This window comes from Oncorhynchus nerka, linkage group LG3 (genome assembly GCF_034236695.1).
Source record: "Oncorhynchus nerka isolate Pitt River linkage group LG3, Oner_Uvic_2.0, whole genome shotgun sequence".
In the NCBI taxonomy this organism is placed as follows: Eukaryota; Metazoa; Chordata; class Actinopteri; order Salmoniformes; family Salmonidae; genus Oncorhynchus; species Oncorhynchus nerka.
Window position 1 is genome coordinate 68,517,514 of NC_088398.1, and position 72,089 is coordinate 68,589,602.

A 72,089-nucleotide genomic window follows, 5' to 3' on the forward strand; every position below is an offset into this window, starting at 1 on the left:
GCTCTGTCAGAGTGACCATCAGGTTCTTGGTCACCTCCCTGACCAAGGCCCTTCTCGCTCAATTGCTCAGTTTGACCGGGCAGCCAGCTCTAGCAAGAGTCTTGGTGGTTCCAAACTTCTTCCATTTTAGAATGATGGAGGCCACTGTGTTCTTGGGGACCTTCAATGCTGCAGACATTTTTTAGTACCCTTCCCCAGATCTGTGCCTCGACACAATCCTGTCTCGGAGCTTTACGGACAATTCCTTTGACCTCATGGCTTGGTATTTGCTCTGACATGCACTGTCAACTGTGGGATCTTATATAGACAGGTGTGTGCCTTTCCAAATCATGTTCAATCAATTTAATTTACCACAGGTGGACTCCAATCTCAAGGAGGATCAATGGAAACAGGATACACCTGAGCTCAATTTCAAGGCTCACAGCAAAGGGTCTGAATACCTACGCAAATAAGGTATTTAATAATTTAGCAAAACAAATCCTCAAAACCTATTTTCGCTTTGTCATCATGGGGTATTTTGTGTAGATTGATGAGGATTTTTAAAATTAAATACATTTTAGAATAAGGCTGAATACTCTGAATGCACTGTACATGAAAGATAGATGTTAGTTTGAGTCAGACCTGAAAATGTGTAAAGTGCCTTTGTATTCACTGAGTGGTGGTGTGACGTCAGAGCAACACTGGGGGGTTGTCACTAGGCTGAGCCTGGTTCTGCTGTGTCCACTGTTAGCCTGGGGAGGTGACAGACAGACAGACAACCATTACAGCTACCATTACAGCTATCAGTAAAGAGGGAGGGGGTGGGGTAGAAAGGGAGGGAGAGAGAGAGAGGTGGGGTAGAAAGAGAGAGAGATAGAGGGGTTACCATCACAGTCACCAGAGAGATGGAGGAGGGCTAGAGGGTGGGGTTAAAAAGGAAGAGACAGAGAGAGAGAAATCACCATCACCGTCATCAGAGAGATGAAGGAGGGCTAGAGGGTGAGGATAGAGGGGGGTACTAGAAGTGAGAGTGAGATATGAATAGAGGTGCTAAATGACCTTGAAATATTGAGTTGCACCCCCTCCATGTTCTATGTGTGTTATTTCTTTGCTTCCCATTCTAACATTTTGTTTTTGCATCTTTTACTTTCAGGTTTTGTACACCAGCTTCAAACAGCTGGAAAAAAAATCACAGCAGTTTACATGGTACAATGATTCTCTAAACTATACTTGATCGTTTTGTGACATTAACTGGAACTAGGCAAACTTTTCTAATTTTAGCAACCAGGAAATGGCAGAGCGATTTCTGCATAGTGCATCTTTAAATGATATCACGTGTGGGGATGTGACCTTGACAACGTTATCTTCCTGGTTCTTAAAAAAATGGCTTCCATAAAAAATTGCCAGTGTTATGGACATGTGTGTAATTAATAATTATACTTTTTGTGAGTTTGATATTCGAATTGTTTCTAGTAACTGAATATTTCAGGAATAGTTAAGTGAGTTGTCAAAACTGTGTAATAGTTCTTTCACATTAAAAGCCTAGAATGTATTCTCAAAGGGACAACATGACTTAATACAGTGGCTTGTATGGCCTCATAGATATGGATCAATAAATGATTGGCTGGGTATCAGGAAGATATCATGGAAACGCGCATGTGAACGTCGCTTTTTACATGTACCATACATTAAAAACATCCACTCTTGTGATGGTCTGATGCGTGATGGAAGGTGCGAGCTCCCTGGGGATTTACCAGAGAATCTACCCGGTGGTCGTGTGCGAGCCGGGTGACGCACCCTGGTCCCCCCCCCCCCTTTTCCCCTCTCTTCTCCTCCAAGTTTCCATTTGACAACGTGCGCGCAGCTATCCTCTCTGTGCTGGTGTCATTGTTGCTACAGGCCCCAGATGAAGCAGTTAGCTTGGATTCAGTCTAGTGACGTCAAACTGTATCGCAAGATAAAGAGCCCATAGACATCAATGTATGTAGCATACCACAATCTGGTTTAACAGGAGAGAGCGAGGTTATTTTTATTGGTTATCAAAAAAGCGAGTATTGTCTTAAAGGAAACAGCAGACATTAATATATCGATGTAATCTGTATGGCGGAAGAGCCGCAGTATAACGCGATTGAAATTTAATGGGACAATCAGTAATTGAAACAATAACAAAAGTACTCCCTGCCACTGTTTCGGTAAACCGCTGCGGGAAGGGGCTGGAGAAATGTTACCACTCTCAAATGTACAGACTACTATAACTACTGCTGTAGGCTACGCTTCTTTTTTATTCATATACTGTCAATACCAGGGATTATTGGAGTCAGCTGAGTTAGCTGGGGCTAGGGAAAAGTGTGACACCAATCTTCCCATCCCAGGTATAGTCTATACCAGGGCTGCCCAACCCTCTTCCTGGAGATCTACTGTCCTGTAGGTTTTCACTCCAACCCCAATTTAGCATATCTGATTCAGCTAGTTAAGGTCTTGTTGAGCAGCTAATTAGTAGAATCAAGTATTTTAAATTAGGGTTGGACTGTAAACATACAGGATGGTAGATCTCCAGGAAGAGGTTTGGGCAGTTCTGGTCTTTCCACACCATTATATATATTTTTTAACATTTTAGTCATTTATCCAGAACGACTTACAGGAGCAATTAGGGTTAAGTGCCTTGCTCAAGGGCACATTGGCAGATGTATTACCTAGTCCGATCAGGGTTTGAACCAGTGACCTTTCAATTACTGGTTCGACCTCTTTGGTATTGCTCGTTCCGATATATATACACTGCTCAAAAAAATAAAGGGAACACTTAAACAACACAATGTAACTCCAAGTCAATCACACTTCTGTGAAATCAAACTGTCCACTTAGGAAGCAACACTGATTGACAATACATTTCACATGCTGTTGTGCAAATGGAATAGACAACAGGTGGAAATTATAAGCATTTAGCAAGACACTCGTTCTCTGGTTGGGACAAGAATGGTGGTCCCAAGCTCCAGTGATGGGGTTGAGCCAGTTCCTTAAGGGTTTTACCATGAGTAACGTCATCAGCAGGATTGTTTATGCTATCAACATACCTCCAGTCCTGGACTTCTGTTAGGTCTTGGATTTCCGCAATGCGAGTTCCGACGAACACCTTAAACCTGCAGGACTCCGACTTGAGCCAGGTCAATACAGTGGTCGAATCACTCCAGTAGATGACCCTTTGGATTGGCAAGGTGAGCTCGGCTCGCAAGGTAGATGCCAACTGGGCTCCAGGAAAGGGCAGCACTGAGTTCCAGCCTAGGCATTGACAACTGCTTCTTGGGTGCGACCCTGGACCTGGCCATGACAAAGGAGACATGGATGTGGCCTGCCTTATCCTCCACTCTTAGATAGGAAACCGCCCCATAAGCTCGCTCCGAAGCGTCACAGAACACATGCAGTTCCAGGCATGATCCCAGTTGGTCAGCACAGGGTGGTACATAACATCTTGGCATTTGGGCTTCAGAGAGCTCCGATAACTCTTTTTCCCTTTCCACTAGGTCAGCCGGGTGTATCGGTTCATCCCAGTCACTCTTGGTCGGCCACAGGTCCTGTACTAAGACTTTGGCCTGGGTTGTGTATGGCAGGATATACCCAAGGGGATCGTATTTACTGGCCAGGGTCCGATAGATGGTGCGCAGAGTGGGGGTTTCGGTACTCATGGCTGAGCGGTGCTTGTAACCAAGGGTATCCGGTATGCAGCTCCATCTCAGTCCTAGAGTGGGTTCTTGTGGGTTAGCGCCAGACTGCGATAGCCATAGTTCACTGCTACTGGACCTGGCTTGTGGCGGGTGGTGCTGGATAACCGCCGCTCTGTTACTCGCCCACTGTCGGACCTCAAATCCCCCCTTGGACAGGAGATTCCGCACTTTATCAAGGAGTGCTTTCGCTTCAGCCGTGGATGGGATGCTCTGTAAGGAGTTATCCACATAGAAGGCATTTTCCTCTGAATCTCATACCTCTGGGTCACTTTCTGGGTGCTCCTGTGCGTGTCTCAGCAGAGCGTATATGGCACAATAAGGACTGCAGGTGGTGCCAAATGGGAGTACTTGCCATTCATAGATGGTGGGCTCTGCGTCTCGTTCAATATATTGCCATATGAACCGGAGCAGTGTGGTGTCAGTAAACGAATCTGATGAAACATGGCTTTGATGTCTCCACTGATGGCTGTAGAATGCTCCCGGAACCGGAGAAGGACACAGAGCAAGGAAGGACCTAAAGTTGGTCCGGGGAGTAGACAGTCATTCAGGCTTAGACCAGCAGCTTGGAATGAACAGTTGAAGACAACTCTATACTTCCCACTGTGTTGCTGGATAACATGGTGAGGGAGATACCAAGATTCACGGAGTGCGTTTCTCTCTTCATGAGCTTTAGTGACATAGCCTGCCTTCACAAGGTTATGAATCTCTCGGTTATGAACTTCTGCAAGCTCAGGATTTTTCACCAGCCGTCACTCCTTCCACGCAGTAGTGGGAGTACAGCCCGTGTCGTGGTTGCCAGAGGAGGATGGTTGGGCACCCGTAGCAGTGGGGTCTCATACCTGTGAACGCCATAAATTTCAGTGGTGGTGGTGCTCTTCTCCAGGAGGTCTAATGCATAGGAGTCATGTTTCGAGCGAGTGACCTCCTGTAGCTTCCGGTTGGGGAAGGTGTCCATCTTCCAGAGCATCTCAACATTCCGAAGGAGGTCAGTGGCTGCACAGGGGAATGGATCTGGATTGCTTCTGGTGAAGAGGAGTAGATTGCTTTGGCCCCTTGATGATCAAGCTAGATCGTCATGTGGAAAAGCGCTGGGGCAGAGTTTGGATACTGAAGCCTTCCTCATGGCCATACGGCGGTTTATCTCCCGACGGGGGAAACCCTACGAGATCCTGGCTGACAGAGGTACGAACTTCAAGGGCCGTATCACTAAGAACATGACTGGGACTGATGGTCATGTTAGATCAGTGGAGATCCAGGTGAAGAACCGGACATATATCCGGCCAGTTGACCGACTAATTCCTCTCTCTGAGATGACAGAGGACAGGTAGCAATGAGCCTTTTTTGAGGAGTGTGGAATTTAACAAATTTCCGGGGTGGCTGTAGAAAAGGCCCATGGAGTTGGTGGAATAATCCTTTAATTCATTGCCACGTACTCAGCTGGGCCAGGGGTGCTTTAATTAGGTTAGGTGGAAATGTCCGACAGATCTCAACTCCATAAAAGGAGGAAATTGCCAACGCCTGATCTCGCTGCTTTCTCTTCCTTAACTCCGTCTGATCCAGAAGTTCTGTGCGTCCATGAATCCACGTAGGTCCACCGACTCAGTTCAGATGAAAGGTAACAATCTGTTGCGATCCGGAGAGTGGGCCATCAGTTATTGTTTATAGTTATTACCAAGGAGCGTGGCTTGGAGCGCACGCTTCAAACATATTGTGTAATGTGAATTGTCAATGATCACGGCCCTACGGATCCTCATAGGCCAATTATGCAATCAATATGGTTAATATGAAATGAAATGAATTACATGTACACATGAAGACAATTGAAAGGGTGAAATAAGAAACGTCATTGTTTGCTAACTGATCAACTTTGATATCAAACTAATGGGGATTATAGATTGAATAACCACTGTTTGTATTCTTTCGTGATTGATGATAAATAGTTACGAGCCTAAATGACTCACGGATGATTACTATTGACTTCTTAATGAATTGGATTGTTGTTGGATTGTTGACTTCCTAATTATGTTAATCATGAATGATTGTTATATGATCTTTGGGATGATGAATTTGATCAGATACATGTTATTTGTTTCCTTTGTGATGCAGCACAGACTACTCAGTAAATATACCACTTTATGGTTAAAGGATTTCCTGCCTCAGTCTCATCCATTCCTCTGTCACCTGACACGTGACCACCTGTTCACCTTCACTGTCAGTCATCCTACCTGTCCAGCTACCCACACATATTCCACAAATCTTTCAATGTGAGTGAAGGGAGGTAGGGAGGAGTGAAAAGGGACAACATGAAGGGAGGTAGGGAGGAGAGAAAGGGACAACATGAAGGGAGGTAGGGAGGAGAGAAAGGGACAACATGAAGGGAGGTAGGGAGGAGAGAAAGGGACAACATGAAGGGAGGTAGGGAGGAGAGAAAGGGACAACATGAATGGAAGTAGGGAGGAGAGAAAGGGACAACATGAAGGGAGGTAGGGAGGAGAGAATGGGACAACATGAAGGGAGGTAGGGAGGAGAGAAAGGGACAACATGCAGAGGTAGGGAGGAGAGAAAGGGACAACATGAAGGGAGGTAGGGAGGGGAGAAAGGGACAACATGAAGGGAGGTAGGGAGGAGAAAAAGGGACAACATGAAGGGAGGTAGGAAGGAGAGAAAGGGACAACATGAATGGAAGTAGGGAGGAGAGAAAGGGACAACATGAAGGGAGGTAGGGAGGAGAGAAAGGGACAACATGAAGGGAGGTAGGGAGAAGAGAAAGGGACAGCATGAAGGGAGGTAGGGAGGAGAGAAAGGGACAACATGAATGGAAATAGGGAGGAGAGAAACGGACAACATGAAGGGAGGTAGGGAGGAGAGAAAGGGACAACATGAATGGAAGTAGGGAGGAGAGAAAGGGACAACATGAAGGGAGGTAGGGAGGAGAGAAAGGGACAACATGAAGGGAGGTAGGGAGGAGAGAAAGGGACAACATGAAGGGAGGTAGGGAGGGGAGAAAGGGACAACATGCAGAGGTAGGGAGGAGAGAAAGGGACAACATGAAGGGAGGTAGGGAGGAGAGAAAGGGACAACATGAAGGGAGGTAGGGAGGAGAGAAAGGGACAACATGAAGGGAGGTAGGGAGGAGAGAAAGGGACAACATGAATGGAAGTAGGGAGGAGAGAAAGGGACAACATGAAGGGAGGTAGGGAGGAGAGAAAGGGACAACATGCAGAGGTAGGGAGGAGAGAAAGGGACAACATGAAGGGAGGTAGGGAGGAGAGAAAGGGACAACATGAAGGGAGGTAGGGAGGGGAGAAAGGGACAACATGAAGGGAGGTAGGGAGGAGAGAAAGGGACAACATGAAGGGAGGTAGGGAGGGGAGAAAGGGACAACATGAAGGGAGGTAGGGAGGAGAGAAAGGGGCAATATGAAGGGAGGTAAAGAGCTCTGAGATAGAGTTGCAAACAGCAGGTGTCAGTTTCAGTGCGGGTGGTCATGTTTTCCTCTAGCTCGCGATCCTGCGGCTGAGCAAAGAGGAGATGCTGGGTGTTTGATATGCAGCACTGATGGCAAGGTGCAGAAACGTGCAGAGAAATGTGAGACCAGATTGGGGGGGGCTTGTGTGTGCAAAGAATGTCACCCTGGACGGTGCCCAGGGCAATGGTTGGCTTGTGGTATCTCATTCCCTTTTGGATCTACACACACAAATATGCACACACACACACTCTAGCATACAGTACCAGTCAAAAATTTGGACACACCTACTCATTCAAAGGTTTTTCTTTATTTTTACTATATTCTACATTGTAGAATAATAGTGAAGACATCAAAACTATGACATAACACATATGGTATCTTGTAGTAACCAAAAAAGTGTTAAACAAATTTTAAAATATTTTATATTTGAGATTCTTCAAAGCCACCCATTGCGTTAATGACAGCTTTGCACACGCTTGGCATTCTCTCAACCAGCTTCACCTGGAATGTTTTTCCAACAGTCTTGAAGGAGCTCCCGTATATGCTGAGCACTTGTTGACTGCTTTTACTTCACTCTACGGTCCAACTCATCCCAAACCATCTTAATTGGGTTGAGGTCGGGTGATTGTGGCGGCCAGGTTATCTGATGTAACACTCCATCACTCTCCTTCTTGATCAAATAGCCCGTACAGAGCATGGAGGTGTGTTGGGTCATAGTCCCACTAAGTACAAACCAGATGGGATGGTGTATCGCTGCAGAATGCTGTGGTAGCCATGTTGGTTAAGTGTGCCTTGAATTCTAAATAAATCGCAGACAGTGTCACCAGCAAAGCACCCCCACACCATCACACCTCCTCCATGCTTCACGGTGGGAACCACACATGTGGAGATCATCCATTCACCTACTCTGCGTCTCACAAAGACATGGCGGTTAGATCCAATTATCTGAAATTTGGACTCATCAGACCAAAGGACAGATTTCCACTGGTCTAATGTCCATTGCTTGTGTTTCTTGGCCCAAGCAAGCCTCTCCTTCTTATTGGTGTCCTTTAGTAGTGGTTTATTTGCAGCAAATCGACCACGAAGGCCTGATTCACGCAGTCCCCTCTGAACAGTTGATGTTGAGATGTGTCTGTTACTTGAACTCTGTGAAGCATTTATTTGAGCTGCAATCTGAGGTGCAGTTGAATCTAATTAATTCATCCTCTGCAGCAGAGGTAGCTCTGGGTCTTCCTTTCCTGTGGCGGTCCTCATGAGAGCCAGTTTCATCATAGCGCTTGATGGTTTTTGCTACCTCATGAAGCTGGTTGAGAGAATGCCAAGAGTGTGCAAAGCTGTTATCAAGGCAAAGGGTGGCTACTTTGAACAATCTCAAATATAACATATATTTTGATAAGTCACACTTTTTTGGTTACTACATGATTCCATATGTGTTATTTCATAGTTTTGACGTCTTCACTATTATTATACAATGTAGAAAATAGTAAAAAATAAAGAAAACCCCTGGAATGAGTAGGTGTTTCCAAACTTTACTGTATATATTCTATGTGGCTCTGAATCAGCAACACTAGCAGTACATCTCATTTATTTTGAGCACTTGCGGTTGTCTTGTTGTTCAAGACTCCTCAGAGGCATGCTGCATGTGTGAATCGTTTTCAAAACAGCCAGGCACATCCCACAATTATACTTTGAGATTAAAGTTGTTTTACTTGTTAGATTTAAATTATCCAATTTGGGATAAGTCATGTTTTTCTGCAGGTGTTTTTGTTTATGACTCAGAGATGGAAAAGGACATGGACAGAACATTTTTTTTAAAGGACAGAAAGACAGAGAGAGGAAATGAAATGATTAATTTCCAGGGAAAAAACAAGGCTTGAGAGATCTAAAATTGAATAAACAGAGAAATGGAGTGAGAGACAGAAAGAGAGTTGGAGGGAGAGAAAAGAGAAAAAAAAGGAGAAAAAAAAGAGAGAAGGGGTAGATAGGAAGAAAAAGGGGAGAGAGCAGAAACCAAAGGGGTAGAAATGATGAAGAGAGAGAGATAGATATAAAGAAGGAGAGAGATGAAAGAGAGAGACAGAGAGAGAGAGCAAGAGAGAGACAAAAGAGAGAGCTATGGAGAGAGACAGAGATATAGAGAGATAGAGAGAGCTAATTCGGCACACAGCTGCTTTGTGAACTCAGTGAGAGAGGTCTGTAATGGAATGCTCATGCAGACGCCAGAGCCTCCTGTACAATATTAACAGAGCCCAGTGTGCGTCATACCGCTCACAGCTGACCCCGGGTGTGTATGTGTGGGTTTGTGTGTGTGTGGCACTCCGACTCCCTCTCTCTCTAACGCTCTCACGCTCTTACTATCAGTCTCTGTTTCTCTCAAGTATACTTTGACAGTTCAGTTCAAAGTTAAAGCCCTAGTTGGCACGACTGTGGATACAGCACTATATCAGCTCAGAGTGTGAGTTCTAGAAATAACAATGGACAGATAAAAATGTGTCTGAAAGTGTAAAGAGATTACTCGTTACTTTGGTGCAAATGTAATATCTCAAGTAGGCCCACCCACTTGAGAGCCAGGCCCACCACTGGGGAGCCAGGCCCAGCCAATCAGTATGGGTTTTACCCCCCCCCCCCCCCCCACTGACAAATTCTTTAAAACGATGTTGGAGGTGGCTTATAGTAGAGAAATGAACATTCGAATCTCAGGCAACAGCTCTGGTGGACAGTGTGTGAAATGTGTGTGTGAATTACTATAAACTATACTATAACTGAACTATATAACTAAACTATAACTAAACTATAACTATCAAGACGCAATCTTACATTTCATTCAAATCTAGGTCATGAAGAAAAAGACTACAAAGATTTTGATACAGTCGACACAGCTGACATTCTACAAATGAAGTGTAAACATGTATGAACTAACTCTCCATCCAGCTTTTCTGAAATGCCAATTGCCTCTCCCTCAAAACTGGAGACATCTCTGGCATTGTGTTGTGTGACACAACTACACATTTTAGAGTAGCCTTATGCTGTCCCCAGCACAAGGTTCACCTCCATAATGATCATGCTGTTTAATCAACTGCTTGATATGCCACACTTGTCAGGTGGATGGATTATCTTGACATAAGATAAAATGCTCACTAACAGAGATGTAAACGCAATTGTGCACAACATTTTTGCGAAATAAGCTTTTTGTGCGTATGAAGCATTTCTGGGAACTTTTATCTCAGCACATGAAACATGGGACCAGCACTTTACATGATGTGTTTATATTTTTGTTCAGTATAGATAACTATGCAGCATGCATGGATTGCTACTGTATGACACAATAATACATTTGCGTAGTGCAGTTACTTATCTCTTTCATCCCTCATGCTGAACAAAGAACCCACCAATGTGTTATGTAGAAATCTCAAACTGAACACTGAGTTTCAGTTTGCACATACAGTACTTGCATCGGTGAAGACCTAGCATAATCTCCACTTCTGGAGTCATTTCAATATCTCTCTCTGTCTCTGAGAAGGTGTATTGTATTGATGCATCTTGTCGTATGGCTTTTGTTCTATGTGTTAGTCACTTTGGTAGTTTGCTGTTTTGTGAGTAGAACAGAATGTTCTTTCAGCATTCCTCCTTTCTGCACTTTGCCTAAACCTAAAACGTCCACAAATCCTCTGGTATTCACACTTCCCCAGCCAGATAGTTTGATTGTGAGCAATGGCACAAATGTGTGTGTGAACTCATACACAGTCGATCATTAAAGGCTGCTTAGCTGACTACAGGGGGTAAAGTACATGTAATCCCCCCTTGTTGAACTCCGTTTGGGTCCGTGTGTGTGTGTGTGTGTGTGTGTGTGTGTGTGTGTGTGTGTGTGTGTGTGTGTGTGTGTGTGTGTGTGTGTGTGTGTGTGTGTGTGTGTGTGTGTGTGTGTGTGTGTGTGTGTGTGTGTGTGTGTGTGTGTGTGTGTGTGTGTGTGTGTGTGTGTGTGTGTGTGTGTGTGTGTGTGTGTGTCCTGTGGCAATCTCGGCACCAGCTTAGGCTTTATGGTTAACAGGTTCTTGTCTCAGCTTGGTATGAAGAGTTAATATATCTCTCTCTAGATTGTGTTTCATAACATTTGAGTCTTTTGATCAGAGAGGTTGCCAGCCTCTTAATCTCCTCCTCCTGTCTTCACCTCATCTCCTCTCTTCTGCTTTCACACAAGGAAACTGAAAAATAACATTCCTCTGTGTGCTTTCATGGTGATAACATATTTACTTATTTAGAGTACTAGGACACTTTTATAGCAGGGCTTGTCTGGAAGCTTGTTTGAAATCCCATATAGAGACTGTGTGTGTGTGTGTGTCAGATGGTGAGCAGAGACAGATCTGTCTAAGTGCTCTTCACACTTAAGTGCGTAGACCTGAGGTCTCAAATCCCAGAATGCTTTGCAAGGTTCATCTTAGTCCGAAGTCTCAGGCTGGGGAATTTCCTCTGAGTGAGTCAACCACTGCCCAGTAGTGGTGTGTGGGTAAAATCACTGAGGAGGCCAAGCCAGTAGAAAAGCCATATTACAACCTATGTTGTGATAATCACGTTGTTTGCTCTATTACCCATTTGTTCATAGACCACCATGATATACAATAAGGCAGTGACAACAGAAAGACAACAGTCACACAGGGGCAAAATAAATTCAACTACATACACAAACGTTCAAAAGTTTGGGGTCACTTATTTTTATAAATTTATTTAACCTTTATTTAACCAGAATGGGCTCATTGAGATTAAAATCTCTTTTTCAAGAGCGCCCTGGCCAAGATAGGCAGCACCAAGTCATCACAAAAAAAATACAGACAGACAACATGAAAAACTACAAGTAATCTAGTAAAAACCATTGAATTCACAAGAGTATAAAACAGCAAATTAAAAACATTGACAGGTCAGGGAATCGGCCTCAAAATCCTTCATCAGTGATTTAAAAACACCAATCGTGACAAGTTCTTCCAGTTTAAAAGTAGTTTGTAAGGTGTTCCAAGACGATGGCGCAGAGTACATAAAAGCCCTTTTACCAAATTCAGTTCGGACATTTGCAACAGTTAGCAGGATAAAGTCCAGCGAACGAAGAGAGTACCCACCACATTTCTGAACAATAAAAATGCACAAATAAAAAGGTAGTAAACCCAAAATGGCTTTGTGACTGAGCCTACGACTGACTAGAGAAGGCCAGCCAACCCTGGTTCTTTGTTTTTAGCCATTTTGAGCCTGTATTCGAACTCACAAATGCTGATGCTCCAGATACTCAACTAGTCTAAAGAAGGCCAGTTTTATTGCTTCTTTAATCAGAACAACCGTTTTCAGCTGTGCTAACATAATTGCAAAAGGGTTTAATAAATGGTCAATTAGCCTTTAGGGTAGTGCTATATCGTTTCATGCACAAAAACCGGGGAACATACACCAACCCCACGGAACACAGGGCGCGCACCAAAAACAAATGCCCCAAACACGGGGGACTTAAACAGTCCAGCAAAACCCAAGAACATGGGCAAACCGAGACACACAGACGTGTACACCCGTACACCAAACAATCCAGCAAAACCCAAGAACATGGGCAACCCGAGACACACAGACATGTACACACGTACACCAAACAATCCAGCAAACCCCAAGAACACGGGCAACCCGAGACACACAGACGTGTACACCCGTACACCAAACAATCCAGCAAAACCCAAGAACACGGGCAACCCGAGACACACAGACGTGTACACCCGTACACCAAACAATCCAGCAAAACCCAAGAACACGGGCAACCCGAGACACACAGACGTGTACACCCGTACACCAAACAATCCAGCAAAACCCAAGAACATGGGCAACCCGAGACACACAGACTCAGGCCAACACAGCGTCCCAGAGACACAGGCACTCAGGCCAACACAGCGTCCCAGAAACACAGGCACTCAGGCCAACACAGCGTCCCAGAGACACAGGCACTCAGGCCAACACAGCGTCCCAGAGACACAGGCACTCAGGCCAACACAGCATCCCAGAGACACAGGCACTCAAGCCAACACAGCGTCCCAGAGACACAGGCACTCAGGCCAACACAGCGTCCCAGAGACACAGGCACTCAGGCCAACACAGCATCCCAGAGACACAGGCACTCAGGCCAACACAGCGTCCCAGAGACACAGACACTCAGGCCAACACAGCGTCCCAGAGACACAGGCACTCAGGCCAACACAGCATCCCAGAAACACAGGCACTCAGGTCAACACAGCGTCCCAGAGACACAGGCACTCAGGCCAACACAGCGTCCCAGAGACACAGGCACTCAGGCCAACACAGCATCCCAGAGACACAGGCACTCAGGCCAACACAGCATCCCAGAGACACAGGCACTCAGGCCAACACAGCATCACAGAGACACAGGCACTCAGGCCAACACAGCATCCCAGAGACACAGGCACTCAGGCCAACATATCTAGACTGAGACACACATACTAGTATACAGGTGTATATGTATACACACGCACATATTACAATAAATCAGCCCATCAGTCTGCCTTGTTATGAAGCTGTGATGGCGAGTTCATTAGTCACTACAAGGTCGTGTCCACAGCGGCAGGATGGTGATGGACGGTTGGTAGGGTGACCTGATCGCTAATACACAGCATTCCTATCTAACACACCAGGCGCACGCACGCTCGCACGCACGCACACACACACACACACACACACACACACACACACACACACACACACACACACACACACACACACACACACACACACACACACACACACACACACACACACACACACACACACACACACACACACACACACACACACACAGGGAAAAAACAAGTGTTTTGCTTCTGCTCATCATTCTACATGTTGTGGTTAGATAAAATCTGCTTCATAAGAGGCTCATCAGCCTAGGTGTTTGTAACTATGTCTGTGTCACAGCTTGTTAGCTGTTGATTAGAGTGTGTTTAAATGTGTGTTAGCACGTAGTCTGAGTGGTTTTAGCACCAGATAGGCCACTTAGGATGTATGAATCATGATTGGTTTGCCCACTGTCGTGTCCCCTTCCTCCCTCCCACACATGTGTCCCTGTCCTCCATCAGACATCTGTCACTGTCCGCTGCCTTATGGGTAATAGACACACAGCAGGGTCATCAAGAGCAATCACATCATCAACCAGCGTCATCATCACAGAGAGCTACAAAATCATCACAGAGGGCTAGAACATCGTCACAGAGGGCTAGAACACCATCACAGAGGGCTAAAACATCACCACAGAGGGCTAGAACACCATCACAGAGGGCTAGAACATCATCACTGCGGGTTAGAGTATCATCTCAGAGGGCTAGAACACCATCACAGAGGGCTAGAACATCATCACAGAGGGCTAGAACATCATCACTGTGGGTTGGAGTATCATCTCAGAGGGCTAGAACATCATCACAGAAGGCTAGAACATCATCTCAGAGGGCTAGAACTTCATCTCAGAGGGCTAGAACATCATCTCAGAGGGCTAGAACATCATCTCAGAGGGCTAGAACATCATCTCAGAGGGCTAGAACTTCATCTCAGAGGGCTAGAACACCATCACAGAGGGCTAGAACACCATCACAGAGGGCTAGAACATCATCACAGAGGGCTAGAACACCATCACAGAGGGCTAGAACATCATCACTGTGGGTTAGAGTATCATCTCAGAGGGCTAGAACATCATCTCAGAGGGCTAGAATGTCATCACAGAGGGTTAGAACATCATCACAGAGGGCTAGAACTTCATCTCAGAGGGCTAGAACTTCATCTCAGAGGGCTAGAACATCATCACAGAGGGCTAGAACATCATCACAGAGGGCTAGAACATCATCACAGAGGGCTAGAACACCATCACAGAGGGCTAGAACACCATCACAGAGGGCTAGAACATCATCACAGAGGGCTAGAACTTCATCACTGCGGGTTAGAGTATCATCTCAGAAGGCTAGAACATTACAGAGGGATAGAACATCACAAAGGGCTAAAACATAATCTCATAGGGCTAGATCATCAGTGGGATTGAACATCATCACAGAGGGCTGGAACATCATCACAGATGGCTAGAACATCATCACAGAGGGCTAGAACTTCATCACATCAGGCTAGAACATCATCACAGCAGGCTAGAACAACATCGCAGCAGGCTAGAATGTCACAGAGGGCTAAAACATCATCACAGATGACAAGAACATCACCAGAGAGGGCTATAACATCATCAATGTGCATCATCAGCAGGTGAAGAGGACGATGTGTTTCTTGTCGGCTTTCAGAATGTGGCGTTCGAAGTAGTTTTCTTGGGAACATTTTCTGCTTCAGCTCTCCATGTCATCCATTTTGATTTGACATCAACTATAGTGGCTGTTGATCAGCCTACTTTTAATTAATAAATATTAGCATGTATTATTATATGACTAATGACATTTACACAAAATTACGATGAACAACTGGAATTTATGTTTAGGAAGTGAATTTTATTCAAATAAATAGCCACATAAATAAACAATCTTTCTATATAACATTCATACAAACACACACACAGTCAAGTAGCAAATCAGGAAAATCATAAAACATATTTCTTCACATCCAACATTTTACCAAAAAGGACATCTTACAGATCTGTGTCAAAAAGGTTACTAGTGTTTCAATAGTTCAGTCAAACTACGTTTGTGACCAGTTTTCTCAACTAACAGGAACAACAAAACCTATTTCAGAAATGAGAAATATTCACTGTAAAGTGCAATGCTTATTTTTTTCTTTAATACAGCAAGTTAAATGAAAGTATGAAAACTGGGTCTTATGAGTGTCTGGCCCATGGCGGGTCCACCTGTTTTCACTGTGTGCTGATTGGAGAAAAGCAGGGATTCTCTGAAGGTATGGGGTTTGTTCTGAAGAAGGCACAAGTGTTGGTGGTGAGTGCAATCAGCCAAAATGAAATGTCATTTAGAAATATTAACAATGCTTCTTTCAGAGAGAAATCTATCAAACAACATTTTAGCTTCAGGCTTCAAACACTTTCCCCCTTCAACATGTTCAAAATGAGACCACTTCACACATCAATAGGCCTAACACATAAACCCAAACATGCTGTGCACAACTCTATCTAGATACTGTACCTTTACCACCTACAGACAATTCATTGAAACAACTTTTCTATTTCTTAGAAAATACATAAACAAATACAGCCATGGTCCTGCATTAGCATCTAGTGGCAGAAGCAGCTTTCTCATAGCAGGGGCCACACAGAGTAACATTTTGAGTCAACGCTTTTCTTTCTCTTACTCCGCTGCTCTCTCTTTGGCTAATCTCGAGTTCTGCCATCATGCAGTAGCAGGCAACCATGTTGTCGATAGGGAAAGCACTGTGAAATGGTTTGGGTCCTTTCTTCTAAACATATGCATTTCTATGTTCAACAAAAAACAGAAGCTTTCTACCACCTGCTCTACTCAGCTAGCTCCCTATGAAGGTCGGAGAACCTTGTACATTCATACAAAAATACAAATAAACAATCGAATGAACACCAGCAGGCAGTTACTGTAGTATCTTATGTCATCTCTCTATCTGTCATTTCTTCTGCATTTCAATGTGAAATATTGCACTATAGTCCCAAAGTCTTTGTTCTGGCTGTGTGAAAGCACCACATCATGTAGCATACACGTAGCCCATATGAGGTGAAAAGTATAGTGGGTAAAAGCTTTGTTATGGAAATGGTTGCACTCACTACTGTAAGTGGTTCTGGGTAAGAGTGTCTACTAAATGACTCAAATGTAAATGTTTTCCCCTGATAGGGAATGACATCATGCTCATAGGTCTTCAGGGTCTTACGTTTTGACAATATTTACAAATTGAGACATATAAAATGACATAAATACAGAGGGAATATGAGTAGAAAGTAACCATACATGAGTAGAAATGATTGATTGAAAATCAACCTTTTTGTAAGGTGCACACACACACGCATGCACACACTGCTTGCTAACAGCAGTACCTATTGTGCTTTAGTCACACAGCAAGTCATTTTTTCTTCTCTGGTGAAAGCAGTATTAGCTCAGCTAGAATCTCTCACAAACAAATCATAGTTTGTGAATTCACAATAACATTGTCTTCAAAGAAAGTTTGGAAGTTTAGAATAGTTATGATACTGCATGTTTGTAGGATGGCTACAAACTAGGCGAGGTCAGTACAGGTGCATCAAAGCGGGGACCGAGAGACTGAAAGGCCGTCAAGGCCATCAGACTATTAAATAGCCATCACAAGCCGGCCTCCACCAGTACCCTGTCCTGAACTTAGTCACTGTCACTAGCCAGCTACCACCCGGTTACTCAACCCTGCACCTTAGAAGATGCTACCCTATGTACACAGACATGGAACACTGGTCACTTTAATAATATTTATATATCCCATTTTACCCACTTCATATGTATATACTGTATTCTAGTCAAGTCCATCCTATTCAACTATTGCTGTACATATACTATTCTATCCACGTATTCTTCAGATATACTACATATTCTATCTACATACTGTCCACAATGTCTATACATCCCATCACACATATGCGCTCATACATACAGTACCAGTCAACAGTTCGGACACACCTACTCATTCAAGGGTTGAGAGAATGCCAAGAGTGTGCAAAGATGTCATCAAGGTAAAGGGGGACTACGTTGAAGAATCTCAATTATAAAATATATTTTGATTCGTTTAACACTTTTTTGGTTACTACATGATTCCATATGTGTTATTTCATAGTTTTGATTTCTTCATTATTATTCTACAATGTAGAAAATAGTAAAAATAATGAAAAAACTTGGAATGAGTAGGTGTGTCCAAACTTTTGACTGGTACTATATATATATGTGTATATATATGTGTGTATATATATATATATATATATATAATTATTTATACTCCTGACTCTGACATTTTTCTACTAATTAGTACTATATTTCTAAATTCCATTATTTTACTTTTAGATTGGTGTGTATTGTTGTGTATGGTTAGATATTACTGCACTGTTGGAGCTAGGAACACAAGCATTTCTCTACACCAACAATAACACCTGCTAAACATGTGTATGTGACCAATAAGTAATATCTTCTCCAAAAGACAAACAAAGTAAAAATAAAGAAATAACTTTGGTCTTTTCTAATTAAGTGAAAACAATAAGTAATAAGTAATTAAGGTCTATATACAGTGAGCAAAACTGGAAAAGTAACACAAAACAAAATCAGGAAGACTGGATCCTCCTGTTTTCAAACTTGATGAAAAAAATACAAATGAAACTGTTGAAATAGGTCTAAAATGATCTAGTAAGGTACATTGATACCAGTCCTCGTTGGGGTTTCAAGACTAGTCCTTCACTCACCCCTCCACAGCGGGACAGGGGTAAGTTGTGGTCCCCATCAGGGACAAAGGAGAGGAACGGAGGTCCCCTGTTGTGTTGAGGGGGTCCCAGACCTTTATTGCTTCTCTGGGGGTTCGGATGAGACCTCAGAGCCGTCACTCCAGAGTTTGGTTATTGCTTAATTCTCAGCTTATGTGATCACACACAGACACACACAACTAGATGTGTGTTTGCATGTTGTTCAAGAGTGTAGATTTGTGACTTGCATCAGTTTTAAAAAATCTATCTCCTCTTTGCTCAGTTTTTCTACCCAATTGTTATTTTTTCACACTTTTAGAGGATCTGATCTGTCGTCATCTGCTCATCATCTGATGGTCTGTGAGAAACTCCACGTCTCAAAGTTCTGTTCCCACTGTCAAAAAGCGCTTATCCTTCCTGTCCATCAGTGATGACATCACCAGGACATTTTGTCCTCTGGTTGTCATGCAGAACAATCACTCTGTTCCAATAAGAAGTTGTTGTTTTCTGCTTCTCCTTTCTTTCCCTCCATTACTTCACCATCACACAGCTTCTCAGCTGCTGCTGTCCACCGCAGCCCAGCTCCTGCATCTCAGACTCTCTCCCGGAGGCTGAATCCAGACTCCACATCCCCTGCATAGGCATGAGGGGGAAGGGGCCCTTGGTGAAAGCCTGGGTCTGGTCCTGGGCTTGGTCCTGGGGGTTGGTCTGGGGGTGGAGGTTGGTCTCGAGGTAGAGGCTGGACTGCTGGCTTATGTGCAGTCGAGCCTCGAGGAGGTAAGCAGCAGTACCCACGGGGGAGAGAGAGGAAGAGGAGGAGCAGGAGGAAGAGGAGGAGCAGGAGGAAGAGGAGCCATAGGAGGGTGAAGATAACTCCAGAGGTTGCTGCCAGAAGGCATGCTGGAGAGCCAGGGGGCTCTGGTGGGAGGGCAGGGGTGTTGGGGTTCCCCCTGGAGGAGGGAGGGCGGGGGTGTCGAACAGGGTGGAGGGGGCGGCAAAGACTGAGGTGGGGGAGGGGGGCTGCTGCTTGGACAGGAAGAACGGGGGATTCTGGGTAGGTGCTGGCCAAGGAGGCGGAGGTTGGGGCTTGTGCTGGATCTGGAGCATCCTGTAAACAGAGACAGAGAGGTGGGGTTAGAATGACACTTACGGTGACTACGTGTCTGTGATTGTATTTATGTGCAGGTGCGCGTGTAAGGTTGTGTGTGTGTCTCCCTCTTACCTTTGCTGGTGCAGAACTTCCTCCAGCATGCTGCGGTGCTCACTGATGGTGGGGCCTATTGATCCCCAGGTGCAACGGCTACTGCGGTCGGAGGTCGGAGGGCAGACCTGCCTCGCCAGACCTTTGATCTTATTCAGACCCAGAAGGCCTTTAGTGCGCGTGTTCTTTCTCAGCTGTTGGCGGAAGGCTTTCAGACCTGGGGAGGTGCACAGAGAGAGAGACAGGCAGACGATTGGTTAGATGATGATGTGACTGATACATTTCTCTGTAGTAATGATGATGATGAGGATGATGGGACTGATGCATACCTAATGGCTATAAACTGTCATCACCCATACCTTGTGTGAGGGAGGTGTCGGAGGCTCTGCGGCCCTCTTGGAAGCTTGCAGCCTGAGCCTGGGGGAGGAGGTGACAGGAGAGGGCCGGTGGGCTATCGGCGGGGACCAGTGCCCCGGGGTCAGTCACAATGGCCAGCACGGCTGACAGGCCACCTACAGCGGGGTGCAGAGCGGGGTTGGGGGTGGACGAGGACCTCAGACAGCTGTCAGACGACGCACCATCGGAGGGGCTGACAACGATGCAGGGGGGGTTGCACTGGTGGAAGCGAGCAGAGACCTCGGCCAAGGTGTGTCGCCGGGAGGTGGTGGTGGGCAGGACGAGGGCCGAGCAGGCGTGTGTGACCTTCTCCTCCAGGTCGCGGGGCCGCACCTCCTCACTGATGCTGGTCTCCACCAGGCTGTTGGGGGAGATGGAGCGGTTACACAGCAGTCGGTTCAGACTGGCTTCCACCGGGAACACCACACGTTGGAACAATGCACCTTGGTCATATTCCATCTCCGCGTGCATGGGAGGGGTGCTCTTGCATTGAATGGGGTAGGCTGAAGGTCTGAAGCTGTCCTCCATGATGGCCTCTGGGGTACCGGAGTCAGAGGTGCTCCTGGGTCTCTGGTTCCAGGGCCCACACTGACGGCTGAGCTGCTGGGCTCGGTGCTCCCTGATCCTCTCCAACAGTAAGTAGTAGATGGCTGAGAAGTGGTTGTAGCTGCTGCTCTGCAGAGACTGGGGCAGAACAGAAGGACATGTTAGTCAGCCATTTTGGTCCAAAGGGTGTCATAATATAAGGGGCTGTATTAGCCAGCTTTTCACTGTTCCTCCCCCTGTATGTCTCTCTCACTCTCTCTACATATATTTCTCTCTCAGATAGGTCTGTACCCCGTCAGACTGCGTTCACCCAGACTGATCTCATGAGAGACTGCTGTTGGAGCTCATCTACTCACCGCTAACTGTGTCAGGCTTTAAAAGCAGATGCCAGTTATCCCCCTAATTCTCCCTACAAAATTAGTATTAAGTCCCCCAGGTGTACAGGGATCCAGGGTGTGTTTGACTGTGGTGCCTGCCTGGGAGGCAACATAACATACCCTGCTCTACTGCCAGACATGACTAACTGTCTCAAAGCCCCACCACTTTCAACCCAGTACCCGACCCCACAACCTCAGTCTTTACAGTGTACTCCAAATGCTGTATTCCTGTGGTACTATGTGATCTGTATAACCCATAACCTATAACCTGTAACTTGTAACCCATAACCTATAACCCATAACCATAACCCGTAACATATAACCCATAACCATAACCCATAACCTATAACCTATAACCCATAACCTATAACCCATAACCATAACCCGTAACATATAACCCATAACCATAACCCATAACCTATAACCTATAACCCATAACCATAACCCATAACCTATAACCCATAACCATAACCCGTAACATATAACCCATAACCATAACCCATAACCTATAACCTATAACCCATACCCATAACCTATAACCTATAACCCATAACCTATAACCATAACCATAACCCGTAACATATAACCCATAACCATAACATATAAACTATAATCTATAACCCATAACCCGTAACCTATAACCCATAACCCATAACCTATAACCTGTAACCTATAACACATAACCTATAACACATAACCTATAACACATAACCTATAACCTATAACATATAACCCATAACCCATAACACATAACCTATAACCCATAACCTATAACCTGTAACCTACATCCCGTAACCTATAACCTGTAACCTGTAACCTATAACACATAACCTGTAACCTATAACCCATAACCTATAACCTGTAATCTACAACCTGTAACCTATAACACATAACCTGTAACCTATAACCCATAACCTATAACACATAACCTATAACCTGTAATCTACAACCTGTAACCTATAACACATAACCTATAACCCATAACCTAGAACACATAACCTATAACACATAACCTATAACACATAACCTATAACCTATAACCCATAACCCATAACACATAACCTATAACCCATAACCTATAACACATAACCTACAACCTGTAACCTATAACCTATAACACATAACCTATAACCTGTAACCTATAACCTATAACCCATAACCTATAACACATAACCTATAACCTGTAATCTACAACCTGTAACCTATAACACATAACCTATAACCTGTAACATATAACCCATAACCTATAACCCATAACCTATAACACATAACCTATAACACATAACCTATAACCTGTAACTTACAACCTGTAACCTATAACCTATAACACATAACCTATAACCTGTAACCTATAACCCATAACCTATAACACATAACCTACAACCTGTAACCTATAACCTATAACCTATAACACATAACCTATAACCTGTAACCTATAACCCATAACCTATAACCTATAACCTATAACCTATAACCCATAACCTATAACACATAACCTATAACACATAACCTATAACCTGTAACCTATAACCTATAACCTATAACCTATAACACATAACCTATAACCCATAACCTATAACACATAACCTACAACATGTAACCTATAACCTATAACTTATAACACATAACCTATAACCTGTAACCTATAACCCATAACCTATAACCTATAACCTATAACACATAACCTATAACCTGTAACCTATAACCCATAACCTATAACCTATAACCTATAACACATAACCTATAACCTGTAACCTATAACCCATAACCTATAACACATAACCTATAACACATAACCTATAACCTGTAACCTATATAACGGCCCAGCTCCACTCACTCCTACCCTCCTCTAATCCTCCTTCTAGGACAATAACACCAATTAACCAATCAACCAATTAACACATCAACCAATGAGCCACTCACCTCAATGGTTCTCTGGCGGTCAATGCCCAGGGTTTGCATGATGCCCAGGACAGGCTCGCTGTAGTCCCCCAGGTTAGAGTTGTAGTCTGTGAGGGGAAGGGTCATGCTGAGGGTCTGGTGAAGAGCTGTGGGGTCAGCCAGCATCCAGCGGTGCTGCTTGATCTGGGCCACACTGATCCTCTTAGCTGGGTCTACCACCAGCATCCTACGGATCAGGTTCTCACAGTCTGCGGGGAATAAAGAGGGAGGAAGAGGGAGAAAGGAGGGAGGGAGAATGGAGGGAGAAGGGAGGGAGAAGGGAGGTAGGGAGGGCGGAAGAGATAGGGAGGGAGAAGGGAGGTAGGGAGGGAGAAGGGAGGTAGGGAGGGCGATAGAAGGGAAAGCAAGGTCAGTCTGATGCTACAGCATATGCTTTTATATAATATAAACCAGTCATTTTATCAATCAATGTATCAGTCCAATCACACTATGAAATGTGTCACTGTGTGGTTGCCATGGTGTGATGGGTACCTTGAGACATGAAGAAGGGGATTCTGAAGCGCCCCTCTGTGACTCTCTGTCTGAGGGCAGGGAGGCTGGGCCCGTCAAACGGAAGGGAACCGCACACGAGAACGTACAGAACCACACCCAGACTCTTTAGAGGAGAGACACCAGGAGGAGAACGTCAACAAATGGCCTCTCCCTTTACTTCACTATTCAGTGGTTTGACATGAAGATGGTAGAACTACGGTTCAAAACACATTGTGTACAGTTTCCCTGTCAGCCCTTACCCAGATATCCAACTGTGGCCCTTCATACTCCTTCCCCTCGAACACCTCGGGTGCTGCGTAAGGGGGGCTGCCGCACCACGTAGACAGGGGCTCGCCTGCGTTGTAGAAGTTACCGAATCCAAAGTCTGAACGGGAAGGAGAAAGAGATTGGTTAGTTTGTGAAACTCGTGGTTGTTTGAGTCCTGTATTCCCTGCTGGCTACAGAGTTTTTTCTTGTTGATATTGCGTAATGTTAATCACATAATGACAGATGAAAGGCCAGATAGCATCTGAGCTAATATCACCCTGGGCTCTGACACAGAGCTCTGATTGTCCTGCCACAATGAGGCACTGAGGTTGACCCGCTGGGCACTGTCTTGCTTTCTGGCAGTGTGTGTTTGTTTGTGTGTGTGTGTTTACTGAATACAGATTGTCACCCTGGCTCTCTGTGGCATCAGATCAGGTCTGCTATGACCCTGCTATTTCACCCTAAAGAACCTTCTAGTTCTTGGCAGTTGGCAATTCATTAGCACTCAGACCCAGTAACAATCTTTTAATTACAGTGATGCAGGTCTTCTCTTCAGTAGAGAGATTAAGAAGTCTGGGAATCACGTAGAGAACCATAAAGGATAGAGGGGAGTCTGCTATCTATTATCTCCCAGACAGACTCACAGCCAGTTTGATGTTCATGTTATCTCCCAGACAGACTCACGGCCAGTTTGATGTTCATGTTATCTCCCAGACAGACTCACGGCCAGTTTGATGTTCATGTTATCTCCCAGACAGACTCACGGCCAGTTTGATGTTCATGTTATCTCCCAGACAGACTCACCGGCCAGTTTGATGTTCATGTTGGCATCCAGCAGTAGATTCTCAGTTTTGAGGTCTCTGTGAACGATGTGGTGTCTGTGGCAGTAATCCACTGCCGTCAGAATCTGCCCAAACTTCTTCTGTGCCTCGTCCTCGCTCATGCGCCCGTTTGAGGTCAAGTAGTCTGGAGGACAAGAGGGAGAGAGAGAGAGAGAGAGAGAGAGAGAGAGAGCGAGAGAGAGGGGGCGTTTTAGACTCAGATGCCTAAACCATTCATTCATCCTGGGTGAGGGAGGAACTTCATATCTATTTTACCCCTTTTATTACCTAAAAAGATACTGCACAACCAGGGGAGGCTGCTGAGGGGAGGACGGCTCATAATAACGTCTGGAATGGAGTCAATGGACTGGTATCAAACGTATGGAAACCACGTCTTCGATGTGTTTGATACCATTCCATTGACTCTAGTCCAGCCATTATTATGAGCCATCCTCCCCTCAGCAGCCTCCACTGTGCCCAACACAGGTTACAACAAAGGGATATTTTATTTGATCCTCACCGAACATCTCTCCATTTTTGGCGTATTCTGTCACAATGTACAGCATATCTTTAGTCTCCATTACCTAAGAGAAACACAAAGAGAGACATAGAAGAGAAGTTAGCTAAAAGTATACACACACAAACATACCGTGATGACGTGAGGAGAGAGAACCTTTCACTCTGTGAGTGTTTTAGCAGAGCCAGGACTGAGCACTGGGGACATTTTCTGGCAAACTTCATTTTCCTCTGACCACACTACCCCCTTCCTGTTCCATAACTCCTGTCACACACACACACTGGGCATGCTGACTTTCCATGATATGAACTGTTGCATAACAGAGATGACAGGCACTTCCTGTATGCTCTTTATTTATAGGACACGAACACGATACGAACATGAGTCCACACAGGCAAAAACACACACAACAGTTCAAACCCGTGTTCCCACTAAACTGTGTTGTCTGTCACCAGTTGTTGTTGTTGGGAATGTTGTGTCACTACCACTTCTTAGGAATGAAAGCCTGATTAACATCACTGCCAGGACTCAATAAACCAAAACCTAACGCTAGCTAAGTCACGAATCAACAACAATGGCAGTCATTTCATAGCCTCGTTTAATTTCCAAACCAGTTTCTCTTTCATTTTTCTAACTGCGTGAGAGACAGAGAGGTCCTGGGCAGCCGTAATGGTTAGGGATACACAGACGCTCCACATAGTCTCTAGTCTTCGTCTGAGAGAGATGAGCCCCTCTCACCCTAGAGGTGTCCCTCTCACCCTAGAGGTGCTGCTGATGTCATACAGGCTTCCAGGGAAGTGGTCTGGCACGTTAAGGGCCCCTCATACTGGCCCCTTGAAGAGTGGTGTGTGGGGGAGTGTGTGAATGAGAAAGAAAAAGAAAGAAAGAGAAAGAAAAGAAAGAGAAATAGACAACAGGCTGTGGTCATCTCCAGAAGTACAGGGGAAAAAAAGTGTCATTTTGTTCACAAAAGAGCATTCAGTATCTAAAGGTCAGCATATCTAAAGGTCGAGGTTCAACACTTTGGTGTTATTTTGGAGTTTTTTTTTTTGTGGTGGTGGATCAGCTTTAATATTGCAAATAGATTGTGGCTTTTTTCAATGTAATTGTCTGCCTCATTTCCAATCCCCACTGTTTGTTAGTGTAACAGAAGGATGAGAGGGAGAGGATGTGACCTCCGGATCACAAGGTTGCCCAGCTCAGAGCCATTAGTCATCCAGTGACTCCTCTTAAGTGAGAAGTTTCCCTGGCTGTCGAGAGCACAGCAGCACTGTCAGATCTGACCATTACTGTGAGCCCTGATTGGAAATGCTGATTAGCTTTAGGAGGACTATCCCTCAGTACTAATTTGCTCTCAGTGGTGGCTCGTCCTCTGGAAGACATATGACACATCAGGCTTTCCTGTCCAACTCAAAGCGGTGTGTGCGTGTGTATGTGTGTGTGTGTGTATGTGTGTATGTGTGTGTGTGTGTGTGTGTGTGTGTGTGTGTGTGTGTGTGTGTGTGTGTGTGTGTGTGTGTGTGTGTGTGTGTGTGTGTGTGTGTGTGTGGGAGAGGGGGGGACCTTCTAATAAGATCTTTCCCCAGGATTTCGGGTGTGGAAGGGAACACAATTTCGCAATCTCATTAGTCACCCTCTTAAATCCCTCAGCAGTCACCCTCTTAAATCCCTCAGCAGTCACCCTCTTAAATCCCTCAGCAGTCACCCTCTTAAATCCCTCAGCAGTCATCCTCTTAAATCCCTCAGCAGTCACCCTCTTAAATCCCTCAGCAGTCACCCTCTTAAATCCCTCAGCAGTCACCCTCTTAAATCCCTCAGCAGTCACCCTCTTAAATCCCTCAGCAGTCACCCTCTTAAATCCGGACATCCAGTAATCCTCAAAACCAACAAAACAGCACAGAACTGAACAAAGGTCAGAAAACGGCTGATTGAAAAAAGATGTGTGTGTATAAACCCAGATGTACCATAACACAAACAGGGAAACCTTCCTTTCCATTTCAGCCATACATTTCATCTCTTCCAAGCCACCAGAAACATCCCTACTCCTTGTCCTTTAAGTTAAATAAAGGTCAAATAAAATATATATACAAATAATAGGCCCTCTACCTCTCCTGTTTACTGTGCATGTGTTATTCGTCCCCGGCACCCACTCAGCTCTTGTTGTCTCTCTGTGGACACGTAGCCAAACACACAGCCCAGTCACTCAGCAATATCCATGATGGATAGTGTGTCAGTCAACACACCTAAAATAACAGACCCCCCCCCCCCCCCCCCCCCCCCAGTGGAACAGTGGATCATCATAGAGACAACACACACCTGGTAGAGTTTGATGATATGGGGGTGGTTCAGCAGCTTCATTATCTGGACCTCCCTGTAGATCTTCTCTAGGTTGGATGGGTTTAGTCTCGTCTTGTCAATGATCTTTATGGCCACCTGGCAGTGGACAACCAACCAACACAGCAAACTGTAAACACACGATAAGGTCTACTATATCCAGGACAAATGCACTGTGAGAGGCTGATATGATTCTACCAAATGTTTTTGTTCTTTTCAGATGTGTCCGTGTGATTTAGAAATGAATCAAATATGACATGGAACCATTGGTAAGGAAAGATTTGGGATGCTGACCTGTGTTTTGGTGACTTTGTGCCTTGCCAGTTTGACCACGGCAAAGTTTCCTTTCCCCAGAGTGCTGATGATCTCATAGAAGCCGACCTGGAGAGGCCTTCCCTGGGTATGGTTGGGCTGGGCCCCCTGACTGCTCTCCGTCATGATCACCATGATGATTATTATATTCCAAAGGATAGGATACAAATTGTGTGTAGTACCTGCATTACAAAAGTACAAATTTGAAATATCAAATGCGCATACGCCTATGATTAATGGCATTGTTTTATTTTTTTATTGTAGGCCTATTATTAGTGTGTTATCATTTGTTAGGCCTAATGGATTACGTTATCAATGTATTATTATCATGATTGATAATAACGTTACAATTATAATCATTAGGCTACACATTTAACTAGGCGTAGTTCTTCCACAATTACTATTAAAAAACGCAAAGATTCTAAATGAACATTGCCATTGCATCATCATGCACAAAATAATTCAAGATAGAGCACATAATTTCATGTCTGTCAAATCTTCAAGTTTGCACTAAATTGAATTACTGCTCTAACCATATATTAAATCTTTTAAATACGGCTTTTGAAGCGCTGGCGTCATACTAAACATGCCCAAATATGTCAAGTATATGCTTAATAGACATGTAAACATTTATAACATAACACACAACACAGAATTGTTAAGTGTTAAGAAAATGGCAATGGCAGCTCGGCGCACACAGGCTGTCCGAGTAAAACAAATAAACACGGTCTCAATAAATAAATAAAACATTATTGAATATGTCCATTAAAGATCCACTTTGAAATACAAGCCAGATTTTTTCCAAAGAATCATAAGAACATTGCCGTGTCTTACCTTATTGGATGTAGGTGCACCAGCTCCTCTCACAGTTTAATCGGTTGTTACAGACAGCTATACAAGTCATTCTATAAGGATATTAGTTGCAGTAAATATGAGAAAAGTATAATGAAAAACAGCATTTCACGTTTTTATTTTCCTTCTTTTAAAGAAATATCTACATAAATATACACTGAAGTGTACACTAAAGTGTGCCAGCCGTATTAGTTAGAACTATTTACAGGTTGATTTGGCCGGTCACAACCCCGGCTACCGCACTGTTCGGTCTGCCTGTGCGCTCCTGTGGAATGCAGACAGCCACAGTGTTCATGGGAAACTCCTCCTCTCTCGCTGCTATAGGCTAACAAATTGATACCCACCTCATTAACGTCACACTCGCGTCAGAACTTCGAGCAAAGCACACGCCTGGGCGCAAGCGCCAAGGCAGAGGTTGCCAGGCAACCGTCCGGCTCGGCGCGCGGTGACGCGAGTGCTGATGGAGAGGTTGCTTGGAGATGGGGACGATGACGTCAGTCCCGGAGATGTGTCACCACGTGATGTTTCCTCCCAAGCTGTTGTTGTATAGCGGAGCTCGAGCTTGGGCTCGCTCATCGCTGCTGGAAAGCATTTGCGTGTGTGCGCTCCCTCGACTTTCAGTTGACTTTCGTCTCCTTACTTTGGGAGAAAAAGTGAAATTGGAAATGGTTCTTAGTAATTATGAACCTTTTAAACTGGTTATACATGGCATGTTTTCAAACTGTTTGCATTAACTGCACACATAATTCTATACTATACCACATAGCTTGCAAAACTGTGTTGTCAACATGCACTTGTTTTATAATGTAGGCAAGATTGCAGATTTGGAGCTGGGTTGCTGTTGGATGCATGCATGCTTTTCCTTGTGGTCATTCACTGCATTTGACCCTGAAAATCACCAGAACCTCCACTTGGACCTCTGTATTACTCACATGGGAGAGAGTATGGTTTAATAGAGGAGGAGTGTCGAGAACATAAGAGAGGAGTGAGAGAGGGAGGGAAGGAGAGAGAAGCTAAGAGATAAGTAGAGGGGGAGGGAAGGAGAGAGAAGCTAAGAGATAAGTAGAGGGGGAGGGAAGGAGAGAGAAGCTAAGAGATAAGTAGAGGGGGAGGGAAGGAGAGAGAAGCTAAGAGATAAGTAGAGGGGGAGGGAAGGAGAGAGAAGCTAAGAGATAAGTAGAGGGGAGGGAAGGAGAGAGAAGCTAAGAGATAAGTAGAGGGGGAGGGAAGGAGAGAGAAGCTAAGAGATAAGTAGAGGGGGAGGGAAGGAGAGAGAAGCTAAGAGATAAGTAGAGGGGGAGGGAAGGAGAGAGAAGCTAAGAGATAAGTAGAGGGGGAGGGAAGGAGAGAGAATAAGAAAGAAGTAGCCTAGAGGGGGCTGGGAGAGGGGGAGGGAAGGAGAGAAAGGAGGCGAGAGAGCAGAGCAGAGAGATTGGGGAAGGTGAGAGGGGGGACTGAGTGGAAAGGTACTCTGCATTTGGTGTGCTGCATTCAAACACACACTCACACTTTTTCAATCCAGTCAGCCAGATGAGAGAAAGGCATACTTGCAGTACACAAGGCTGCCTTCTAAACAGGTCAACAGCCCAGTGCTTTCATTCCATAACTGTTTTTGACAGAGTTTACAGTCGTGGCTGTTGGCACACAGCTCAAATTGGGAACGTTCATAGTTCCCTCTGTCAAAAAGAGAGCCAGAGGCAACAATAACTCTGACACCTCCAATGTATTGAACATTCCAGGAAGTTTCCACCCCCAGTCCAAAGCCAACCTGGGGGATATTAGTTCTGTTGACATCAACATATCTGTCATTTCTCCTTTCACTGTGTGTCAGTAATTACAGAGGGATGCTACTGGGCCTCCCAACAAATGTCATTCCTCTTTTCTTAATGTCCACACAACTATTCATTTATGCTATTGGGCAATCTACATATCTGTCGTTTCTTTTCCTCTGTGCCGGTACCTTTGATTGATGTTGTGGGGCATCGAAATATCAATAATCTGTCTGTCACTGTCAAATTGATGCTATTGGATGTGTACTGGACATAGCGCTTAGCATTCTATTGGGCTTATACTCAGTCAGGGAGGGAGGGAGGGAGGGAAGGAGGGAGGGGTGATGTAGCTGTACACTGTACCGCTTCAGCTACAAACAGCTTCTTGCTCCTTTTGTAAACCACATCCATTGTAGCGCTGAAACTTCATGTGATTTCTTGCAAATGTGAGGATGCAGTGTGCAGAGGCTTTCGCAGGATAGTGCTCAGATGTTGGTGGTCTGTCTCTACCACCACTGCTCACCGTATATGAAATCATGAAACTTCTGACAGGCGAAAACAAGGGTCAACATCTCTTTCTCTATCTGAGCGTAACACAGGTGAAAACAAGGGTCAACATCTCTTTCTCTATCTGAGCGTAACACAGGCGAAAACAAGGGTCAACATCTCTTTCTCTATCTGAGCGTAACACAGGCGAAAACAAGGGTCAACATCTCTTTCTCTATCTGAGCGTAACACAGGCGAAAACAAGGGTCAACATCTCTTTCTCTATCTGAGCGTAACACAGGCGAAAACAAGGGTCAACATCTCTTTCTCTATCTGAGCGTAACACAGGCGAAAACAAGGGTCAACATCTCTTTCTCTATCTGAGCGTAACACAGGTGAAAACAAGGGTCAACATCTCTTTCTCTATCTGAGCGTAACACAGGCGAAAACAAGGGTCAACATCTCTTTCTCTATCTGAGCGTAACACAGGCGAAAACAAGGGTCAACATCTCTTTCTCTATCTGAGCGTAACACAGGTGAAAACAAGGGTCAACATCTCTTTCTCTATCTGAGCGTAACACAGGTGAAAACAAGGTTCAACATCTCTTTCTCTATCTGAGCGTAACACAGGCGAAAACAAGGGTCAACATCTCTTTCTCTATCTGAGCATAACACAGGCGAAAACAAGGGTCAACATCTCTTTCTCTATCTGAGCATAACACAGGTGAAAACAAGGGTCAACATCTCTTTCTCTATCTGAGCGTAACACAGGTGAAAACAAGGGTCAACATCTCTTTCTCTATCTGAGCGTAACTGTCTCAGTCTCCGTCTGTGCTCTTGATGCACACACCACTGACCTACATTAACTCTGTATCTGTACCCCCTGTATATAGTCTCGCTATTGTTATTTCAATGCTGCTCTAAAATTACTTGTTACTTTTATCTCTTATTCTAATCTGTATTTTTTTTAACTGCATTGTTGGTTAGGGGCTTGTAAGTAAGCATTTCACTGTAAGGTCTACACCAGTTGTATTCTGTGCATGTGACTAATACAATATGATTTGATTTGTTATAAACATACTGCTCCGAGACCATGCTGGGACGCATCTGCAGATAGGACCACTGGTTTGCCCACTGCAGCCCACATCATAGTACTGGAGCACTGGTGTGCTGGACAGCAGTTCTTTCAGTTTGGTGAAGGCAGGGTCATGTTGCTCCTACCAGCACCATTCAGTGTCCTGATGGAGGAGCTGGCGGAGGGGCCCGTCACCTGTGGCTGCAGGGCCTGCTTCTCTTCTGCCTGATGGCCTCTGTCTTATTTCTGGGTCAGGTTTCACCTCGTCGGCTATGAGGAGGTGACCGCCGTAAGGAACCTCATGGAGCCTGAATCTGCCCTTCTCTGGATTCAGCTTCAAGTTGACAGCCCTAATCCTGTTGAGGACCTGCTTGAGGGGCTCATCGTGTTTACCTAGTGGGCCTCCCCACACCAGGATTTCATCCACCACCATCTCACATGGCGGCCCAACAAACAGCTACTCCATCGATCTCTGGAAGACCTCACTGCCAGTGGAGTGACCTGAACCTTCCAACAGGATACATGAATGTGGTTAGTTTAGAATTTTTCTCATCGAGAGGAATTTGCCAGAATCCACATTTTTCATCAACAATGCTGAACACTTTTGCACCAGGTTGTTCTGTAGTTTCATGGTGGTGTGGCCTTAGCAGTACTTTTTTCAGGTGCACTGGGTTCATGCATAGCCTGTCAGAGGCATCCTTTTTTATAGAAGCTACCATGGCGGAAACACACTCTCTGGCTTCATTGCCAGGGATTACAACACCTAACCCCGACATCCTGTCAATTTCTTTCATCACTTTCTCTTTCATTGCTATTGGTCTGTCTGTTACTGTCCCATTTATACTGTTGGATGTGTACTGTACTTAGTGCTGAAAAGTACCCAGCATTTGATTGGGCTGATTCTTGGCCAGGGAGGGAGAAAGGGAGGGAGGAGGAAAGGGAGGGAGGGGTGATGTAGCTGTACAGTAGTAGGTGACTTAGTGGCATATTATTGTTCACACATCATCATGCCACAGCATCATGAACAGGGCCTTGACATTAATTAGGGGGTACCCCTGCAGAGGTGTCAAACTCCTCCACTCAGAGAGACAGCCCAGTCAGCTCTGAAAGGTCCACAGAGGACTTTTACAACTCCTGCCATAACTCAGGTATACCCACTAATGCCAGAGTAGAAGAATAATAGCATGGGTATAGCTACAATAAATATAATAGAATAGAACAGAATAGAATAGAACCAAATTGAACAGAATATAACAGAACAGAATAGAATAGAATATAACAGAACAGAATAGAATAGAACAGAATATAATATAACAGAATAGAACAGAATAGAATAGAACAGAATAGAATATAACATAATAGAATATAATAGAACAGAATAGAATAGAACAGAATATAATATAACAGAATAGAACAGAATAGAACAGAATAGAATAGAATATAACAGAATAGAATATAACAGAATTTATAAAACGTCATTTTAGGAGGTATTCTTTAAGTACACAAATAAGTATGCCACTACCGTAACAGACACATATGAGTAAGAGCAGTAAGAATGAAATGCAAAAGAACAAACCTCAGAGGAAAAGTGCAATGACGTTGTTATACTATGAACATATAATAGATGCCTGGGGAATAACCATCCCTCTGTGCCCCATGATAACATAGAGGTAAAAACACACTTGTGACACAGATCATGAGAAGGGGAAATATGAGAGAGAGAGAGAGAGAGAGAGATTCAGATTGAGAAAGAAAGATAATGAGAATGACAGACAGAGACCAAGCGTGATAGAGAGATGGTGAGAGAAAACCAGAGAGAAAGAGTGGGTGGAGAGAGTAGGAGTAGGTAAATATCACATTTCACCGCACAACCTGATCCCAGAGCATTTCGTATTAGTCTGTACGTAAATCCGAGACACTTACATTTCGTATGGTACAATTGAAGACGGAAGTTTACATACACCTTAGCCAAATACATTTAAACTCACTTTTTCACAATTCCTGACATTTAATCCTTGCAAAAAATCTCTGTCTTAGGTCAGTTAGGATCACCACTTTATTTTAAGAATGTGAAATGTCAGAATAATAGTACAGAGAATGATTTATTTCAGCTTTTATTTATTTCACATTCCCAGTGGGTCAGAAGTTCACATACACTCAATTAGTATTGGATAGCATTGCCTTTAAATTGTTCCCACAATAAGTTGGGTGAATTTTGGCCCATTCCTCCTGACAGAGCTGGTGTAACTGAGTCAGGTTTGTAGGCCTCCTTGCTGTCACACACTTTTTCAGTTCTGCCCATTAATTTTCTATGGGATTGAGGTCAGGGCTTTATGATGGCCACTATAATACCTTGACTTTGTTGTCCTTAACCCATTTTGCCACAACTTTGGAAGTATGCTTGGGGTCATTGTCCATTTGGAAGACCAATTTGCGACCAAGCTGTAACTTCCTGACTGATGTCTTGAGATGTTGCTTCAAAATGTCCACATAATTTACCCTCCCTCATGATGCCATCTATTTTGTGAAGTGCACCAGTCCCTCCTGCAGCAAAGCACCACCACAACATGATGCTGCCACCCCAGTGCTTCACGTTTGGGATGGTATTCTTTGGCTTGCAAGCTTCCCCCTTTTTCCTCCAAACATAATGATGGCCAAACAGTTCTATTTTTTCTTTCATCAGACCAGAGGGCATTTCTCCAAAAAGTATGATCTTTGTCCCCATGTGCAGTTGCAAACCACAGGCTGGCTTTTTTATGGCAGTTTTGGAGCAGTGGCTCCTACTTGCTGAGCGGCCTTTCAGGTTATGTCGATATAGGACTCGTTGTACTGTGGATATAGATACTTTTGTACCTGTTTCCTCCAGCATCTTCACAAAGTACTTTGCTGTTGTTCTGGGATTGATTTGCACTTTTCGCACCAAAGTACGTTCATCTCCTTCCAGAACGCATCTCCTTCCTGAGCGGTATGAAGGCTGCGTGGTCCCATGGTGTTTATACTTGCGTACAATTGTTCGTACAGATGAATGTGGTACCTTCAGGCGTTTGGAAATTGCTCCCAAGGATGAACCAGACTTATGGAGGTCTCCAATATTTTTTCTGAGGTCTTGGCTGATTTTTTTTATTTTTCCATGATGTCAAACAAAGAGGCACTGAGTTTGAAGGTAGGCCTTGAAATACATCCACAGGTACACCTCCAACTGACTCAAATGATGTCAATTAGCCTACCAGAAGCTTCTAAAGCCATGACATAATTTTCTGAAATTTTTCAAGCTGTTTAAAGGCACAGTCAACTTAGTGTAAGTAAACTTCTGACCCACTGGAATTGTGATACAGTGAATTATAAGTGAAATAATCTGTCTGTAAACAATTGTTGGAAAAAGTGATTTGTGTCATGCACAAAGTAGATGTCCTAACCGACTTGCCAAAACTATAGTTTGTTAATTAACAAGAAATGTGTGGAGTTGTTGAAAAACAAGTTTTAATGACTCCAACCTAAGTGTATGTGAACTTCCGACTTCAACTGTATGTATTAATTTGTGGATGTTCGTCACCCATTTCGTATAATATGTTATGAATTACAATTCGTATTATATGTTACGAATTCGTAAAACTTACAATAAGTTACAAATTTGCAAAACGTATGATACTGTATGTTACTAATTCTAAATAGGTAGCTAACATTAGCTAGCTGGCTAGGGGTTAAGGTTAGGGTTTAAGGTTAGGTGTTAGGGTTAAGTTTAGGACTTAGGTTAAAGGATTAAGGTTAGGGTTAGGAGAAGGGTTAGCTTGAAGTGTTAAGGTTAGGGGAAGGGTTGGCTAACATGCTAAGTAGTTGAAAAGTTGCTAATCAGCTAAAATGCTAAAGTTGTCCGTGATGAGATTCAAACTTGAAACCTTTGGGTTGCTAGACGTTCACATAATACACCCACCTATCCACCCTGACCACCTATCCACCGCGACCAACCACCTTACTTTTATTTTTACCGTAGGTATCAATCTGTCTCATGTAACCATACCAAACGTAACATATCATACTCGTTTGAGTGTTCCGGATTTACGTTTACTATGTTACGTCTAGTCTACGAGACCAGACTGCACCACAGTAGAGATAAGTAGTCTTCTGCTCCCACGCTCTACATTACTATGATGGAGGAATGCAAACTGGATGCAAAGCATCCCGACCCCAAAAGGTCACGAAGCAACCTTTCACTATTACACTTTTACAGCCAACCACGGTCTACCCTTCTCTTTATGCTGTCTTTGTTTACTCAGTCTGTTCTAGTTGTTCTAGCTTCAGTCTATTATAGCTTCAGTCTGTTCTAGCTGTTCTAGCTTCTGTCTGTTCTAGCTGTTCTAGCTTCAATCTGTTCTAGCTTCAGTCTGTTCAGTCTGTTCTAGCTGATCTAGCTTCAGTTTTTTCTAACTGTTCTAGCTTCATTCTGTTCTAGCTTCAGTTGGTTCTAGCTGTTCTAGCTTCAGTCTGTTCTAGCTTCAGTCTGTTCTAGTTGTTCTAGCTTCAGTCTGTTCAGTCTGTTCTAGCTTCAGTCGGTTCTAGCTGTTCTAGCTTCAGTCTGTTCTAGCTTCAGTCTGTTCTAGCTGTTCTAGCTTCAGTCTGTTCTAGCTTCATTTGCATCTGTCACAGCTTTTCATGTTCCAGTTGTTGTTGTGTTTGTGTCTGGTTGACATATCATTGGTTATGTAACTCTTACAGCTTGAGAGGGACCCACATGGTGGGACAGCAGGTTTGAAAGTGTGAACAGTGCCAAACCGAAAGTGGGGTAGACATAAACATAACATTTCTTGGCCACAATGCCAGACTGTGAAAGTGCCATTTGGGTAAATTAATGAATTTGTCTCTAACAGTAGGCTACAATCCCCATCGCTAGAGCTCAGAGGAAGGAGAAAGCTAGGTCTGTACATCGAGGGTTACGTACTGTATGTAACCACAGATATGTGAGCTATATGGATCACTCAAATATATTGGTATCACTCCGCGGCAGAGGGATACATCCGAGGTGAGGATTTACTCTTGTGTAAACCTGTGTCACGGCTGGGGTCCGCCCCATATATAGACCCCAGGGCCGCGACACGTTTTCTACATCATTTTTGAGGCGCCTCTAGCACCGTAGAGGATTGGAGTGATCCATATAGCTCACATAAACGTGGTTACATACGTAACCTCCGTTATGTTTCACTATATTTGATCACTCCAATATATTGTTATACCCGTACCAGATTAGTCGGTGCTAGAGAGACCTGGCCAGCCAGCGGTAAAGTTCCAGCGCGGGACTGAGACGCAGGGGCTGTCAACGTGGAAGGGGGTCCCGGCACAGTCCCCGGAAGGGAAGACGACGCCCAGGACATCTGAACCAACCGCAGAGGGAGGTGCCACATTTACCCGATAATACCTAGCAAAGGTGCAAGAGGAAGCCCAGCTGGCTGCAGCACAGATGGCAGTGAAGGGCACTCCTCTCAGTAGAGCCCAGGATGCAGCCACACCTCGTGTTGAATGTGCCACCACAGATCCCAGGACTGGCCTGCCAGCCAGGTGGTATGCTGTTGTAATCATGTCCATGATCCAGTGAGACAAAGAGCTGGTCTGCTCCACATAGGCAGCCAGTGCCCTCACAGGGGATAGCATGCCGTAGGAATGCTTGGTTTCTCAAATGATTGCCTCGACTGGTTCACCAACTACTTCTCTGATAGAGTTCAGTGTGTCAAATCGGAGGGTCTGCTGTCCGGACCTCTGGCAGTCTCTATGGGGGGGCCACAGGGTTCAATTCTTGGACCGACTCTCTTCTCTGTATACATCAATGATGTCGCTCTTGCTGCTGGTGAGTGTCTGATCCACCTCTACGCAGACGACACCATTCTGTATACTTCTGGCCCTTCTTTGGACACTGTGTTAACAACCCTCCAGGCAAGCTTCAATGCCATACAACTCTCCTTCCGTGGCCTCCAATTGCTCTTAAATACAAGTAAAACTAAATGCATGCTCTTCAACCGATCGCTGCCTGCACCTGCCCGCCTGTCCAACATCACTACTCTGGACGGCGCTCTGACTTAGAATACGTGGACAACTACAAATACCTAGGTGTCTGGTTAGACTGTAAACTCTCCTTCCAGACCCACATCAAACATCTCCAATCCAAAGTTAAATCTAGAATTGGCTTCCTATTTCGCAACAAAGCATCCTTCACTCATGCTGCCAAACATACCCTTGTAAAACTGACCATCCTACCAATCCTCGACTTCGGCAATGTCATTTACAAAATAGCCTCCAATACCCTACTCAACAAATTGGATGCAGTCTATCACAGTGCAATCCGTTTTGTCACCAAAGCACCATATACTACCCACCATTGCGACCTGTACACTCTCGTTGGCTGGCCCTCGCTTCATACTCATCGCCAAACCCACTGGCTCCATGTCATCTACAAGACCCTGCTAGGTAAAGTCCCCCCTTATCTCAGCTCGCTGGTCACCATAGCATCATCCACCTGTAGCACACGCTCCAGCAGGTATATCTCTCTGGTCACCCCCAAAACCAATTATTTCTTTGGCCGCCTCTCCTTCCAGTTCTCTGCTGCCAATGACTGGAACGAACTACAAAAATCTCTGAAACTGGAAACACTTATCTCCCTCACTAGCTTTAAGCACCAACTGTCAGAGCAGCTCACAGATTACTGCACCTGTACATAGCCCACCTATAATTTAGCCCAAACAACTACCTCTTTCCCTACTGTATTTATTTTATTTATTTATTTATTTTGCTCCTTTGCACCCCATTATTTTTATTTCTACTTTGCACATTCTTCCACTGCAAATCTACCATTCCAGTGTTTTACTTGCTATATTGTATTTACTTTTTTGTTTGTTGCCTTTACCTCCCTTATCTCACCTCCATTGCTCACATCGTATATAGACTTGTTTATACTGTATTATTGACTGTATGTTTGTTTTACTCCATGTGTAACTCTTTGTCGTTGTATGTGTCGAACTGCTTTGCTTTGTCTTGGCCAGGTCGCAATTGTAAATGAGAACTTGTTCTCAACTTGCCTACCTGGTTAAATAAAGGTGAAATAAAATAAAAAATAAAAAATAAAAAGGGAGGCCCAAACTCCCCTACCACTGCCGGGGCAGTTGTAAGCAGACAGGTTAAAAACAGATGTTCACATGCCTGCCTGACAGAACCTCCGGGAGGAATGAAGGGTTAGGGCAGAGAGACACACTCCTTCCCCCAGTGTCCATCCGGTAGGACTCAGAAGTTACCGAAAGAGCATGGAGCTCATCCACCCTCTTCATGGAAGTAATCGCTACCAAGAAAACCACCTTCATAGAGGTGTTTCAGTGAGGCAGATTCCAACTGTTCGAAAGTTGGCTTTGCCAAATCTGCCAAGACCACATCCAGATCCCAGCTCGCCATTGTCCAAGCTGGACGCAGGTGACAAACCCCCTTCATAAACCTGGAGACCAAGTGATGGTGCCCCACTGGCCTGTCCATCCACCCCACATGGCAGGCAGATATAGCGGCCAAATACTCTCTCAGTGTAGAAGCTGCAAAGCCCTCATCCAAGTGAGACTGCATGTATTGGAGGACATACTGCACCCCGCATGACTCGGGCACAACCTCAAAACCACTGCACCAAGAGCAGGACAACCGCCAGCGCAACTGGTATGCCGCGATTGTAACCAGCGTCCTTGCACTCTACATGGTGTTCATTACACCCTCCTGTAGTCCTAACATGGACCATTGGTGCCGTTCAATGGCCAAGCCCACAGACTGTGGCGGTGCGGCCTCGGATGCCACAGAGCTCAGAGCTGTAGTGTATTGATGTGCCTGCCACTCCAAGGGGGAAGCCAACAGCCGCTGGCCGACCTACCCTTGGTCACACCCCCCCCAGCCGGGGGCGTCTGTGCTGACCTGTGGCGGCACATCCTCAGCATCTCCACCCCATAAGAGAGAAAGGAGTGACAATGCCCTGAGGCACTGCGGTTACCCGCAGCTGGCGGTGACAGTGTCGCTTTGGGTGCAGATGGTGGGAGTTGAACCATCGTTGAAGAGGCCAGAGATGGAGCAGGCCCAGGGGAATAAACAACGAGGCCGCCATCAGCAAGCCCAACAGGCGTTGGCAGGTTAGAGCGGATACCACCCGCCCCTGCCGAAAGTAGTCGAGGCAAGATAAGATTGCCTGAGCAGGCGTGCACTCATGAGGACTGAGTCCAGTTCCATGCCAATGACGGCCACCCTCTGTGTGGGCATCAGATGACCCTTGCCGTTTACAGTAATGCCCAGCCCACCGATGTGGGTCAGGAGCACGTCTCTGTCAGGGCACAATCAGCCAATCGTCCAGGTAATTGAGGATCAACAATCCTCGGTACGTGAGAAGTGCCAGGACAGCGTCCATGCACGTTGTGAAAGTGCAGAGTGCTAAGGAGAGGCCGAAGGTAAGAACCATGAATTCGTAAGCCCTCCCTTCGAAGCGAATCAGAGGTACTGCCGATGAGCTGGGTGAACAGGAACATGGAAGTACGCATCCATCAGGTCCAGCATAACAAACCACTGGTCCCTGGACACGGCCTGCAACACACGGGCTGGGGACAGCATGTAGAACCTCAGTACCTTCAAGTGCCTACTGAGGTTGCAGAGGTCCAGAATCGGTCGAAACCCTCTCTCTCTTTTTGAGACCACAAAATAAGTGGAGAAGAACCCACCTAGATATCCCTCTAGTGGTGTGGGGGCTGTGCTTTGGCAAAGTGGGTGGGGTTATATCCTTCCTGTTTGGCCCTGTCCGGGGGTGTCCTCGGATGGGGCCACAGTGTCTCCTGACCCCTCCTGTCTCAGCCTCCAGTATTTATGCTGCATTAGTTTATGTGTCGGGGGGCTAGGGTCAGTTTGTTATATCTGGAGTACTTCTCCTGTCCTATTCGGTGTCCTGTGTGAATCTAAGTGTGCGTTCTCTAATTCTCTCCTTCTCTCTTTCTTTCTCTCTCTCGGAGGACCTGAGCCCTAGGACCATGCCCCAGGACTACCTGACATGATGACTCCTTGCTGTCCCCAGTCCACCTGGCCATGCTGCTGCTCCAGTTTCAACTGGCCTGGGCCCTAGGACCATGTCCCAGGACTACCTGACATGATGACTCCTTGCTGTCCCCAGTCCACCTGGCCATGCTGCTGCTCCAGTTTCAACTGTTCTGCCTTACTATTATTCAACCATGCTGGTCATTTATGAACATTTGAACATCTTGGCCACGTTCTGTTATAATCTCCACCCGGCACAGCCAGAAGAGGACTGGCCACCCCACATATGCTCTCTCTAATTCTCTCTTTCTTTCTCTCTCTCTCGGAGGACCTGAGCCCTAGGACCGTGCCCCAGGACTACCTGACATGATGACTCCTTGCTGTCCCCAGTCCACCTGACTGTGCTGCTGCTCCAGTTTCAACTGTTCTGCCTTATTATTATTCGACCATGCTGGTCATTTATGAACATTTGAACATCTTGGTCATGTTCTGTTATAATCTCTACCCGGCACAGCCAGAAGAGGACTGGCCACCCCACATAGCCTGGTTCCTCTCTAGGTTTCTTCCTAGGTTTTGGCCTTTCTAGGGAGTTTTTCCTAGCCACCGTGCTTTTACACCTGCATTGTTTGCTGTTTGGGGTTTTAGGCTGGGTTTCTGTACAGCACTTTGAGATATCAGCTGATGTACGAAGGGCTATATAAATAAATTTGATTTGATTTGATTTGACCTAGCCGTTCTGATGTCTAAATCCTGCAGACGACATCCAGGAGTGAGGAAATCTCCAGCCGCAGGGTTTTCTTCAGGGGGTCGGCCACCGTGGTGACACGAAGGCCCCTGAAGAACAGAGGCTGGCACCGGAATTGGAGTCAGTACCCCTCGAGTATTGAGGACAACACCCATGAGGTCAACACCCATGGGGACTCCACACAGTCCTCCCACCTTGCCCTGTGAAACCGGGAGAAGCGGCCGAGGCTGGGGAAGGGTGTGTCAGGGGACCTGCTGGGGCCCGCCTCTCCTCTAGCGCCCCGAGCGCGTACGTCCCCCAGGCATGTCCCTATGGCGGGGATGCTTGACACCATCACAGCTGTCACAAAGGGAAGCCATAAGCTCAGCCAAGCCAACAAGGCCACGGAGCAGGGGTCCGAAGCCCTGGGAGAGCTTATGTCGTCACCCGCTTGGAGGAATAGGAACCCGATGAGGGATAAATGACCCAGTACCTTTGCAACCCACCTTCAGTCGCAGGTTCAGCCCTGGCAGAGGCCCAGCTCTCCTGCAAGGCCTGGCGGAACTCAGCAGAGATGGGGACACATGGAGAGTCATTACTGTCCACCCGTTGATGTCCAGTGCAGTGGTTACCCAAGTGAGTAGGCCTCTCATAGCCTCTTGAGCCACTGGGAGCGATGATGCTCCGCTGGCGGCTTTTGATGGCCTGTCAGCCTGGTATCCCTGCTCATCTGGTGAACAGTGCCAGCATCATCCCCCAGGAGCAGCCTATCACTGGCCAACAGGGAACAGCTGTCCTTGCCATTGAAGCTATCAACCTCCTGACACAGGGCATGCACCCTCCGTTCAAGGTGGTCTCAACGGTCCAACTCATGCCCCCGTCTAGGACTGGCAGCAGATGGGCTCTGCCTGCGGTGGCTCTGGCCACGCTTCCTTGGAGGGGTACTGGGCCCAGTAGAGGGACTAACAGCTCGCTGCCGCACCACTCCTGAGAGAGGGATCTTGTCCCCAGCCTGAGCCCCTGCCTGGCCGACCTACTTGCGCATGGCCTCCAATCGCGCCAGGTGCAGGCATTCTAAGAACACCACACAAAACAGCATCCAGTATGGCTCAAACCCAGGCTGTGGCATTGAGCTGTTAGTCCCTCTACTGGGCCCAGTACCCCTCCAAGGAAGCGTGGCCACCTCTGCAGGCAGAGGCCATCTGCTGCCTGGTATGCAGATCCCCAGGGGAATGCCACCATCACACCTGTCACAAAGGGAAGCCATAAGCTCAGCCAAGCCAACAAGGCCACGGAGCAGGGGTCCGAAGCCCTGGGAAAGATTATGTCGTCACCCGCTTGGAGGAATAGGAACCCGGTGAGGGATAAATCACCCAGTACCTCTGCAAACACAGGGGCTGACCCCTGTGGGAAAAACAGGCAGCCTGTCACGCCCTGACCGTAGAGAGCTTTATATGTTTCTATTTTGGTTTGGTAAGGGTGTGATTTGGGTGGGCATTCTGTCCCCTTTTCTATGATTTTGTATTTCTGTGTGTTTGGCCTGGTATGGTTCTCAATCAGAGGCAGCTGTCTATCGTTGTCTCTGAATGAGAACCATACTTAGGTAGCCTTTTTCCCACCTGTATTTGTAGGTAGTTGTCCATGTACAGTTGCCTGTGAGCACTACGTTGGCTTCACGGTTTCGTTTTTATGTTTATTGTTTTGTTGGCGACATAATATAATAGAGAAGTATGTATGCTCACCATGCTGCACTTTGGTCCACACCTTCTTCAACAGACGTCTGTGACATAGCCAAAAAAACAGCAACCAGGTAATACATTTGATTCATGTGTTTTTTTGTTTTTGTTTAATACATTTTTGTAAAACAAAAAACAGCACCATATGATGGAGTAACTCCGTTAAGGAACTCCAAAATGAATGTCTCAACATAGTGGCAGAACAGAACAAGAACAAGAGAACCATGTAGGGAAATGATCAGAGAACCCGTGTAGGGTAATTAGCAGAGAACCCGCGTCTATAGCGCGGGGAAAGCGTGTTAAAACAATTCACAACAAACACAAAACAAGCCCATCGGCAAGTTGTGTAAGTGAATACAGTTTGTGGCAGCAAGAGCCACCAATATATTAATAGATGCACACAGAGTTGTAATGTAACGCTAACGAAACACAAGCACGACAAACCAGGGGCGGAAGATACAGATCAACAGCAGGCAGCGAGTTTAGCACTCAAGAGGAGGAGCTGGCCTTGAGGCCTTGAGGCCAGCTGCTCCAGGCTGCAAACAGCCAGTGAGTATACTTCCACGCAAGATATTACAGTGACTTACCAAGCGAACTTCAGAAAGTTTGTACCTCAAACCATACCGACGTCCGCCGAGAAAATGAAAGAGAACGTGTGTCGCGGCCATGGGGTCTATATATGTGCTTTATTTCCAGGAAATATGAAGGAGAAGTTTTTTAGGTCATCATGGGATCTGAATCAGGTGGCATTGGCGTGATGGTAGGCCATAGAGGGTACAGCACAGATCCAGTTATGTTTCACTATATTGGGATCACTCCATGGCGGAGGGATATATCCGAGGTGAGGATTTACAGATTTACTCCCTTGTACACCTGTGTCAGCCGTGACACAGGTGTACAAGGGAGTAAATCTGTAAATCCTCACCTCGGATATATCCCTCCGCCATGGAGTGATCCCAATATAGTGAAACATAACTGGATCTGTGCTGTACCCTCTATGGCCTACCATCACGCCAATGCCACCTGATTCAGATCCCATGATGACCTAAAAAACTTCTCCTTCATATTTCCTGGAAATAAAGCACACACACACACACACACACACACACACACACACACACACACACACACACACACACACACACACACACACACACACACACACACACACACACACACACACACACACACACACACACACACGTCTTCCTCTAAGCCCCTGTGAGTGTATTGGCATGTGAAATGATTCACTGCACTCTCCAAACAAGCTTCCCATGACATCAGTACCCATGGTCAATGTGTGTGTGTGTGAATCATTCCTGTGGCCCTGATCAACAACCAACAAAGAGGGAGAGAAAGGAAGTGCAACAGGGGAGCGAAAGATAGGGGAAAAGGGGGTGAAGAAAAAGAAAAAAAGTAAGAAAGAAAGAAAATAAAAGAGTGCTGTGCTTTGACAAAGCCACTGGGCACAGACGTCAGTTCAACCTCTGGTTTTGATTTACATTTGGTTGAGTTGTCAACTAACGTGAATTCAATGTGAAATCAACAACAAAAAATCACCATGACAGTGGATTTAGGTTAGATGGGCAAAAAAAAGACAATATTCCCTTAAGTGATGACTTTTTCAAATCCAATCAGTTTTCCATGTTGATTCACATAGATTTGTTTGGTGACATGGACATGGAATCAATGTTGATTCAACCAGTTTTTGCACAGTGAAAACACATCAACCAACTGAGAGGTCATCAATGCCTAATAGATGACAGGCCATGATGATGTAAGGGAGTTAGGCCATCATCATGGCCTGTCATCCATTAGGCCTTGATGACCTCTCAGTTGGTTGATTGGGCCTGTTGTGTTGTCATTCGTACTCAGGAGCATAACGACCTTCACCATTCTTCCAAACACTGGCATGGAGAGATGGCCAAAGTCAACACTGTTTTGTCTTGAACCTCACCTATCACTGTTTACTCCTGAACAGACTCCCAAACATCAGTCACATTTTGCTAGTTTGTCTTTTATTTTGTTGTCACTTCCTGCTTTTTCTAGGCCATAGGATTGTCTCTGTCTTGGTATGTGCTGATAGTGATAGGAAAATCGAACAAAGGTCGCCATGCTTGTTTCTTGTCTCTTTGGTCTTCAAAGGTCCCATTGGATCAGCATAAGCACAAAAAAATGCAAGACACAAAGAAACAAGATGTTTCTTTTGTTTTTCCAAACTGTGACACAATTTACCTTGGCATCTCGTCTGACATTTTAAATCATTCTCAAATGATCTGATATTTGGAAATACCTCTCTCCTTGTTGTGTGTCACATCCGAACAGCTGTTGAATGTAATAATGTGGTGAGAAATTCACACTTCATTGTGTTTGAACAATAGCTGCCCTGCAGGCACACACTGAGACATGGCCTCGACTGTTCTAACGCTATTCTTGCTTTACACTAGTACACCGCGCTCACGTTACACTCATGCCATACAAAATGTCAAATGACTCATTTATATTGAATGAATCTGGGTGTTATGTGCATGACATCAGCAGCTGTTTATATGGCAACAGGATTCTAAAAAGGGTAGTGTCTATGGCTCAACACTAGGCTGAGCTCCCTGCCATCCAGGACCTCTATACCAGGCGGTGTCAGAAGAAGGCCCTAAAATTTGTCAAAGACTCCAGCCACAAAAGCCATAGACTGTTCTCTCTGCTACTGCACTGCAAACGGTACTGATGCAGCAAGTCTGGAACCAACAGGACCCTGAACAGCTTCTACCCCCAAGCCATAAGACTGCCACTGTTTATGATATATTCTGTTGAGTAGTCACTTTATCCCTAACACAGTACATTCAGAAAGTATTCAGACCCCTTGACTTTTTACACATTTTCATACGTTACAGCCGCATTCTAAAATCGATTAAATAAAATACAAATCCTTAACAATCTACACACAATACCCCATAATGATAAAGCAAAAGCAGGTCATTTTTTTTGTTACAAATTTGTTAAAAATGAAAAACAGAAATACCAAGGCAAGATGGCGCCGACAGAGATGTTCACCTAACTTCGAGTCCTTAGGAAACTATGCAGTATTTTTAAATATTTTTTAAATGTATTATTTCTTACATTGTTACTCCAGGAAATCTTAAGTCTTATTACATACAGCCAGGAAGAACAATTGGATATAAGAGCAACATCTACTTACCAACATTACGACCAGGAATAAGACTTTCCTGAAGTGGATCCTCTGTTCGGACCACCACCCAGGACAATGGACCTAATCCCAGAGGCCGACCCAAAACAACGGCGCTGCAGAAGGGGTAGACGGAGCAGCCACCTGGTCAGGCTCCGTTGACGCGCACATCGCCCACGGCTCCCGAGTACACTACTTGCCAACGTCCAGTCTCTTGACAAGGTAGATGAAATTCAAGCAAGTGTTGGCTTCCAGAGAGACATCAGAGATTGCAACATTCTCTGTTTCATGGAAACATGGCTCTCTCGGGATATGTTGTCAGAATCGGTTCAGCCACCAGGCTTCTCCATGCATCACGCCGAAAGAGATAAACTCCTATCTGGGAAGAGGAAGGGCGGGGGTGTATGCTTCATGATTAACGACTCATGGTGTAATCATAACAACATACAGGAACTCAAGTCCTTCTGCTCACCGACCTAGAATTCCTTACAATCAAATGCCGGCCATATTATCTCGCAAGAGAATTCTCGTCGGTTATCGTCACAGCGGTGTACATTCCCCTTCAAGCAGACAGTAAGACGGCCCTCAAGGAACTTCACTGGACTCTATGTGTCACGTGTGCTCCCTCTCCGGCCTCTAGGTCACCAGGCTGCTCGTTGTGGCGCACACCTGTCACCATTGTGACGCGCACCTACGCATCATCAGACTCACCTGGACTCCATCACCTCCCTGATTACATTCGCTACATATGTCACTCCCTTTGGTTCCTTCCCCAGGCTTTATTGTTTTTGTTCCAGTGTTAAGTCTCTGCGTTGTTCGTGTTTCTTGTTTTGTTTTATGTTGCGTTTATTTATTAAAACACTAACTCCCTGAATTTGATTCCCAACTCTCAGTGCACATTGTTACAGAATAACGCCTCACCTAAGGGAAGCATCAGGGAGTGTTTATTTTTTTGTGTGTGTTAGGTGGAATGACGTCAGGTCCAGGAGCCGCTACAGGCTCTCGTGCCTCAGCCGGATTGCCAGGCGCCCCTGCCTCAGCCGGCCTGTCAGGTTCCCGCGTCCCAGCCGGCGACAGGTTCCCGCACATCAGCAGGGGAGACCGGTCCGCTCCTGATCCCTGGGATTGTCCCTTGGGTTGGCGTCCTGCGGATGGAGCCAAAGGCACCAGGGAGGGGGTACCGTCAGGTATACTCTCTCTCCGGTGCCCTGGGTCTCAACCCCGCACTGTGCAATTGGGTCCTGGACATTCTGACGGGTCAACCCCCAGGTGGTGAAGGTAGGAAACAACCTCTCCACTTCGCTGAACCTCAATACTGGGGCACCACAAGGGTGTGTGCTCAGTCCCCTCCTGTACTCCCAGTTCAACCTCAACTGCATGGCCATGCATGCCTCCAACTCAACCATCAAGTTTGAAGACGACACAAGAGTAGTGGGCTTGATTACCAACAATGATGACGCAGCCTACAGGGAGGAGGTGAGGGCACTCGGAGTGTGGTGTCAGGAAAACAGCTTCTCACTCAACATCAACAAAACATAGGAGATGATCGTGGACTTCAGGAAACAGCAGAGGGAGCACCCCCTATCCACATCAACCTCAGGCGGCTGAAGAAATTTGGCTTGTCACCCAAAACCCTGACAAACTTTTACAGATGCACAATTCAAGAGCATCCTGTCGGGCCGTATCACAGCCTGGTACGGCAACTGCACCGCCCTCAACCACAATGTGCCATTGGAACACAGGACTGATGGTTGCTGATAATGGGCCTCTCTACGGCTAAATCAAATCAAACTTTATTTGCCACATGCGCCGAATACAACAAGTGTAGACTTTACCGTGAAATGCTTACTTACAAGCCCTTAACCAACAGTGCAGTTCAAGAATAAGAAACTATTTACCAAGTAGACTTAAATAAAAAATAATAATAAAAAGTAATGAGGCTATATACCGGGGGCACCGGTGCGGAGTCAGTGTGCGGGGGTACAGGCTAGTTAAGGTAATCTGCACATGTAGGTGGGGGCGAAGTGACTATGCTAGGGTAAGAAACAAGCAGTGAGTAGCAGCAGTGTACGAAAGGGAGGGGGTGAGGGTCGATGTAAATTGTCTGGTGGTGATTTTATAAATTGTTCAGCAGTCTAAAGGCTTGGGGTTAGAAGCTGTTGAGGAGCCTTTTAGTCCTAGACTTGGCGCTTCAGTACCGCTTGCCGTGTGGTAGCAAAGAAAACAGTATTTAAATTGGGTGACTGGAGTCTGACAATTTTATGGGCTGTCCTTTGACACTGCCTATTATATAGGTCCTGGATGGCAGGAAGCTTGGCCCCAGTGATGTACTGGGCCTTTCGCACTACCCTCTGTAGCGCCTTACGGTCAGATGCCGAGCAGTTGCCATACCAGGCAGTGATGCAACCGGTCAGGATGCTCTCGATTGTGCAGCTGTAGAACCTTTTGAAGATCTGGGGGCCCATGACAAATCTTTTCAGTCTCCTGAGGGGGAAAAGGTTTTCTCGTGCCCTATTCACAACTGTCTTGGTATGCTTGGACCATGATAGTTTGTTGGGGATGTGGACACCAAGGAACTTGAAACTCTCGACCCACTCCACTACAGCCCCATCGATGTTAATGGGCCTGTTCGGCCCGCCTTTTCCTGTAGTCCACGATCAGCTCCTTAGTCTTGCTCACATTGAGGGAGATGTTGTTGTCCTGGCACCACACTGCCAGTTCTCTGACCTCCTCCCTATAGGCCGTCTCATCGTTGTCGGTGATCAGGCCTACCACTGTTGTGTCGTCAGCAAACTTAATGATGGTGTTGGAGTCGTGTTTGGCCACGCAGTCGTGGGTGAACAGGGAGCGGACTAAGTACACACCCCCAGAAGGCCTCCAGTGTTAAGGATCAGCGTGGCAGATGTGCTGTTGCCTACTCTTACCACCTGGGGGCGGCCCGTCAGGAAGTCCAGGATCCAGTTGCAGAGGGAGGTGTTTAGTCCCAGAGTCCTTAGCTTAGTGATGAGCTTCGTGGACACTATGGTGTTGAACGCTGAGCTGTAGTCAATAAACAGCATTCTCACATAGGTGTTCCTTTTGTCCAGGTGAGAAAGGGCAGTGTGGAGTTTAATCGCTTTTCTGATGTCCAGAAGTTATTTTCGGTCAAAAGAGACGGTAGCAGCCACATTATGTACACAATAAGTTGTGTACACAATAAATGGTAATTTACAACATTAACAATGTCTACACTGTATTCCGAATACGTTTCATGTTATTTTAATGGACAAAAAATGTGCTTTTCTTTCAAAAACAAGGACATTTCTAAGTGACCCCAAACTTTTGAACAGTAGTGTATATGTACATATTCTCATTAAACCCTTTAGATGTGTTTGTATTAGGTAATTGTTGGGAAATTGTTAGATTACTTGTTAGATATTACCGCACTGCCGGAACTAGAAGCACAAGAATTTCGCTACACTTGCATTAACATCTGCTAACCATGTGTATGTGGCCATTAACATCTGCTAACCATGTGTATGTGGCCAATAACATCTGCTAACCATGTGTATGTGGCCAATAACATCTGCTAACCATGTGTATGTGGCCAATAACATCTGCTAACCATGTGTATGTGGCCAATAACATCTGCTAACCATGTGTATGTGGCCTATAACATCTGCTAACCATGTGTATGTGGCCTATAACATCTGCTAACCATGTGTATGTGGCCTATAACATCTGCTAACCATGTGTATGTGGCCAATAACATCTGCTAACCATGTGTATGTGGCCATTAACATCTGCTAACCATGTGTATGTGGCCAATAACATCTGCTAACCATGTGTATGTGGCCAATAACATCTGATAACCATGTGTATGTGGCCAATAACATCTGCTAACCATGTGTATGTGACCAATAACATCTGCTAACCATGTGTATGTGACCAATAACATCTGATAACCATGTGTATGTGGCCAATACATTTGGATTTGATTTGACCTCATTTACATAAGTATTCAGATCCTTTGCTATGAGACTTGAAATTCAGCTCAGGTGCATCCTGTTTCCATTGATCATCGTTGAGATGTTTCTACAACTTGATTGGAGTCCACCTGTGGTACATTCAATTGATTGGACTTGATTTGAAAAGACACACACCTGTCTATATAAGGTCCCACAGTGGACAGTGCATGTCAGAGCAAAAACCAAGCCATGAGGTTGAAATAATTGTCCATAGAGCTCAGAGACAGGATTGTGTTCAGTCACAGATATGGGGAAGGGTATCAAAAAATATTCTGCAGTATTGAAGGTCCCCAAGAACACAGTGGCCTCCATCATTCTTAAATGGAAGAAGTTTGGAACCACCAAGACTCTTCCTAGAGCTGGCTGCCCGGCCAGACTGAGCAATCGGGGGAGAAGGGCATTGGTAAGGGAGGTGACTAAGAACCCGATGGACACCCTGACAGAGCTCCAGAGTTCCTCATGTCTGGAGGAAACGTTTGACCATCCTTAAGGTGAAGCATGGTAGTGGCAGCATCATGCTGTGGGGATCTTTTTCAGGGGCAGGGACTGGGAGACTAGTCACAATTGAGGGAAAGATGAACTAAGCAAAGTACAGAGAGATCCTGGATGAAAACCTGCTCCAGAGCGCACCATACCTCGGACCGTGGTGAAGGTTCATCTTCCAACAGGACAACGACCCTAAGCACACAGCCCATACAACGAAGGACTGGCTTCGGGACAAGTCTCTGAATGTCCTTGAGTGGCCCAGCCAGAGCCCGGACTTGAACCCAATCGAACATCTCTGGAGAGACCTGAAAGAAAACTGTGCAATGATGCTCCCCATCCAACCTGACAGAGCTTGTGAGGATCTGTAGAGAGGAATTGGACAAACTCCCCAAATACAGGTGAGCCAAGCTTGTAGCATCATAGCCAAGAAGTCTCAAGGCTGTAATCACTGCCAAAGTTGCTTCAACAAAGTACTGTGTAAAGGGTCTGAATACTTATATAAATGTGATATTTAAGTTTTTTACTTTTAATACGTTTGGAAAGAATTCCCCTCAATTTGTTTTGCTTTGCCATTATGGAGTATTGTGTGTAGATTGATGAGGGAATTTTATTTTTGTATTCATTTTAGAATAAGAATTTTGGAAAAAGTCAAGGAGTCTGAATACTTTCCAAATGCACTGTATCTACCTAATTACCTCGTACCCCTGCACATCGATTCGGCTCCTGTGTATATGGCCAAGTTATCATTACTCATTGTGTATTTATTCGTTGTGTTATTATTTTTCTATTATTTCTCTTTTTTTCTCTCTGCGTTGTTGGGAAGGGCCCTTCAGTAAGCATTTCACTGTTATGTGACACAAAACATTTGATTTGTATCCTCTCTCCTGGAGGATAGAGACACTATTCTTCACTGGTTGTACAACACCCCTCCCACTCCCCTCTTACCTAGAGGGGACCCTGCTCCTTATTGGTCACCACACACCTCAGTTAATCAACCAGATCACGTCCACATGTAAAAGGCAGGGCTACACCTTTAAATGCCCCCACCTGCAGTCATTAGTTATCTTTAAACCAAACCAGCATGGACTACTAGAGATCTGATATTGACATAGACATCATCATTTTCATTATCATCAACTGTTACCTGTGACACTGTCTGAAGCCTACAAAGATAAAAGGTCAAAAGGTTACCTTCTCCTTGTGTTCTTGAGGACATACCCATGACGCTACCTCCCACACATCCTATCCAGACATTCAGCTATTTGAAATGGGTCATTAGTGCAGCTCTGTCTCTGTTTGTTGATTTTGGCAGACAATTGCTGTCCTCCTGAGGCTGTGCGACAAACTGTCATCTACAAACAAACAAAACCAATGGTGAGAGGCCTTGCAGGTCACACACACAGACACACACACGTCTGTACGTATGCACACAGAAATATACACGCACAGACTCCAAACCAAAGTCCCCCAACACAGGCAGGGGCGGCACCAGAGGGGGGGCACCAGCCATCTCCAAGTATGATTAGCCACCCTTAGTGCCCCCCGGAGAGAGAAATCAGTGCGTTTATTCTGGAAGTTTAAGGGCTGGCTTTAGGACCTTGCAGATGCCTGTGATTGGCTGACTGGCTGACTGGCTTTAGGACTATGGAGAGTATCTGCAGTGAACACAGAACAGCACAACTTCTCTCTCAGTTAAGTTGATGAAGGCAGTGCAGAAGTGGAAGATGGCTAGGTAACTGCTGTTTGACTAGTGTGTAGCAGCTAATTGCTGTATGGCATGTGTTTGTCCTAGATGTTATGTACAGCCCTTATCGACTGAGGTGAATGAAGCTACAGCAACCAAGGTGATAATGGCTGGAGGCAGTTTTGCTTGTTTTTGTTGTTCTCCAAAAAGCATTTTAGAGCTTTTACATTAAAAAAAAATGCAGTAGGCCTAAGTCAACTTTGTAAAAAATGAATTGGAGGGGGAGTTACCACTGAAAATGTATTATCTAACCTGTCTAGGTTTTTTTCACCATTGTTCATTTTCAAATGCAGTTATTTGAATGAATAAGGACAGATACAAATTACCATTTGAAGCAGTTATTCAACACAATTCATTGTAGCCAATTTTCAATGTTATTTCTGATACAATTTGCTGATTTCTCATGGCCACCAGTGACTGGTTCTTGGTTGCCCCTTGGCCATCCCTTTAAAAAAAATCCTAGAAATGCCCCTGCACACAAAGGTCCAAGGTAGTTTGTGTTGAATGGAGTGCGAAAGGCTGGTTGAGAACTTAGGACACAAAAAGGCTCTTAGGTCATATAGGCAAACTGGTTCAACCCTTATAATTATGTCATGATGATAGCGCTTATCAATAACAAATCCATTAGCTATTATTGACATCCAGAGGCATAATGACGTCTAGTGACGTCTGTTCTTAGAGTATGGCCTTTATAACGCCAGTCTAAAGAGGTCATGACAGATTACAATAGCAGTCATTATAGAGTGTTCCCACACTTGTAGCCTGAACTATCACCCCCCCCCCCCCACACACACACACACACACACACACACACACACACACACACACACACACACACCTTCACACATTATTTCTGAGAAAAACTGTAAGCCACAATCATAAGGGGAAGCTCAGCTGATGACTGAAAGTGTTGTCTGAAAACAGGCTGAAGGGGAAACAGTTCATATTGGATCACACCCCAAAGCCTGTACAGGAAGCCTATAGTTTTACTGTAAATACAGCATCTAAGAGTTCACAGGACCATCAGTAAGTCAGTAAGTTACTTACAGTAAGTCAGAAGGTCACCAGGGATGAGAGATGAGTGAAGTCTTAATGTATACTGAACAAAAACGCAACATGTAAAGTGTTGGTCCCATTTTTCTGCACAAACTGTTAGAAACCGTTTCAGGGAAGCTCATCTGCATGCTCATAGTCCTCACCAGGGTCTTGACCTGACTGCAGTTTGGCGTCGTAACAGACTTCAGTGGGCAAATGCTCACCTTTGATGGCCACTGGCTCGCTGGAGAAGTGTGATCTTCACAGATTAATCTCGGTTTCAACTGTATCGGTCAGATGGCAGCATGTATGGCGTCGTGTGGGCAAGCGGTTTGCTGATGTCAACGTTGTGAACAGAGAGCTCCATGGTGGCAGTGGGATTATGGTATGGGCAGGCATAAGCTATGGACAACAAACCCAAATGCATTTTATCGATAGCAATTTGAAAGCATAAAGATATCATGATGAGATCCGCCACAATCCACCAACATCACCTCATGTTAAGGCATGATAATGCACATTCTCATGTCGCAAGTATCTCTACACAATTCCTGGAAGCTGAAAATGTCCTAGTTATTCTATAGCCTGCATACTCACCAGACATTTCCCCCATTGAGAATGTTTGGGATGCTCTGGATCGACGTGTACGACATTGTGTTCCAGTTCCCGGCAAAATCCAGCAACTTTGCACAGCCATTGAAGAGGAGTGGGACAACATTCCACAGGTCACAATCAACATCCTGATCAACTCTATGAGAAGGAGATGTGTTGTGCTGACTGAGGCAAATAGTGGTCACACCAGATACTGACTGGTTTTCTGATCCACACCCCTACCTCTTTTTAAAAATGTATCTGTGACCAACAGATGCATATCTGTATTTCCAGTCATGTGTGATCCATATATTAGGGCATAATGAATGAATGTAAAATGACCGATTTCTTTATATGAACTACAACTCAGTAAAATCTTTGAAATTGTTGCATGTTGCATTTATATCTTTGTTTTGTGTATGTTTTTTAGCAGCAGAGCCCTTTGACCTTTTGTCACGACACACGTTTAAGCTGAGCCCTACTAACCCTAATCCTGAGCCCATTTCTCTTTCTAAAATGAGCAAAGTAATCCAGAGTGGGTGACGTGAGTAAAAAAGCTCCAATTGGATTCCTTTGCCCCTGATCATCATAGTACAGTACCCTAGGGTTATTATATTATGGTTAGGGTTGGAGTGTAGTACAGTAGCCTAGGGTTATTATATTATGGTTAGGGTTGGAGTGTAGTACAGTACCATAGGGTTATTATATTATGGTTAGGGTTGGAGTGTAGTACAGTAGCCTAGGGTTATTATATTATGGTTAGGGTTGGAGTGTAGTACCGTAGCCTAGGGTTATTATATTATGGTTAGGGTTGGAGTGTAGTACAGTACCCTAGGGTTATTATATTATGGTTAGGGTTGGAGTGTAGTACAGTAGCCTAGGGTTATTATATTATGGTTAGGGTTGGAGTGTAGTACAGTACCATAGGGTTATTATATTATGGTTAGGGTTGGAGTGTAGTACAGTAGCCTAGGGTTATTATATTATGGTTAGGGTTGGAGTGTAGTACCGTAGCCTAGGGTTATTATATTATGGTTAGGGTTGGAGTGTAGTACAGTAGCCTAGGGTTATTATGTTATGGTTAGGGTTGGAGTTTAGTACAGTAGCCTAGGGTTATTATATTATGGTTAGGGTTGGAGTGTAGTACAGTAGCCTAGGGTTATTATATTATGGTTAGGGTTGGAGTGTAGTACAGTAGCCTAGGGTTATTATATTATGGTTAGGGTTGGAGTGTAGTACAGTAGCCTAGGGTTATTATATTATGGTTAGGGTTGGAGTGTAGTACAGTAGCCTAGAGTTATTATATTATGGTTAGGGTTGGAGTGTAGTACAGTAGCCTAGGGTTATTATATTATGGTTAGGGTTGGAGTGTAGTACAGTAGCCTAGGGTTATTATATTATGGTTAGGGTTGGAGTGTAGTACAGTACCCCAGGGTTATTATATTATGGTTAGGGTTGGAGTGTAGTACAGTACCCTAGGGTTATTATATTATGGTTAGGGTTGGAGTGTAGTACAGTACCCTAGGGTTATTATATTATGGTTAGGGTTGGAGTGTAGTACAGTACCCTAGGGTTATTGTATTATGGTTAGGGTTGGAGTGTAGTACAGTAGCCTAAGGTTATTATATTATGGTTAGGGTTGGAGTGTAGTACAGTACCCTAGGGTTATTATATTATGGTTAGGGTTGGAGTGTAGTACAGTACCCTAGGGTTATTATATTATGGTTAGGGTTGGAGTGTAGTACAGTAGCCTAGGGTTATTATATTATGGTTAGGGTTGGAGTGTAGTACAGTACCCTAGGGTTATTATATTATGGTTAGGGTTGGAGTGTAGTACAGTAGCCTAGGGTTATTATATTATGGTTAGGGTTGGAGTGTAGTACAGTACCCTAGGGTTATTATATTATGGTTAGGGTTGGAGTGTAGTACAGTACCCTAGGGTTATTATATTATGGTTAGGGTTGGAGTGTAGTACAGTACCCTAGGGTTATTATATTATGGTTAGGGTTGGAGTGTAGTACAGTACCCTAGGGTTATTATATTATGGTTAGGGTTGGAGTGTAGTACAGTAGCCTAGGGTTATTATATTATGGTTAGGGTTGGAGTGTAGTACAGTACCCTAGGGTTATTATATTATGGTTAGGGTTGGAGTGTAGTACAGTAGCCTAGGGTTATTATATTATGGTTAGGGTTGGAGTGTAGGACAGTACCCTAGGGTTATTATATTATGGTTAGGGTTGGAGTGTAGTACAGTAGCCTAGGGTTATTATATTATGGTTAGGGTTGGAGTGTAGGACAGTACCCTAGGGTTATTATATTATGGTTAGGGTTGGAGTGTAGTACAGTAGCCTAGGGTTATTATATTATGGTTAGGGTTGGAGTGTAGTACAGTACCCTAGGGTTATTATATTATGGTTAGGGTTGGAGTGTAGTACAGTAGCCTAGGGTTATTATATTATGGTTAGGGTTGGAGTGTAGTACAGTAGCCTAGGGTTATTATATTATGGTTAGGGTTGGAGTGTAGTACAGTACCCTAGGGTTATTATATTATGGTTAGGGTTGGAGTGTAGTACAGTACCCTAGGGTTATTATATTATGGTTAGGGTTGGAGTGTAGTACAGTAGCCTAGGGTTATTATATTATGGTTAGGGTTGGAGTGTAGTACAGTACCCTAGGGTTATTATATTATGGTTAGGGTTGGAGTGTAGTACAGTACCCTAGGGTTATTTATATTATGGTTAGGGTTGGAGTGTACTACAATACCCTACTCTATATTACCCCCCCCCCCCCCCCCATCTCCTTATTACAACCTGTGCTGGTAGGTCCCATACCAAGGTCCATATTTTCCCCAAAAGAGAAGTCAGAGAGGTGTGTGAAGTCTGAGTCAGAATATAAATAAAAAAAACGAATTGCCATTAAATAGTACATTACTCTAGTCAGTGTTGCAAAAACACACAGCAATCTGAATTCAGCCAGTCTGCCTGTCTGTCTGTCTGCCTGCCTGCCGGTCAGCCTGCCTACCTGCCTGCAAGCCTGCCAGTCTGTTTGTCCGTCTGTCTGCCTGTCTGTTTGTGTCAGCCTGCTTGTCTCTCTTCGTCTGTCTGTCTCTCTCTTCATTGGTCTGTCTGCGTATAAAGCCCTCTGGAGACACGGCTGCCTGCGTCATACCATAGACCAGTCCATTATCCCCGAGCAGAAAGAGAGAGACAAAGATAAACAGACAGAGAAGGGATTGACAGAGACAGAATCAGAAAGCCAGAGAGAGAGATGTATACACACACTTACTGTAGAGACAAAATTGGAATTTAAAATGCAGTGAGAAAGAAAGAAAGGCAGAGAGAGAAAGAGGGAGGTAGAGGGGTGGAGAGAGAAAGAGAGGGAGTTAGAAGTTTAAAGAGAGGGAAGTAGAGGGGTAAAGAGAGAGAGAGAGAGGGAGTGTAATGTGGTCTGTGTAGCTGGTGCAGAGGAGTCAGGCGCAGGACAGCAGATATGAGTAAATAAACGTATTTGACTCAAAATAGACAAATACAATACAAAATAAACGAGCCTACATAAACGGACCGTATTACATAAAAACAATCACTCACAAAAAAACATGGGGGAACAGAGGGTTCAATAATGAACAAGTAATTGGTGAATTGAAACCAGGTGTGTAAGACAAAGACAAAACAAATGGAAAAAGAAAAGTGGATCGGCAATGGCTAGAAGGCCGATGACGCCGAACGCCGCCCGAACAAGGAGAGGGACCAACTTCGGTAGAAGTCGTGACAGGGAGGTAGCGAAGTAAAGAGGGAAAGAAGCCCTGTACCAGTCAAAAGTTTGGACACACCTACTCATTCAAGGGTTTTTCTTTATTTTACTAATTTCTACATTGTAGAATAATAGTGAAGACATCAAAACTATGAAATAACACATATAGAATCAGGTAGTAACCAGAAAATATATTTTAGATTCTTCAACCCTTTGCCTTGATGACAGCATTGAACACTGTTGGCATTCTCTCAACCAGCTTCATACGGTAGTCACCTGGAATGCATTTCAAATAACAGGTGTGCCTTCTTAAAAGTTAATTTGTGGAATTTCTTTCCTTCTTAATGAGTCTGAGCCAATCAGTTCTGTTGTGACAAGGCAGGGGTGGGATACAGAAGATAGCCCTATGTGGTAAAAGAGCAAGTCCATATTATGGCAAGAAATGTTCAAGTAAGCCCAGAGAAACGACAGTCCACCATTACTTTAAGACATGAAGGTCAGTCAAACCTGGAAAATTTCAAGAACTTTGAAAGTTTCTTCAAGTGGAGTTGCAAAATCCATCAAGCGCTATGATGAAACTGGGTCTCATGAGGACTGCCACAGGAAAGGAAGACCCAGAGATCCTCTGCTATAGAGGATAAGTTCATTAGAATTAACTGCACCTCAGATTGCAGCCCAAATGAATGTTTAACAGTTCAAGTAACAGACACATCTCAACATCAACTGTTCAGAGGAGACTGCATGAATCAGGCCTTCATGGTCGAATTGCTACAAAGAAACCACTACTTAAGGACACCAATAAGAAGAAGAGACTTGTTTGGGCCAAGAAACTCAAGCAATGGAAATTAGACCAGTGGAAATTTGTCCTTTGGTCTGATAAGTCCAAATTTGAGATGTTTGGTTCTGAATGGATGATTTCCGCATGTGTGGTTCCCACCGTGAAGCATGGAGGAGGAGGCGTGATGTGTGGGGCTGCTTTGCTGGTGACACGGTCTGTGATTTATTTAGAATTCAAGGCACACTTAACCAGCATGGCTACCACAGCATTTTGCAGTGATACACCATCCCACCTGGTTTTTGCTTAGTGGGACAATTGTTTGTTTTTCGAAAGGACAATGACCCAACACACCTCCAGGTTGTGTAAGGGCTATTTGACCAAGAAGGAGAATGATGGAGTACTGCATCAGATGACCTGGCCTCCACAGTCACCCGACCTCAACCCAATTGAGATGGTGGTTGAAGGTGGTTGAGAGAATGCCAAGAGTGTGCAAAGCTGTCATCAAGGTAAAGGGTGGCTACTTTGAAGAATCTAAAATATTTTGATTTGTTTAAAAGTTTTTTGGTTACTACATGATTCAATGTTATTTCATAGTTTTTATGTCTTCACTATTATTCTACAATGTAGGACATTTTAAAAATAAAGAAAAACCCTTGAATGAGGAGGTGTGTCCAATCTTTTGACTGGTACTGTACATGCGCAAGCACACATGCGCGCACGCACGCACACACACACACGCACACACACACGCACACGCACACGCACACGCACACACGCACACACGCACACAGGGTCCAGGGACAAAGGATTTGCAGAATTGTACTGCTCATGGTGAAATTGATTTGATAGCTAGGCCATTTAAATTAGAAACATCCAACATATAAACCCATCATAGCTTTAAGGGACAAGGGATCATAGAGAGGGAGGCGAAAGAAGAAAGAGAGATAGGGCGGAGAGAGAGGAAGGAGAGAGAGGGAGGAGAGAAAGGGATGGGGATCATAGAGGAGGGAGAGAAAAAATAGGAGAAGTTCTTCCTCTCTCTTGTCTGGTGTGGATGAACAAAGTTAACTTGTGTGCGATGGCGCACGTGGATGCACACGCCCAGTCTAGTCAGCATTTAAGAGCGGTCACTAAGGATGGCCTTTGGATCTCAGAGGGGTGCTACAGGAAGTTGGCACATGAAAACGGAGGGTAAACTTAAGTCAAATCACCTCTGATATGAGAAAGTGAATGCTTACACACACACTTACATCACCACTATGATCATCACCACTTGATATGCAGTGGTTGGTCTACCAAACTAGCCTAATTACTCACACATGGCACGCAAACTCAGACTGTCTCCCCTCCCCCTCTCTCTCTTTCTCTCTCGGTATCTTTCTCTGTATCTCTCTCTCTCTGTCTCTCTCTCTTTCTCTCTCTGTATCTCTCTTTCTCTCTTTCTCTCTCTCTCTCCGTATCTCTCTTTCTCTCTCTGTATCTCTCTCTCTCTCTCTCTCTCTGTATCTCTCTCTCTTTCTCTCTCTGTATCTCTCTGTATCTCTATCTCTCTCTGTATCTCTCTCTCTCTCTTTCTCTCTCTCTCTGTATCTCTCTCTCTCTCTCTCTCTCTCTCTTTCTCTCTCTCTCTGTATCTCTCTCTCTCTGTATCTTTCTCTGTATCTCTCTCTCTCTCTCTCTCTCTCTCCGTATCTCTCTTTCTCTCTCTCTCTCTGTATCTCTCTCTCTCTCTGTATCTCTCTCTGTATCTCTCTGTATCTCTATCTCTCTCTGCATCTCTCTCTCTCTCTTTCTCTCTCTCTCTGTATCTCTCTCTCTCTCTGTATCTCTCTCTCTCTCTCTGTATCTCTCTCTCTTTCTCTCTCTGTATCGCTCTGTATCTCTATCTCTCTCTGTATCTCTCTCTCTCTTTCTCTCTCTCTCTGTATCTCTCTTTCTCTCTCTCTGTATCTCTCTTTCTCTCTGTATCTCTCTCTGTATCTCTCTCTGTATTTCTCTCTGTATCTCTCTCTCTCTCTGTATCTCTCTCTGTATCTCTCTCTGTATTTCTCTCTGTATTTCTCTCTGTATCTCTCTCTCTCTCTGTATCTCTCTCTGTATCTCTCTCTGTATTTCTCTCTGTATTTCTCTCTGTATCTCTCTCTCTTTCTCTCTCTGTATCTCTCTGTATCTCTATCTCTCTCTGTATCTCTCTCTCTCTTTCTCTCTCTCTCTGTATCTCTCTTTCTCTCTCTCTGTATCTCTCTTTCTCTCTGTATCTCTCTCTGTATCTCTCTCTGTATTTCTCTCTGTATCTCTCTCTCTCTCTGTATCTCTCTCTGTATCTCTCTCTGTATCTCTCTCTGTATCTCTCTCTGTATTTCTCTCTGTATGTATCTCTCTCTCTTTCTGTATCTCTCTCTGTATTTCTCTCTCTATCTCTCTCTCTCTCTGTATCTCTCTCTGTATTTCTCTCTCTATCTCTCTCTCTCTCTGTATCTCTCTCTCTCTGTATCTCTCTCTGTATCCCTCTCTGTATTTCTCTCTGTATTTTTCTCTGTATTTCTCTCTGTATCTCTCTCTATCTCTCTCTGTATCTCTCTCTCTGTATCTCTCTCTGTATTTCTCTCTCTATCTCTCTCTCTCTCTCTGTATCTCTCTCTCTTTCTATCTCTGTATCTCTCTGTATCTCTATCTCTCTCTGTATCTCTCTCTCTCTCTTTCTCTCTCTCTCTGTATCTCTCTCTATCTCTCTCTCTCTCTGTATCTCTCTCTCTGTATCTCTCTCTCTTTCTCTCTCTGTATCTCTCTATCTTTCTCTCTCTGTATCTCTCTGTATCTCTATCTCTCTCTGTATCTCTCTCTCTCTCTTTCTCTCTCTCTCTCTGTATCTCTCTTTCTCTCTCTCTGTATCTCTCTCTCTCTTTCTCTCTCTCTCTCTGTATCTCTCTTTCTCTCTCTCTGTATCTCTCTCTCTCTGTATCTCTCTCTCTCTGTATCTCTCTTTCTCTCTCTCTGTATCTCTCTCTCTCTGTATCTCTCTCTCTTTCTCTCTCTGTATCTCTCTCCCTCTCTCTCTGTGTCTCTCTCTCTCTCTCTCTCTGTATCTCTCTGTATTTCTCTCTGTATCTCTCTCTGTATCTCTCTCTGTATCTCTCTCTCTCTCTCTGTATCTCTCTCTCCCTCTCTGTACCTCTCTCTGTATTTCTCTCTGTATTTCTCTCTGTATCTCTCTCTGTATTTCTCTCTGTATCTCTCTCTATCTCTCTCTGTATCTCTCTCTCTCTCTGTATCTCTCTCTGTATCTCTCTCTGTATTTCTCTCTGTATTTCTCTCTGTATCTCTCTCTGTATTTCTCTCTCTATCTCTCTCTCTCTCTGTATCTCTCTCTGTATCTCTCTCTCTCTCTCTCTCTCTGTATCTCTCTCTGGGCGGACTGACTGATGTTCTCTCTTTGTTCTGGTGCCAGTGGTTCTGTCTGCCAGGGTGATAAAACTGAGGAATGTTCAGTCTGCTGTATAGAACTGATCACACACCACACCACAGCACAGCACAGCACAGCGCTACACACCAGCACGCACACATCCCTTCACATCATCATATCACAACACAGCACGTGGCACAGCACACTCACACACAGTAATGTTAACGAAATCAATAGTCAGATCAGGACAGTCAACAAATACATTGTGCTGGGTGGGACACAAACACATACATATGGATGCACACACACCATGGTGACAGCCAGGAATATGCATGGTAACCAAGGAAACATAGGGAACAGAGTGACGCAGCCAGAGGTGTGTGTGTGTGTGTGTGTGTGTGTGTGTGTGTGTGTGTGTGTGTGTGTGCGTCCATGCATGTGTTCACTGTTTATCACTGTGTTTGGTTTTGTTTCTATGGCTGGGGAGCGGTAAAGGGGTCTCCCAGTTCACCTTTAATATAACATGTAATAATGATCTGAGATCAGCTGGTCTCCCAGTTCACCTTTAATATAATATGTTATAATGATCTGAGGTCAGCTGGTCTCCCAGTTCACCTTTAATATAACATGTAATAATGATCTGAGATCAGCTGGTCTCCCAGTTCACCTTTAATATAACATGTTATAATGATCTGAGGTCAGCTGGTCTCCCAGTTCACCTTTAATATAACATGTAATAATGATCTGAGGTCAGCTGGTCTCCCAGTTCACCTTTAATATAACATGTAATAATGATCTGAGGTCAGCTGGTCTCCCAGTTCACCTTCAATATAACATATAATAATGATCTGAGGTCAGCTGGTTTCCCAGTTCACCTTTAATATAACATGTAATAATGATCTGAGATCAGCTGGTCTCCCAGTTCACCTTTAATATAACATGTAATAATGATCTGAGATCAGCTGGTCTCCCAGTTCACCTTTAATATAACATGTTATAATGATCTGAGGTCAGCTGGTCTCCCAGTTCACCTTTAATATAATATGTTATAATGATCTGAGATCAGCTGGTCTCCCAGTTCACCTTTAATATAACATATAATAATGATCTGAGGTCAGCTGGTCTCCCAGTTCACCTTTAATATAACATGTAATAATGATCTGAGGTCAGCTGGTCTCCCAGTTCACCTTTAATATAACATATAATAATGATCTGAGGTCAGCTGGTCTCCCAGTTCACCTTTAATATAACATGTAATAATGATCTGAGATCAGCTGGTCTCCCAGTTCACCTTTAATATAACATGTAATAATGATCTGAGATCAGCTGGTCTCCCAGTTCACCTTTAATATAACATGTTATAATGATCTGAGATCAGCTGGTCTCCCAGTTCACCTTTAATATAACATATAATAATGATCTGAGGTCAGCTGGTCTCCCAGTTCACCTTTAATATAACATGTAATAATGATCTGAGGTCTGAACTGGTCTCCCTCCGTCCGTCCTGTGTCTACAACACACTCATTCATCAGCAACATCCTAAATCCCTCTCTCTCTCTCTCTCACTCTCTCTCTCGCTCTCCCCCCCCCCCTTCTCTCTCATCCACCCAGTGATTAACTTCAGATTATCTACACCACAGCCCCTCGCCCCCCTCCCAACCTATGCCGTCATCCCTCTTCCATCTCATCTCCTTTCTAATTCTCCCTTCCCTTCCTCATATCCCCCTCCCCCCCTCTTCTCTCCTGTCCTCTCCTCTAGGTTGTAAAGTTAAGCAACGTAGAGCAGAAAAACAAACATCGTCAAGGGTCTGAAGCACCCAGAGACCCAGGAAGGAATCCGAGGAGCCGGCCAGGAGCCACCTGCCACATGGAGTCCATCCATCTACAAAACACAGGGCTGTCTAAGGCTTAACAAACATCGTCAAGGGTCTGAAGCACCCAGAGACCCAGGAAGGAATCCGAGGAGCCGGCCAGGAGCCACCTGCCACATGGAGTCCATCCATCTACAAAACACAGGGCTGTCTAAGGCTTAACAAACATCGTCAAGGGTCTGAAGCACCCAGAGACCCAGGAAGGAATCCGAGGAGCCGGCCAGGAGCCACCTGCCACATGGAGTCCATCCATCTACAAAACACAGGGCTGTCTAAGGCTTAACAAACATCACAATAACATGAGTTTTGAACAATTACCTTTTCTTTTTATTAAGATCTAGGGTAGACCCATTTGTCACATATTTGTGTTTATTGAACAGGACAGAGGTATTGAGGAAAGAGAAAGGAGAGAATTTCTGAAAGAGCTCTAATAGGCTGAGTCAGAAGCTCAGACTGCTAGACTACTCTAGGGCCCAAACAATTACAATTATCTGCCTATGTTTAGAACTCGGGAGGCCCAGAGATTATCAGGTATAATTATGAAATAACCTCCAGCACAACTACTCTGTCTCTCGAAAACGTGAACTTCGAGACCAGGGGTATTCAACTCACATTACGAGGTCCGGAACGTGCTGATTTTCTGTTCTACCTGGTAATGAATTGCACCCACCTGGTATCCCAGGTCTAAATCAGCCCCTGATTAGAGGGGAACAATGAAAACATGTAGTGGAACTGGCTTCGGGGCCCAGAGTTGAGTTTGAGGGTTTAGACCAAACAAGTTAGTCCTAATTACTGAATGGATTAATACAGTAGAGATGCCATTGAATGAATCATAAGAACTCACTAACCCCACCAACTATGACTACGGTATCACTGGTCCCCAGAGCACACTAACTAAAAGACGACAGCCTGTCTGCCAGGTACCGAACAGCTGTTTGTTGTCAAGCAGAATACAAGATGTACAGACCACCAGGGAGCTACTTTATTCCTGTATACCCCTGTTATCATCTCATCCTACACTGTGAGTCACTCTAATCATTACGTCTGTTGGAGACATGGTTTCTTCTCCTGCTTTAGCTACTGTACATGATCAATATATTTATGTCGGGTACATGCTCTCTCTTCTAGCTACTCTATAGCCATTGTCAGGTATACAACACTAATGATCTAGGTAGAGGAGAAATTGGCCTCCTATGTGATATAAATATCCTGAACACAGCTAGTTACTGAGGAGGAGATTTCAATCATTATTCCGATTGGCTCCGTTTTAATATTGACACGGTACCTTCTCATCAGTGAACTCAAAACCAGTCTTTTCCTTTTCTATTGCTCCATCTCTCACATAGTCGGTGTCTCTTTCCTTCGCTCAGTCTCTTAACCTTTTAGTTTCTTTTTCATGATTTCTTCATGTTATTTTCGTTGTTTTGATAAGCCTCAATTTTTAACCTGGAAGTTTCTATCTGTCTCAGTCAGTTCCTCCCTCCTCCTCTCTCCCTCCCTCCTTCCTCTCTCCCCCCCTCCTCTCTCCCTCCCTCCTTCCTCTCTTCCCCTCTCCTCCTTCTCTCCTCTCCTCCATAACAGTACTATTGGTCAGATGGACGTATGGCATTGATGTCAGAAACATGCGTCAGAGACTCAGGAGCACATTTACAATCCCCTTAACTCGCACTCGCCTCAGGATCCTTACTCACTAATCAAATCAGTGTACTGTGTTTGTTTGTGTGTTTGTTTGTGTGTGTGTATGAATCAGTGGAGGCTCCTCAAAAGAGGAAGGGGAGGACCATCTTCGTCAGTGAATTTTTCATATTTTTTTTGTGAAATGTAAAAGTTCTTATTTTTAGATAAAACTATACGAAATATATTTGTCACCAAATAATTGATTAAAACACATTGTTTTGCAATGAAGGTCTACAGTAGCCTCAACAGCGCTCTGTAGGGTAGCACCATGGTGTAGACGGAGGACAGCTAGCTTCAGTCCTCCTCTGGGTACATTGACTTTAATACAAAACCTAGGAGGCTCATGGTTCTCACCTCCTTCCATAGACTTACACAGTAATTATGACATCTTCCAGAGGACATCCTCCAACCTATCAGAGCTCTTGCAGCATGAACTGACATGTTGTCCACCCAATCAAAGAATCAGAGAATGAATCTAGTTCTGAAAGCATGAGCTACAGCTAGATAGAACTGCAGTGCATAAAATGTGGTGAGTAGTTGAGTCAAAGAGAGAGAAAGACAGTTGAACAGTTTTTGAAAAAACAAACACATTTCTTCAAAAATGAAGGAGGAGCAAGCGAGAGAGAGAGAGAGAGAGAGAGAGAGAGAGCGAGAGAGCGAGAGAGAGCGAGAGAGAGAGACAGAGCTAGCTATATTTCATATATTTTTCACTTTAATATACTTAGGTAGCAAATGCAGCTAGCTAGTTTAGTCTACTCAAACACCCGGCTCAAACAGATGTTATGTTAGCTAGCTGGCTATGACTATCCAACACGGGAACACTTCCAAGTCAAGGTAAGCTTTTCGTTTGACTCATTTATTGCCAACCGGGCCCGCTGGTGTAACTGCTAAATTGCTTATTGACAGTACTGTATAATTGTAGCGGGTTTACTGACGTGATAGTTCTATTAGCTAAGTTGACTATGACGTCACTTTAGTTAATATGGTGACAACGATGTAGGGTGTGTAAAGCAATTATGATGTGAAGGTTTGGCTTGGAAAGGTTTTTAAGCATGGTCACAGACAGCTGATGTGTTGTGCATTGAAGTCCACATGCGAAGGAAAAAGGTGAGAGGAGGAGAGAGCGTAGATGCAAGAAGGAACTAAATGAGCTGTTTTTATGTGGCTATGAAAGTGAACTGTTTGCGTGTGATCAGGGGTGTATTCATTCTGCCGATTCTGTTGAAAAATATTTCTTAAACGGAAGCAAACGAAACAAAGACAAACATACCTGAATTTGTCCAATAGAAACTCTCCTTTGCAACTGTTTGACTAATGATTACACCCAAGATCAGCTAGATGCAGACAAGAATGCGCGGTATTGAATGTGTCATTGTCTTTCCATGTGTCACTGTCTGTCACTTCAAATCTTTCTCTCAACCTGTGTTCATCTACATTGTAAACTTTCATTCATAGGCTAGGTTGTAGCAACCTCATGATGGGTATAGGGAAATTAGAGTATCATGTAGTAGCTTAAATCTATTTATGTTACATTGAACTGAGTAAGAATAAGAATGACAGTAATCCAATATGCTGTAATAGAAATAAGACCATGCTCATAAATAAAGTATAATTGTCCTCCCTCATCTTAAACGGCACCAACCGCCACTGGTATGAATGTATCCATACCTGTAATGAAATCAACTCAGGTACAAACAAATTATATTTTACACACACACACACACACACACACACACACACACACACACACACACACACACACACACACACACACACACACACACACACACACACACACACACACACAGATTTCTCTGTCTGATCAATGGAAGTATTGATTACTCATCAGTCTCATTGATCCATCCCAGGCCAGGGCAGCAGGCTGCAGGCAGGATGGGCCATCTGTTTAAACTATGGATCTGCTGAAAAAGAGCACAGAGCATGAAAACAATAATTGTTGAATGACTACGGAACAGTGGAAACAGTTCCAAACTAGAACCTCAGAAGTCTGTGTTTAAATTGTTGTGTTCTAGGCCAAGGGCTTCCTTGAGATGAACCGTGCAAGGTAAACGCATGAATCAACAAGACTCCTCTCTCTCTCTGTGTGTGTGTGTGTGTGTGTGTGTGTGTGTGTGCTTTATCTGGTGGTATGAAGTGCTGTTAATGAGTCCTGATCTATCTGTGGCAGAACAAGCAGTTAGTCATTAGGACACGGCTATAACATCATGTTCAGCAAACAGCTCTATGGAAACGCTGATGTGACTGTCTATCCACCACACACATACTCCAGATCAAATAAAAGTGTATTTGTTGCATTCGCAGATTAAAGCAGGTACAATGAAATTCTTGTGTTTCTAGCTCCAGCAGTGCAGTAAATGTCTAACAGTACAATAATAAAACACAAATAATCCCAAGAAAATTAAGAATGATCAAAACGTGGTGTGTGTAGACAGCATGGACAATATACACTGAGTGTACAAAACATTAAGGACACCTCTTTCCATGCCATAGACTGACCAGGTGAATCCAGGTGAAAGCTATGATCCCTTATTGATGTCACTTGTTAAATCCACTTCAATCAGTGTATATTAAAGGGAGGAGACATGTTAAATAAAGATTTTTAAGCCATGAGACAATTGAGACATGGATTGTGTATGTGTGCCATTCAGAGGGTGAATTGACAAGAAAAAATATTGAATTGCCTTTGAACGGGGATATGGTAGTATGTGCCAGGTGTACCGGTTTATGTCAAAAACTGCAACCCTGCTGGGTTTTTCACGCTCAACCGTTTCCCGTGCGCATCAAGAATGGTCCACCATCCAACCAACTTGACACACCTTTAGGAAGCATTGGAATCAACAGGCATCCCTTTGGAACGCTTTCGACACCTTGTAAAGTCCAAGCCCCGACGAATTGAGGCAGTTCTGAGGGCAAAAATGTTTTGTACATTCAGTATGTAAAGTGAATTCGGAAAGTATTCAGACCCCTTGACTTTTTCCACATTTTGTTACGTTTCAGCCTTATTCTAAACTGGATTAAATTGTTTTTTTTCCCCCTCATCAATCTACACACAATACCACCTAAGGACAAAGCAAAAACAGTTTTTATTTGCAAATATATTATAAATAAAAAATGGAAATATAATATTTACAGATGTATTCAGACGCTTTGCTATGAGACTCAAAATTGAGCTCGGGTGCATCCTGTTTCCATTGATCATCCTTGAGATTGCAACCCAAATAAAATAACAGACACAGCATCAGCTGTTCAGAGGAGACTGTGTGAATCAGGCCTTCATAGTCAAATTGCTGCAAAGAGATCACTACTAAAGGACACCAATAATAAGAAGAGACTTGCTTGGGCCAAGAAACATGAGCAAAGGACATTAGACCGGTGGAAATCTGTCCTTTGGACTGATGAGTCCAAATTAGAGATTTTTGGTTCCAACCGCTGTGTCTTTGTGAGATGCAGAGTAGGTGAACGGATGATCTCTGCATGTGTGGTTCCCACCGTGAAGCATGGAGGAGGAGGTGTATGTGGGAACTCCTTCAAGACTGTCGGGAAAAACATTCCAGGTGAAGCTGGTTGAGAGAATGCCAAGAGTGTGCAAAGCTGTCATCAAGGTAAAGTTAAGATGCTACACACGTCGAATTCAGCTCTATGGTAGAAACACATGACTAAATGTGCATTGGGTTCTCCAAACACCAGCAAACACTTTCATAGATGGCAACAGAAACCGCAGAACAGAGACGGTAGCTATATTTCCCACCCTGTTGAGTGTCTCGCCTCAGTGTGCTCGTGCATCTGTTCATGCCTGCCTATGAAATCCATCAACAGTGTAAGCCTGTGTATGGTTTTGTGAGACGGGGAAGTGAGCTGAGGGGGTGAGGAAGGGAGGAAAGTGAGTGTTAGCCCATTAGTTGGTTAGTGCTGCCGTTGTGGCTGTGACCACACAAACAGAGCGGTTGTGTTGCATTTACGTCAGACAGCAGCTGTGGTTTACTCTCCCCCTCCCCCTCCTCCTCCTCTCTCTCCCTGCAGCACAGTGAGAGGCAGCCAGGCATCAGGGCCAGGGAAAACACTCCAGGGAGCTGTGTGTGAGAGAGACAGAGAGACAGAGAGAGAGGCACACGCTTGTATTCACACACACACACACACTAAACATGTGGAAAACACAGGAGGAAACAAGTAATAATGTTGACATAGTTATCTCTCCCCCATTGACTCTTAAACAACAGATCAGCTCTGATCTGGAGAAAATACTTTTATGATGTTTCTGAAGACTATTACTGTGTTCTATTGGGTTCGATTAGAGAAATGAGGCGTATTTCATTCTTAATTAATACAATTCTAACTCAGTCATTAGATATGCTTTTAAATGTTTTTGTCTATAAGGGCACAATGTGAGAGCCAAATGCAGACTCAGGAGGCAGATGGTTGAGCTCCGATATTTATTATACCAAAAGGGGTAGGCAAAGGCAGATCGGGGAGAGGCGAGTGTTCATAAACCAGGTCATAGTCCAAACATTACCAGGCAATAGACAGGCTCAAGGTCAGGACAGGCAGAGTGGTCAGGCAGGCGGGTTCGGCGTCAGGACAGTCAGAGTGGTCAGGCAGGCGGGTTCGGCATCAGGACAGGCAGAGTGGTCAGGCAGGCGGGTTTGGCATCAGGACAGGCAGAGTGGTCAGGCAGGCGGGTTTGGCATCAGGACAGGCAGAGTGGTCAGGCAGGCGGGTTCGGCATCATGACAGGCAGAGTGGTCAGGCAGGCGGGTTAGGCGTCATGACAGGCAGAGTGGTCAGGCAGGCGGGTTCGGCGTCAGGACAGGCAGAGTGGTCAGGCAGGCGGGTTCGGCGTCATGACAGGCAGAGTGGTCAGGGAGGCGGGTTCGGCGTCATGACAGGCAAGGGTCAAAAACAAGGAGGGCTAGGAAAAAACAGACTGGGAAAAATGGTAGCTCGGAAAAACACTGGTTAACTTGGCAAAACAAGACGAACTGGCACAGAGAGACAGGAAACAGGAATAAATACGCCATAATGGGGAAAACAGGTGACACCTAGAGGTGGGTGGAGACAATCACAAAGACAGGTGAAACAGATCAGGTCAGATCACATTGTCAGACTCAAATATATTCAATACAGTCAGAATGCTGATTGACAAATGTCTCTGTATAGCTCTAATAACCTAAATGGCGGCCAAACATTCCTAGAGGTACACCAGACTGGCTCTGTTGAGAAAAGAGGAGGAGTAAGGAGGGCTGCGAGGGGTTGGAGCATGAGATCAGACCGGACAAGCCAGTATCAAGAAAGCGACAGGATGCTGAAAGACCTGTTTTCCCACTCTAAAGTAAACTACAGACACACACACACACACACACACACACACACACACACACACACACACACACACACAAAGCGTACATAATCCCGGCATAAGCATGCCACGACGTGTTATAATCTCTGGTGGCATTCAGTGCCCAATGGCTCTGTGCTGAGTGAATATGACAGGTGTAAATGTTAATGTCATGTTTATGATAGGATTATGAAGGCTTGGGCCTGCATGGGTTATAGTGAGCGTGTTGCTGTGTGTTGACAGTAGCAAACAGAATTGTGCGTTGAGGTGTAAAAGCACTGGGCCGTGATCTTGTAAACTGTTATTTTATTGCAGCACTTTGAATAGGGATGTTTACGGGGCTAGGAGTGGGAGAGGAAAAATCAAGACACAGAAACCAAGGATGAGATGATGTCATGGTTCTCTCTCCCTCCCTCTCTCTCTGCCTCTCTCTTTCACTCTCTCTCTCCCTCTCTCCTTCTATCTTTCCTTCTCTCTTTCCCTCTCTCTCTGCCTCTCCCTCTCTCTCTGCCTCTCTCCCCTCTCTCTCTCTCTCTCTGCCTCGCCCTCTCTCTCTCTCCCTCTCTCTCTGCCTCTCTCTCCCTCTCTCTCTGCCTCTCTCTCTCCCTTGCTCTCCCTCTCTCCTTCTCTCTTTCCCTCTCTCTCTGCCTCTCCCTCTCTCTCCTTCTCTCTTCCCCTCTCTTTCTGCCTCGCCCTCTCTCTCTCTCTCTCTCTCTCTCTCTCTCTCCCTCAACCACTCTTGCCCTCTCCCTCTTTCTTTCTCCCTATATCTCTGTCA

At 44.7% G+C, this 72,089-nt stretch overlaps 1 protein-coding gene across 1 annotated transcript; it reads right to left on the reverse strand.

The window, feature by feature from the left end:
• Nucleotides 1–15,650: 15,650 nt before the first annotated feature.
• On the reverse strand, nucleotides 15,651–28,889 carry LOC115112901 (serine/threonine-protein kinase SIK2-like). Its single transcript, XM_029639941.2, has 11 exons — nucleotides 28,601–28,889; nucleotides 27,749–27,948; nucleotides 27,437–27,553; nucleotides 25,124–25,187; nucleotides 24,587–24,748; nucleotides 23,776–23,900; nucleotides 23,516–23,639; nucleotides 23,006–23,232; nucleotides 20,123–20,843; nucleotides 19,785–19,980; nucleotides 15,651–19,670 (listed from the first exon to the last, which is right to left on the reverse strand). The coding sequence occupies exons 2-11, from the start codon at nucleotides 27,899–27,901 to the stop codon at nucleotides 19,094–19,096; spliced, it is 2,466 nt and encodes an 821-aa protein (XP_029495801.2). The 5' UTR covers nucleotides 27,902–27,948; nucleotides 28,601–28,889; the 3' UTR covers nucleotides 15,651–19,093.
• Nucleotides 28,890–72,089: the final 43,200 nt, after the last annotated feature.

What these genes read in the sequence shown, in the direction of transcription:
- LOC115112901 (XM_029639941.2), bottom strand. Translation starts at nt 27,901, where the DNA reads ATGGTGATCATGACGGAGAGCAGTCAGGGGGCCCAGCCCAACCATACC. An exon ending in CAAAAATGGAGAGATGTTCG is followed by an intron (nt 24,749 to 25,123) that starts GTGAGGATCAAA and finishes CTTGTCCTCCAG; the next exon opens with ACTACTTGACCTCAAACGGG. An exon ending in GGCCACAGTTGGATATCTGG is followed by an intron (nt 23,640 to 23,775) that starts GTAAGGGCTGAC and finishes TCTCCTCTAAAG; the next exon opens with AGTCTGGGTGTGGTTCTGTA.